Source organism: Motacilla alba, chromosome 1, assembly GCF_015832195.1.
Source record: "Motacilla alba alba isolate MOTALB_02 chromosome 1, Motacilla_alba_V1.0_pri, whole genome shotgun sequence".
Taxonomy (NCBI): domain Eukaryota; kingdom Metazoa; phylum Chordata; class Aves; order Passeriformes; family Motacillidae; genus Motacilla; species Motacilla alba.
This window is the reverse complement of record NC_052016.1, coordinates 5,431,311-5,503,399: the sequence shown is the minus strand read 5'-3', so window position 1 is coordinate 5,503,399 and position 72,089 is coordinate 5,431,311. Positions and strand designations below refer to the sequence as shown.

The 72,089-nt window shown below is 42.0% G+C and overlaps 1 protein-coding gene across 2 annotated transcripts; it reads left to right on the top strand.

The window, feature by feature from the left end:
• Nucleotides 1-53,737: 53,737 nt before the first annotated feature.
• Nucleotides 53,738-67,860, top strand: ICOSLG (inducible T cell costimulator ligand). 2 transcript variants are annotated; one of them, XM_038149678.1, is made up of 7 exons: nt 53,738-53,819; nt 57,576-57,616; nt 59,541-59,912; nt 60,402-60,686; nt 62,007-62,174; nt 63,582-63,617; nt 65,977-67,860. In XM_038149678.1, exons 1-7 carry the CDS (start codon nt 53,806-53,808, stop codon nt 65,985-65,987), a joined length of 927 nt encoding a protein of 308 aa, XP_038005606.1. In that variant the 5' UTR covers nt 53,738-53,805; the 3' UTR covers nt 65,988-67,860. The 2 variants fall into 2 exon arrangements, with proteins under 2 accessions (XP_038005606.1, XP_038005616.1); XM_038149688.1 differs by lacking the exon at nt 53,738-53,819 and adding an exon at nt 53,832-54,455.
• The last annotated feature ends 4,229 nt before the right edge of the window (nt 67,861-72,089 follow it).

The following is a 72,089-nucleotide window of genomic DNA, read 5'->3' as shown; positions in this document are numbered from 1 at the left end:
AATTTTAGCAACTGCCTCTCTTCCATTTCTTCCAAGGGGCAGTAACGAAGCCTAGGCTTTGGTTTACACCAGGAAGAGAAGCTACAGATATCTCCTAATTCCCTGCATCCTGCCTGGATATCATTTCCCAAAGACTTGTTGTCTGGGGAAAAGTGTAACACCACAGGGCTGCAATAAAAAGCCCACCATGTTATGTGATGGGAAAACTTTGGGAAATTTCATGAAGCAACCAAGTGGGGAAGCTGAAGGGTTAAACACAATGCCTATAATTCCAGTCATTTTGTGAAAATATCCAACCATTTATTCTAAATAAAAGCAAATACCTACTCTAGACTTACTCCATCTTTAAACTCTGCTACTTTATGTTGCTATGACAGATTTTAAGATTATATAACTTGCCAAGTAACATAGACCATCACACCACACCTGGTTTTCTGCACTAGCAGATGCCAGGCAAATATCAAAACATATGTATCAGGAGAAGAATCTAAAATGCCACCAGTGGAAAGATCAGCATAGTTGAGCTCATGAGCTGGAAACAAGAAAATCTATCTCCAGAGCTGCTTTCTTGCAAAAAAGCCCTCAGGATTCACAATGTGTAAGGACAGTGCTCAATGAGATGTCTGTATCCCCCTACTCTACCAGAACAACAACAAAAAATCTGCTTTTAAAGAGAGGAGTAATCACAGAGTGGTTTGGTTTGCTTTATTTACTTGAAAGGTACTTGTAAATGAAATACAGCATGTCTAATTGTAGATGAAGGGGAAAATAGGGATTTCCTTCTGCTGTTATCAATGTTAAGCACAGGACAAGAAACAGAAGACGTAGGGAAAACCTGACCTTCTGCAGAAGAACATTTCTCTTCCTAAATCCTCTAATTCCTAATTCAGGCATTGTCAATGCTGTTACCCAGAAATTCTTCTCACTGCACTGCATGGCACTCACTGCTATGTAGTCCTGCTCCTGGTTTTGCCATCCCCCTACCATTAATTCATCCCTGTGCTGTTTCAACCCTTCTTCTGCTTTAGCAAGGAAGGAGCTACAGAAAACAGTAAGGAAGGAGACTCACTCATTTTTTTTTCCTGCTATACTGTAAAACTGAAAAGCCCTAAATGGAACAGCTTGGTGGAAGAAGCCAAGAAACCAGCTTGTGTGTGCTTAGATGGAGAGGAGCAGAACCTGCAGCATCTCTGCAAAGAACGTCCCTGGCAAGGAGTGAATACAGTTTCAGAGACTCTGGCTCTTTTGCTATTCCCTAATAAATATATGAGAAGCACAGCACCAATGGTCAGCCAGGCAGAACACACACCAGAACAGAATTTATGATTGAACAGGCAAACAAAGCAGCATTTACATTTCTGAGTCTACAAATCTGGTTGAGCACTGGAGCAAGAGTAACAACAAGAAAGCCCATAAACAAATCTATTCACAGGGAGCAGGGCAGAGAAAAGAAAGGTGGATCTTTTGCTGTGTTGTCGGGAAGAAAGGGCATAGAAGACACACATTCTTGCCAGGAGTTAGCACAAGGCCAACCATGAACTGCTGTGACTCTTGTGACAGAATAGAGGCCCTGGACTAGAAGTTAAGCAGCAAAATATGAGCTGCATGCTCATGTTATGGACCCAAGAGCTCACACATCAACAACTCCATAACTTGGAGCTGTTAAAAGTTCCTTAATTAAAGGCACATTTGTGGTTCACTTACTCCAGCCAACAGGAGAGGTTCTGGATTGTAAAGACAGGCGAGATCCAACCCAGGAAAAGGCATGCAGAGAGCATAAACTTGCAAGAAGAAAATCATGCCCTGAGCACAGACCCTTGCACACGACAAGGTGAAGGACCAGCAAGCAGCTGGCTCAGAGTGTTGCTGTACAAAGCACCATTGCACAAGGCAATGCCAAAAGCAAGGTGAAAAATACCCTGCCCATGAGTAACAGGGACAGGGAGCCTAAATGTCCTCCTCTGGTCTGAAGGGGCAGAGTCAGACATAAAATAAGCAATCAAAAGTCTCCATGCTGGAAAGGATAGGAAGATTTAAAAGCACGTAACTGGGGCAGAGTGAAAGTCCATGTTCCTCAACACTGTGCCCAAATATCAGGCAAACAGCAGGAAAGAAAAGTCCAGAGCACCACAAAAAGCAGAAAGGTATTTGAGATGGACAGTTCTACTTTATTCCTTGTCTTCTACTAAACATAATTTTAAGTCTTACTGTTTAATTTTGGAACACAACAGTGGTTCTGGATAAGACACTGATTCAGGTCTATGGTTTAATTTCTTGTCTTTTCTATTGTCTTGCAACATGAGGTTGGCAGATTATTTTCTTCTCCACATCACTACTTCACCTTCTAAATTTGGCTATTCTTGAATACTTAGATAAGAGAAATTTCCTGCCTTGGAAAAACTCCTGTGAGTTTTTACAGTGCCTAGTATGGGGACCTTAACCCTAACTTATACCTCAAGATGCTACTAAATTTGAAAATGGTCATTTACACATTTTACAATGCCTGAATGAATCCACTGCAGCAGAGGATGTAGAAAAAGTAGGTCATTTTATGAAAGAAATATTATTTGTAAACCAGGCAGAACCAGTCAGCTGATGTGGGAGAACACCCCAACATGGGGACCACCATGACTGCACCCTGCAGGGTTGGTTTCATGGTGTGTGGACACAAATTCACTCCCTGAATCCACACCACTGCCTGAGCTTTGCCAGTGACTGCTGTTGTTTCATGTTGTGGTGGTTGCTCATGACTTTCTGCATGAGTGAGACCCCAAAGTGCTTTTTGAAACAGGGACCTAATCACTAGAAAGAAAAATGCTTTTAAAATCTAAGTCTGTTTGTATAAATCTTGGCTATATATATATATATATGTATCTGTGTGTGTGTGTGTGTGCATTTCTGTCAGCAGAAATTTTTATAATAATAAAAAATTATTATTTTTTTCCACAGAATTGTAGGAGATAAGTTGTCAAGTATGAAAGAGAGAGAAAGGCAGCTGGGTTGAAAGCAGAGGGATCTTTGTGTCCCATCAGAAAGCAGAGCTGGTGGCACTTTTTCTACAGCTTCAGCTGCCTTGGTGGAGACCTCCTACATGAAAGTTCACAGCAGCACTTCAAAATACCACCATGGAGGCAGGAAGATGGTGAGGAAATAAATATGCAGAAAAGGTAACTGGAAACCAGATGAAAAAGCAATAGAAAAGCACAGTATGTCTGTGGTCTCCACTGTTTCTACTCCTCTCACCAATCTGTGACATTAGGTAAACTGATTTATAGCTTGATCTGTTCATTATTAAAAACAACCGACCATATTCCTGGTCTTCAAAATAAGCTATCACCTCTATAAATTAGGCAAAGTATCCCCCTTTTTCCTCATTCTGGAGTCCATTTGCCTCTGATAAACAGCTACTGATACGAGATAAATATTCTTTCACACCTTTCCTAGATCACAGGGTAGGTGAAGGAAGAGGGGCAGGTGATAGGGATTGTGGACTGCAGCAGGTCAGGAAGATCACTTCATATGACAGAAAGGGTATTTCCAGCTATGGACCAGTAACAAGAGATAAAAAGGGGATTTCTAACATTTTGGATACCATTTCAAACCACTGTTGCATTTATTTTTAAACAAATTCAACCACACAAAATTCGAGACCTTGAGGTCTGCCAAGGATTTATTCACTGTGTTACTGCAACCAAGTTCATTCCCTTCCAGATGCTTCTGTTGGCTTTGTCTTTTCCATTTCATTTCTTTGGGGCAGGGAACATTTCCTTGTCTGTGTTTTCACAGAAATCAGAGCAAGGGCACTCCAAGTCTTGAGTGATATCCTTTGCTGATATTTTAATAACAAAACCTAAAGATTCATTTAGAGCAGATGGGCTCAAAGTCTTCCAACAAGCAAGGAAGTTAAATGCTGGTTTTGGTTAAGGACACTTTGAATAAATTCAGGGCTCTAAACCCACAGACAGCTCGACACAACCAATTTAACCACTGGTATCCCCTCAGGTGAGAAATGTAATCTGCTCCCATAAAGCAGTTGCAGCATTTCCTTCCACACAGAACTCTGCTGCCCACAGCAATTCCTCACCAGTCTGCACAAAACTGAGCTGACCTACAGATGCTGCTGAGCCTGGGGCCAGGGAGGCAGGACAATGGCACTGAATCAGTTGCATGGAAGAAAAGCTAAAAGTAAAAAACAGAAACAAACCATTCGAACAAATAATTTTTTTAAAAAACCCAAAAAAACCAGAAATATGATGGGAAATGCAACACTCAAAGGGAACTCTCAGAAAACAAGCAAAGGAAGTTTGGGGTTTTTTCAGTTGAATGAAAGGATAGTAACTACTTCAAAAGAGATACTTAAACAGAAACTCAACACATCCCACATTTAATTAATTTATGTAGTTGCTAAGTTTACCTATTTTATTACCAATTGAAAAGTGGAGGCCTTTTCAACATTTAGTAGTTATGAGTATCACATATTTTACCATTAGAGCACATTCACAGAGTTTTCTTTTTTGTGCCTCACAACTCTTTCTTTAAAATGTGTCATGTATATACTCATTAAATGTGTAAAGTATATACTCATTAAAATGCTGGTTAATCAACGACCACATATTCAATAAAGGAGTGTGGGAAATGGAGATATTACAGATCAATTGTCTACTTAGAATTAGATTTCCCAATCTAGGTTTATCTCCACATTTTCAATTGATTTCTTTGTACAGATCTCAATAGCTGCTCATCCCTAGACCCAAAGCAAATTCTGTACCCATTTCACTTAATTCCTTCACATGTTCCTTCATTTCAATACTAGCTTTTTTTCACTTCTGACACTCCAAGATGTTTTCATTTTTTCAGGTGATGTGAATCGTGCCATTCATTCTGCTGACCTTTACAAAAGTAAAAGGAACCTTCATTTTTACAAGTCTCCCATTAAAATTCAAAATGTCTGTGCCACGTTTCCTCCAGCCAGGTAAATGCAGCTGAGAAGATTAAATGGTCTACTTAAATTGCTGATTCCAGCAGAATCATTCAGACTCACTTAAGGTACCCACATTTAAACCAAATTATTCACATAGTGACTTTGGAAACCAGAGGAATTTCTAATTATTAGCTAAAGTGTTAGTGGTAATGTAAAAAGATTGTCGATGGTGTCTCAAGGAATTTTAGCTGGTTGGGTCAGCCTTTTTTGGGGGGGTTAAAGCATCATAGCAAACCACAGCTCATAACTGTGCTTTATTAGCTACTTCTGGTTTTCAGCTGCTGTAGGTTTTAATTCTCAGCATCCTTCCTTGCCCCACAGATTGAGGCTGACTAGGCTGGATACTCCTGTCAGGAATTTACTTTTGTCTGCAGTTTTGAAATACCTGCTACATTCTTTCATTTTTGTTTGCTCTATTTTGAAGTCCTTTCCTGGTCCTTCAGTGTTTTTGAAATGCCCAATTTTCTTAAAAGAGGATGCCTAAGTCTCCTTCACATTTAATGGGATGTGAAACCTAGAAATAGACAAATTGTACCTCTTGCAGGATCTCTGAGAATATAAAATACTCTTCAATTTCTATAGCATTTTTTACCGGCATCACAAAAATGAACTCAATTTACTGCAATATTAAATAAAATTACCATTAAACAGAAAACCGACTTCACCCTCTTCTGAATTTATAAGGAGTAACTACATTTAACTGCTCTTTCTTGGTGTCACACCAATCAGTCTCTGGAGGATCAGAAAACCCTTTGGAGAATTGTTTTTCTTTCCTGGAATTCTTTAAGCAAAGTTTCCAGGAGAAGGAGAGAGACCATAGTCCGAGGTGACTTTCAAGCCTCACATCCACATCTCACACAGACAAACATCTGAGCTGCAAATGTGGCTGAAGTGACTCACCAAAGCCTCGCCAATAATCAAACAGAAATCCCCGGGCCAGTGCAAAGGGCCAGCTGGGGCTGTGTTTGTGCCTTATACAGAGCCTTAGATGCTCTAATGGTTCAGATGCTCATGAGGAGACTGTTTGTGTCCTCACAGTCTTTTGAAGACACACAACAACTTTCTAGTCCTGGCCTGAGTCACCTTCCAGACAGAGGAGCACATTTATAGGCTGGAGTTGTGCTCAAGCAGAGAGTGGTGAATGCAGGAACACAGCAGCAGCCCTATATCCATGAAATCAAACCTATAGGCAGAAAAAAAATCTCATTAATATGAAATCCTACCAGGAAGATTATGAAGACATCTGCAGCAAGACAGCTGTCACAATATTTACTTTACATATGACAGGGGAAAAAAAAAAACCCAAAACGTTTTAGACACTCTTAAATTGTGACATCTTAATTTGATAATAGCAATTTATATTAAACATGTTGATAGAAGTTTGAGAATGGGGGGTAATTTAGAAAGAGTCAGGTTGCATCCAACATTTCAATTTCAATAGAAACAAAATGTTATTTAACAAATCTAGAGTAAATCAAGTTGATTTATCACTGATGCCAAATACTGCGAGATTCAGCAGAAAAAAATTTTCATAACTTCTTAGGGAAAAAAAGGGATTTTAGTAGATGCCTAAAGAGAACTCTCACTTCTCCAGCACAGCCAGTTCTGGTTTACTTTGTGTTAAACACATGCATATATTTACAAAATAATCCCACTGTCAAATACAGATACATTGAAGAGAAGGTTGGGGTGGGAGAGGTCCTGGAAATAAAGTGCTCTAATTGAAATTGCTTTTGGCAGGAGATAGGCAGGAAGCTTAATAGTTTAGTATATACCACACAAGTCACATTCAATAAATTCCCTAAGTCTGGGAGTCAAGTCTCAGTCAGTTAAAAGCATCAGCTGAGACAGTCTCAGTTTGTTTCCTTCCACTTAACCTTGATGCAAAAACATCAAGACAAAGCTTTTCCTCACAGAAAAATTATCATTTTGGTGTATCTGTACAAAGATTGATTACTCTGCTGGAAGAGAATGTTACCACAGAATCAGCCCCTTCTGTTTGGACTCATCAGAAAACCAGGCAGAAATCATAATAAGCACAAGCCAAATAAGCCATGTAAAATTACAGTTGTACAGTTGCAGAGGAGTTTATCGTGGAGGCTCCACTTTGCCTGAGGCTCAGGAAGTGTCAGGTTTTCTACTCTGAAGTAACTTCTCAGCCAGAAAACATGAGGGTCTATAAAAAATAACACTTTTGAATATATATATCTGTTACATGCATTTTAAAAACCATGACAGAGAAACAAAGACAAAAGGAAGCGTGAGTTCCAAGTCAGCAGCAAGTATCTACCATTTATTCATGATTTTTAACTTGTGCTTGGGGAAACGTCCTTCTGAGACAAACCAGCCCCTTCCATCCTTCCCCTGCTTTTCTACTCTCTAGAAGAAACTCCCACTGTATTTTGCCATTACCAGTGTTACTTCCAGGTATATGAAAGTTCAAATGGTCTCACGCCATGAGAGACATTTTCTTCTTTCATCCCATCCTGAATAAGCATATCCTCTGTCTGGTCTATAATGTTCATTTTGGCTGAAGTTCTTCCTTCCTATCTCCCCCTTAAGCACAGACACATTTTTCTGCATTTCAGGTCTTAAAATCTGTCACTTAACAAAGAGCTGAGAACGGGAGAAAGGAAAGAATAAAAGCTGGTTTGTTCCATTGTGGAAATCCTTCATACTCCGTTCTAAGAGGGTCTCCCACCTCAGATATTTACCAATTCCAGATGTTTCCGTAAGAGGATTAATCCTGGCCCCCCACCCCCAATGAACCTAATTGTTCTATAGCATCCTGCAGGATATGGAGAGGGGAAAAAGAGGGTATTTTCTTCTTGACCCTTAGCTGCAAAACAATTTGTCCCCTGAATTTGGGAACAGGCAGTTTCTGCAATGCTCCCACAGTGTAAACATGAGCTGTTCTCTGCCCTCAGACTGTCTCATTTCATTAAAGATATCAAATTGGTTTTATTCAAAGATATAACAGGAGCAAACTCCTACACCACTCACTAGTGATTGTTTCTATCCAAAATTTTCTCAACAGGCATTTGGGAAGTTTTTGATCTTCAGACATCTGCAATTCACTCTGTAAATAAAGTCCCAGGTAAGACAAACAAAGCAGTTTATGAACAGCTTAAATCTGGCTGGTAGAGCTGGCTGGCAGTGCACAGTGCATTTTTTCAGCAGGTAGACTCCAGAAACTTGCTTCATTTACCTCAAGAACGCACTGTGAACCTACTGAATGCTACTGAATGCAGCATACCTCTGGAGCCAGAATGTACTTCAGGGATGGCTTAATTACCTGTGCTGTTCACAGACACAGCACATTTCTACAGAACCTCATGAAAAAACCCAGGGGTGAAATTTAAAACACTAAAGGAAGGTGGAGGGTGCTTTGGTGATGGTATTTTTTCTTGTAACACCCAAAGACCAATGTGTGCTGTGATGCTAGAACTGTTCAGCACCAGGTTACAACTGAGGTACTTGGGATTCACTCAGGATTTTTAAAAACCTAACATCACTCCTCTGCCTAAAATCTATAAAAGTTCTTAGCTACATACCTATATTTTTGTGCTCCTTTAGGATGCAGCTACCCTGTATCCCCTCATCAGGAATCTCACAGCCCGTGGGGATCACCTGGACTCCACAGGAATTCCCCTGGCACCACAAATTAATGCCACCCATTTGCAGAACACCTCAAAAAATCAGCCAGACTTTGAACACCAAAAGGCAGGCTGCCACACACAACAGGGGTGTAAGATCAGACTTCAACCTCTTCAGTACAGACTTTTCCTTTCATAATTTTCTACTTTCCAAATAAATAACGTGTAAGAAGCATATATAGAGTTGTAGAACATGGCTTCTGGGAGAGCAGCTGCCCCACCAGCCCAATTTTCAGAGCTTTAGTTCTCTCCCCCTCTCTCTCTGTCTCATCTGGCCTCCATTATTTCCAGGATTTTTTTTCAATGAATGCTGAACAGTAAGAGTTATTTGCCATAATTTCTTCTTAATTAAGTGCAGAACTATAATTAAGTTAGAACCAGTAAAGCACAGCATACTTGAGTTATTTGATGTTCTCTTCCCAAAAAAGGCCAATAAAAACAAAGAAATCAAGAGGCAAGATTGAAGAGTAATTAGGAATTTTGAGTTCTCAAAAGGAAAAAGCTTAAAGTCTCTTGTCAATATATTTTCTCTGTAAATCAGGTTCTTAGAAAAATCCATCCAATTAGAAATATACATCCAGGTATAAACCCTCCTCTCTTCCAGATTTGTAAATAAATATGCAAAGCTAGATTTATATCTCTTTACCTTGCCTTAGTAGAAAAAGCTATTAGAAACAATTAGATGATTAACTAATTAACATCGCGGCTCACCATTAACAGAATTTTTTTGCCTTACATTGAGAAGTAGCAGAGTGGAAAATTATCATTCTGTTGCCAGCAGAGCACCAGGAAGCTCTTCAGAAGCAGTGTGAAATGCAGAAATTCACTTTCTTACCCGAGGGGTGCTTTTTTTCCCCTCACATTATCACCCAAGTCAGTGCTGCAGAAGAGATAAATGTCTAAGAAACAGAATTACTTTATGGATTAACTACAGGCAATCAGGCTGCAACTTCCTCAGCATGTTGCCATTTTACAGCTGGATACTGTTCTGATCTGACCGGTCAGGAGAAGGAGAAATGTCATTAAAACCAGAGAAATTGTCTCAACAAAGCAGAGAGAAGAGCGTCCCTGCCTCAGCACCTACATCTCCCTCCCTGTGCTGGGTGATGGAGATCAGCTTCCCCTAAACTGAAGCAAGACATTTTGGTGGGGAGTGTGGGCTATTTTTATTTGGAGCTTCTAATTTGGAGCCCTCATGTTTCACATTTTAAAGAAAACCCAAGAGTTTGTCTTTTTGTTGTTGTTGTTGTTCCAATGCAGGTTAAATTACACAATTGCATGACGCCAAGTTGCTGACAACATTTACATCACGTGATGTCATGAATGCTGTCAACACTGTGCCATATTTATAAAGTAAAGAAATAGCCTTTTACAGAAACAGCTCACATTTTCACTGCTGCACAGCTCTTCTCCTTTGCTTTTATGCATATAACATGCATAATTTACTTTCCTATGCAAATAAATCCTAGCCTTTACTCAACCCCTCTGGTTGCACCTATTTATAAAGGATTAATTCAAAGGCATACAACTTCCTTTTTCACAATTTCCTGTTCAAGACCTCCCTGTAACACCTTTTAAATGACAGCAAATAAGTGCTTAAAAACCTGCTTTTAATCTTACACAAATTAGGTACAAACAACACCACCCCACCACAAACTAAACAGAAATTAAACACCACCTCCACATCCCCACATATTTTTATTTTTTTCCTCATTTAAGGCAAACCTATTCAGCCTGTGAGCTGTCAAACACACTGTGTTCCTTGGTTAAGGAAGGGAAAAAATAAAGATGCATTGTGTTTGGCCAAGATGGCAAAGCAATGTGCTTCTCACCAGTTGTAAAACTGCTCTCCAAAAACCACTGTTACCACTCTTTCTGATAATTTTTTCAGCATTTTATGATCAGCCAGTGATCAAAGGTGGAAATCACCTATTTTTTACATAATCATATTCATCTCCATTTTCTCCCTGGGGCTGGACCATCTTTGCAGGAAGTTCAGCAGAAGTTTTACTGAAAGATTCCCTATATTGGCACTTAAAAAGAGTTTTATTTTCATGATGGTATTTAAATCACCCTTCTATTTCCTACTCAGACATGTAGCAATAATAATTAGCAGCAAAATAGAGAAATTTGAGTAAATTCAAACTAATACATTCTCTAGCAAAAAACCTGACAACTTTCTTCTTCGTTACACATTCTCCCAATTGCCTGTAAGGTTGGAAGATCTGCCCAAGGAAAAGCCACGGATGCCATCACTGGTGGCAGGGTTATCTTTCTTCTGCAGTCTTCAAAAGAGGTGGTGGATAGGGGAAAAATCTAGAAAAATCTAGAAATTGTGAGCATTAAGGCTTGAAGTCAAAAGATGTGGTGAGATGATTTACTTAATTCAGTAGTGACTCTTTGGATTTTTGCACCCGTAATGACATTCAGCCAATTAAAATGGGTCTCATCACGTAAATAATGTGTCTCAGCTGTAGATAAGATGTTCTTGTTAAGTCCATTTTGTACCTCTGCAGAAAGGCCACTGCTAAAAAACCCTGAACTGGATTTCTCTGAGCCATCCTCTACATTACATCACCAGGCTTCCTGCTGAAAAAGAAGAACATGGGAGTAATACACTGTAAAAAATACTGGTATTGTTATAAAAACTATTACAGAGGGTAGCACCTTTGCAGCAGGATGCTCCTCACATAAATGAAATAACCCAAGATCATAACTAGCACTTACATTCCTTCTTTCTGAAATTTCTCAAGCTGTATATATTGTGTGACATTGTTTCTTAAATTTGAAGAAGCTAAAATTCACCTGCCAACACCTCTGAATTCACAAGGATCACGAAGAGCCACTATCTGTGATGCAGAAGATCTTCATAATGTTGTATTTGGTTTGGAGCTCCACTTCTGCTTTTGCTTGGTTTGACACACTACTCCAGTGCTCCCCTGCTTTCTAAATTAATTAAATCAGCCTGACTGATGGCAAAGGAGCTGGGACAGCCACACAGACATTAGTTAGAGTAAAATTCACCAACAGAATATTTTGTGATGCACTAAATACCGCTGACAGTGAATGCATATTGTGTTGTGGTGTCAGCTAAAACTTCTTAAGTTGTGGTCCTCAAAATTACACTTAGAACAGCCCTATTTCCAGGTGAAGAAAGAAGCTGAGTGTTATAAAAATCCATTATATGAATGATAAGAAGTGCAAGAAAAACATACTACTTAGAAAATCAAGGAACCTCCTCAGACCTGAACTTACTTAATAGAAGCACTGAAAAGGCATATTGGGAGGAAGGACAGCACTGCAGGGCCAGATTTTGTAGTATTCCTTTGCTGCAGTTGATTTCATGGCAGTGCCTGCTTTGCTATGCTGCAAATATGGGTTTTGTGAATCTACTGAAGATCAGGATCACACCCACATTGCAACCACACATCCCAGTGGAGCTGGGAGCACATCCCAGTGGAGCTGGGAGCCTCTGCTTCCCAGGCTTTTCACCCAGGAGTACAAGTGTTCATCCCACTGCAAAACAGCTCCAGTTAACATTTACTAAATTGCAGGAGATAGAGGGAAAACCATCCAAGCTCCTGTGTAACTCTGTTCTGTCTCCAGGAGCTGTAAGTAGCAACCTTCCCCCCACCACCCTGGGCACACTGACACTTTTAAATGGTGTTGCTCTCCCTGTTTTTCTAACCTGCCCTATGGATTTTACAGCCCACTTACAGCCACCAGCACTTGAGCTCTGTTTGGATTAACCCACAGGTTATTTTCCTGTGGTTTGTGCTCTAGTCAGTCCCACATCCAGCTCCAGGAGGCAGAAAAGAAGCCTCCAGGGTGGAGAACAGAAACCACTGACAGCAGATGCTGCCAGAGACCAGGTATCCAGGAGAAACCGCTGCATCCAGGGGGAAGCCTCCTGGGGGAGAGGGCAGGACCAGGACTGGAGCAATGCCACAGAATCCTGATGAAGGTATGGTTTGAAAGGACATGTTTCCAACAAAAACCTGGCAATACAGCACTGGGAAGAACCCACATCCAGCCAAACTCAGCTGCAGGCACCACAGAACAACACAGGTGAGAGGCCCCAGATCCCCCCCTTGCTGTGACACCTGGGATGGGACATAAAAGCAGAATATTCACAATTCATTTACTTTTCCTCCCCTGCACTCAGAACACATCTGGCAGATGTTTCCCAAACCTTTCAAGACTGCCATGAAGGAGATGCCATGGCAGGAGCAGACGAGAGGGCCCTGAATCAGCTGGGATTGCAGGATTCCCACACAAACACCCTCTCTTTCAAGCCAGTAGGATTTTGACTTGGGTGTCATAACCTGCCGCTGCCCCAAATACACCCCACCAAAAATTCTGGGCTCCAAACATGACCAGAGGGATGAACACTTCAGAGGGCACGTTGAGTGATACCTCCAAGGATGTTTCAGCTCCCAGTGAGAGGATTTCTCTTTTCTTTTTCAGCCAGACAAGAATTCTCTTATTATTGCCCAGGGATTTCAGGACTCAACTCCCATTCTCCAGCAGGAAACTAAACATTTTGTGACTGTCCTTCAAACTCGGAGCTAAAGTTTCTCAAAATCTAGCATTTATTTTGTGGGAAATTCCACCTTTTTCAAGTTTTTTACTCTCAAAGGAAAAGATGATTTCCAAAGTTTCCCATGGAATAAAAATTCTGAAAATTTTTTCCTTAAAAAGGAATAATAATTAATTATTATTAATTCCTAATAATAGGAATTTTCAACTATTTTACTTCTTAATTTATACATACTATTCTTATATTATTTAACAAATTGAAATATAGGAAATTGGTGGTTCAGGAATTAAATATAACTACTCCCATTTATTCGTAAAACATTAATTTTTTATTCCATTTTGAAAATCATTAATGACAGTAGCAATTCAACACAGACTGAAGGCTTTGCTCTTCTTTCTGCTTAAAACTTCTTTCTCTGTGCTGAAAGTTTCATCACATTTTTACTAACAGAACATATATATATATATCTCTAAAAAATGGAATCAAATTTCAAGCAAAATATGCAGTTTCTTTTTGCACCATCTTATTTTTTGAAACATTTTCCAAAATAGAAACAACTAATTCTTCTTATTCTTTCTCTTCTTCTTCTTTTCTTATTCTTATTCTCAATATTATTATTATTACTATTATTATTATTATTATTATTACTATTACTATTATTACTATTATAATATATTTAATTCTTAGTGAAATTTCTTGAAAAAGATACCACATGGTCATATTTCCACATAAAAAATTCATCGGATTTTTCTGACAATCTCTTTTCTGGCTAATTGCACTGGGATTTCCATGAGGAGGGTCCCTAAAAACCTCACTCGGTCGAATGCAGAATTCTGTTTCCTCTGTATACTTCCTTTTGGGATCTTGAGTGCACATACTTTCCCAGCATGGACTTTTCCTTTCAAAATTAACCTGTTCTCCATTTCTCAGATAAACAGACCACTAGGAGACATTTATTAGGTTGCAGAAAATGGTTGCTTTTATTGAAAATACACATCCAGGAAAGTTGGTGCCCCACCACGTCCCTTTATGGCAGTTTCAATTCTGCTCTCATTTGTTACATCCAGGCTTTTGCTCCTGTGAATGCTGATCAGACTTCTGCTGAGCCTGGGGAAGGGGCAGGAAGGTTTTTTACCGAAGTGTTTGTTCGATTAGTTTTGTCCTTCTTTTTCTCAACATCAGAACCGAGGTGACCAGAAGTTTGTGTTAATTGGCAGTAAATTAGATTAAATAAAATTTCCCCAAGTAGGGACAGTTTTGCCTGCAACAACTGCCTCAGTGACTTGTGCTTCTCTGTCTGCACTGGAATTTATGACAAAATAAAACCAGCCTTATAAGCACAATGACAAAGCAAGCAATAATTTCACCAAGGAAACACTCACCACTCTAATAGCCCTAACGTGCAGGTGTTAAAATGAAGATCCCAGAGCTTTTACAGAAATATATTTCACATCCACCTACTGTAAACAACATCAGACTCCTTACACTATGACAAATCAAGGGGCACAGGATGCTTATTCTGAGAGCAAGCAGGTAAAGAACATTTCTATCACAGAAGAATACATAAAATAATAGATCTAAACCTGACACATAATCACATGAAACTATTTCTACGATTTAAACAGTCTTTTCTTACAGACAGAGCTAATTTTCCTACATTTCTGCTTCATTACTTGGCAATAATTCATATTAATAAACCAACACAACTTGTCTGACTGCAGGCACATAATGCCACTGAAGTCCAAACTTCCTAAATCCTGTCTTTCATTTGAGGGTTCCTGGTGGTCTGAAGTGCATATTTGGAATGTCAGAAAATCAGAGTGCCTCACACTGTCAGATTTTCTGCTGCCTCAGATTATTTGTCACAAAAGCTGTCAGGGTCAGAGGCATTAGAAGCCTCCAGGACTGATCCCCTGCCATGGATTTCTTCTCTCATAGGAATGGGGAAGACATAAGGGGAGTGAAGGGTGTCAAAATCTCGACCTACAGGGCACCAAAACCCCATGCATTGTACAAAGTTACAAAGTAATAATCCAGGAAGGATCCTAATGGATGAAGTAGACCCCCATTCCCACCTCGCTCCTGGTGGCAAAGGTTGCCCAAAGAAGCTGTGGATGCCCCATTGCTGGAAGTGTCCAAGGCCAGGCTGGATGGGGCTCTGAGCAAGCTGGGACAGTGGGTGGCACCCCTGCTGATGACAGGCAGTTTGCAACAAGATGGATTTTAATGTCCCTTCCACCCCCAAACCATTCTGTGACGCTTTACCAAGGCAGAACCTGCGTGAGGGAAAACTTTAGTTGAAATTTAAAATCACAGAGGTTCCAGGTCTGGATCAGAACAGGATTTCTGTACTGCCTGAGGAGGGGCTGTGCTTCAATCTAGCAGCAGTACAAAACCAAACCTCCACCCTGAACATCCTCCCAGCGTGAGCTCATCTAAAAGGAAAAAGCTTTAAATTTTAGTTGTCTGTATCTAGGGAGAATAGAGGAAGTAGCAAAGAAAAGAAAGCAGATATTAGTAAATCAGAGAAAACTCTTCTACTTTCATAAATTTCTTGAAATAACTTTTTGTTAGTTAACTCAGGGGTTTCCCACCTCTTTTTTTTCTGTGTTCTCATGTTTGTTTCTTCTTGTTGTTTGGACTGTACAAAACAAAACTCTGCTTCCCCACCCAATAAGGAATTAACAGACGCTGTAAACAGAATAATGGCATTTGAACTTGCTCATTCTTGTTATTCCCCTTTGATATCTTGATATTCCCCCTTCCTCCTCCCACTCTCCAGGTTTCTGAAGGAGGCCACGGTGTGGCAGCCCAGTACCAAAAACAGAGGGCTGACAGGGTCAGCAGTGTCCCAGCGAAAATTTATCATGGCAATAAATACACAGGGAGCAAATATTCAACTCTTTTTGCTGCAGTCACAGATGGCAGGAGTGAGAGGGACAGGATTACCTGCTCTGTTGCTGAAGGAGCCCACTCCATGCAGGTGTAGTCAAATACTGTGTTAAGGATCTTCTCTCAGTCACCTTTGCAGGGAAATACTTTGCAGAATAACAGATCTGACAAAATTTCTTTGTGAAGTTTCAACTTAAAATTACCTTTTTCAGTATCCTTCCGTTTAATTCATTATATAACTTCTATTTTTAAAAGGTGAGTAATGTACCAGCTCTTACATAGTCATAAAGTAACTTTTAGCTTCTTTCACTGCTCCCTATGAGAAGCACTGCAGCTGATATAATGGTGAATTAAAAAAATAAACAAGTCCACAAAACTCAAACCCCACCATTGTGAAGGCAACTCATGAAGGGAAAATAGAATCTGAATCAGAAAAAAATATTAACATAATATTTCAGTTCAATGAACCCAAAGAGTACCTGTGTCTTCTCATTTCTGAAGTGTGAATGATTATTTCCCTTTAGAAAATTCTAAAATAAGCATCCAGAGAGCTCCAAATCTGGGTGTCCTGCATCACACCTCCTTCTACATCCTGGACAAACAACCAAGTCTGTGAAAATGTCTTTTTTTTTTTTTTTTTTCTCATTACAAATATGTTCTGATGTGACTTCAGCCTCTTGAGCCGTGACCTCACCCACCTAGCAAGCTGAGCAGATCTGCAGGTCTGATCACAGTTTGGATGGACAGAGCCCAGAACAGCCTCGCCTTGTCCCACAGCTCTGTGGCTGATTCAGTGGTGGAACCTTCTCTTCTGAGTCAGCGCTGAGTCACTGGTGGGGCTCAGTGCTATGGGATAAGGTATTTCCAAAGAAGTGTTTCCACTAAAACACAAACCAAGTTCCAGCTGAGGACTAAGCACAGCTCTCTTCAGCCAGGACAATGAGGGCAACAGCTTTACGCAGGTAAAAATTCAGAAAGTCAAACGGTCTTTTATTTCCTCCATCTAGAAACTAGATGATTTCATCTAATTATTAAATAGCAAGGCCTTCACATCAGGCAGTGACACTGCTCTGTCTTGCCAGGATCAGTCTCCTCATCACTTCCACACACACAGAATTGGAGCTCCAGTCCTACTCCTCCCACCCACATTTGCCTTTCCTAACAGAGCCATAGACAGGCTTCATCCTCCACCACCACAGCTCCTCTTCTCTCCCTGTGAAATGGAGCTGGAGCACTGGATGTGTGGTCCCATGCAAACCCAGTTTTCCTCTAGGAAAGCTTACAGCCACAGCAAAAGGGCAAGATTATGAGGGTAAGGGTAGGAAACGCTGCAGGATCTCCACAGCTCACTCAGGACTTAAACCTTTTCCTTCCTTCCCTACAGAAAGTCTTCTAAGCAAGCACAGGGTAGAAAGCTGCCCATATGCAAACCCTTCCAAGAGTTCATCTTTGTTTAACAGCCTGTGTGAAAAAAATTCTGCTTTTGGTAGTGTTTAGATTCCTAGACACTGAACAGTAGATGGGACTCACAGACCTTTGTCCATTATACCTGCCAGGACAGGAGAAATTGCTTCAGCTCCTGTCTGATGCCTGGGGCCAGACACTCTGTTCCTGTCCTGATTTCACTAAAGCCCTTCCACGTGCCATCCTCTGGAATACCTGAGTGGGAATTCCTGAGGGGCAGAACAGGGGCACTCAGCTCCAAATCCTCTTTTTTTTCACCCCCAGCCTGTCCCTCCCTGCCCATGCTGGCACCACAGCAGCTCGGGCACTGCCCTCCAAACCATTGTCAGCTGTCTGGGGACAGCACAGCCCTCAGGCTGCTGAAAAAGCAGCCAGTACTCAGGGCTCTGTCAGCTGGTACCAATAACTGAGCTTAAATCCAGAGCAGACACACAATTCCTCAAGTCTTCCAGCTGTTGGCACCATGGGGCCAAGCCCACACTCAGAAGGTTGGTTTAAAAGAATAAATTCCACAGGGAAATGCCCAGGACTCACAGCTGTCACACTGAATATGCAAAGTTGAAGAGGGTACACATGTTCTCACCGTAACTGCCTTGGGCTTCTTCTTTCGCTTTCTCTGGGGTCTCATTTCCACACAGCCTTTCCCTGCAAGGTAGAAAAATATCCCAGTAGTCTGCTCATTCCAGTGCTAGCTTTAGGTGGACAGAAAACAGTAAAAAAAAATCCTTAAGGATAATTTTAGGCCGCATTTTAGAGATCTGGTACAGCTGCCTAACTGTATGTTAGATTGTGTTAGATTTACATACATTTACAAAGTACACGTGGCTTTCTCACCAGTGCAGCTAGAAAAGCATGCTCACTAATCTCCAATTTTAACTCAGCAAGACTTTTTCTTTTTTTCCATAGGAAAATGCCAGTTCCTGAAAAATATGCATATATATTCTGCAGGAACAGATTGATTGAATCAAATCTTCTAACAGCGAGCAAACACACTTCCTAGGGAAACCTGGCTGGTTTCCTGCTAGCTCCTGGCCTCCCTGGGAGCTTCCCTGGTGAGCAGCATGTCTGGGCTCACAGGCCCCCTGCTGCAATCATCACAAGGAACCCTGTCCTTTTCTGTTTAAAATTGTGAAATAAAAATCTTTCTTTTATTAATTAAATGAAATTTCATGTTCCTGCCCTGTGGGAAGTGAAAAATTCCAAGACACTTAATTTTTATACAGAAGGAATGCAAGAATGGTGATAAACTTGCCCATTTCTCCTTTTACAGGAATTTGATGTTCTGATGAGCCCTTTTTACACATCATTGCTTATTCCATTGCCCACCTCTGGCTGGGTAAAGACAACTGGTGGAAACCCAGACCTGACAAATTAACATTTGAAAAAAGTTAAACTAACCAACTGTTATGAGTTTAACAACAAACAGGAGCCTACATTCCCCAGAGACCAACCATGGAGAGCAGCTGGCAATAAAACCTGATGGCATGTGGAAGTGGTTAGGAAAACAAAACAAAATAATAATACAACTTCAGCACGCAAACTCAAACTTCTAATCTCACCCAGGCCTTGGGGAAAAAAAAATAATCAAGTAGCAGAAAGAACAACTCAATTTTTAAGCAGTACTTTCCTACCATGAATCTCAGAAAGTTTGACAAAGTTTAAATTTTTACAAATAGAAGAATAGACATAAAAAAATTAAAAATAATAAGGACGAGGGGCAGGCCAGTGGTAGGTGAGCAGAGCATGTTTCACAGCCCAGCAGCCAACCTTCAAGAATTTATCAAGGTGAGTGAAAGGCTCAGATTCTTAGTGCAAAAACCTTGTGCTCTTCAGTTGTTGCCTGTGAGCCCTGGACTGTTCAGCTCCCACTGCCAACAGGCAGAACAGCCCCAAAGGTGGCAGAATTTCCAAACTGAAAGTTTTTCAGCTGGACTGATACCAACATGATCACCTTCTCCCTCCTATAAGCCACTTATATGAAGTCTCCCTCTTTAGGGACATCTTTTGTGGCTGGTATCTGCATCCCTCTGGCTGAAGGTGCAACCAAGAAATATATTTCTGTTCTTACAGTAGCCTCCATTCCAACAGCACATTTCCTACATGGGGAAATGGCTGAGGCTTGACTTTGCCCATCCCAGAGAACAGCCAGAAAGCCCAGAGACATCTGCCCAGGATCCTGAGGGAGCATTTCAGCTGCAAGCAGTGTAACATCTAGGCCAGCATGAGATAATGTTTTGGCTATCTGCTTGAGGTAATTTGCATGACGAGCACACGATCCATTTGTGGCTGGTGTTAAAAACATTTCGGATTAGGGCTGTACAGGGTGGTGAGAGAAACCAAGTAGACATCTGCTCATACTGCTGGAATTTATGTGGGAAGCAAGAGAAGTATCAGCAAACCACCAAAAAACAAGATTTAAACAGAGAAATGGGGGAAAAAAATCATAGTTCAGCTGGCCAGGATGGCAGGTATGAGGAGGGTGCTCCTCCTGCTGAGTTTTCCACCACTGCTAGGCAGTGTAAGTGCAAGGAGCATTTCCATGTTGAAAGATACAGAGGGATTCTCTAAACCATTCATGCAGACAACAGTGTGATTAGATTTTCTGTGGCAAGAAACAGACTTCCAGAACAGATTAAAACAGCTCTTAAAAAACTCCACAAACTCTGCCGTGACATAGCCTTGCAACAAGCACGACGCATCCACCCCTCCTTGCAGCAAAGGCACTTAGGGTAGGTGTTGAAGAAAAGCTTGGTATCAAAGATGAGCAAATTAATTTCTATACTGACTTTTTTCAGCAGTGAGAGTCATCCCTTTTTGGTTTTGTTGCTGTCATTTCTTTGATGCAATAGCTGGGAAACCTGTGGGGAGAGAACCCAGGTTTTTTGGTTCCAAGGCAACACCTGAGCCACCTGATGCCATCATGGCATCTTTCTGCACAGAAAGGGCAGTTACAGGCACAAGAGAAGTATCCCATATGAAAAACAAATCAGAGAAGAAACTTAACATTTATTACTTTTTTGACAGGATTTTTTTCATTTGTTGATAACATAGATTTTTGAAGGGAGAAAAATGTAGCTGATTAAAATGGGAGCATCCTTTTTTCAAAAATAATTCTCAGTTTACTTGAAAGATCAGAATTCACAGTGCTCAGAAAAGTGGCAGCCCCAGCAACCAAGGCATTCTCCACACCTAGACATTTATTATAAATACTATTTGCTGATTAAAAGAAAAATGTCTTCCCCTGGAGGACATGTTGCCTCTTGAAGGGAAGGAGGAGTTTCTCAACAGTCCTAAAGAAGATCTTACTTTTTAAATTGATAGTCCTACACATATTTGAGGCAGAGCAAACACACCCAGTCATCAAGACTTGTGTTTTGAATGATGCATTATTTTCATCTGCAAGGAAATGTCTCCAAACTTTGGGAGTCACAGACCCAAATCTTTATTTTTAAAGTCAATAAGGCCACCTTTGTCACAAAATGGAATTGCAGTTTTGCTAGGCACCACTGATAAGTCTGAGATAGAGAAAAGAACTGAAGCTAAAATTTCTACAACTTGGAGAGCTCTTAGAGTGCTTTGAGAATTGAATGATCAGCTTGAGCAAAACAGCAGTACCCATGAAGTTATAATGCCCAGTCAAGCTGAAGACAAAAAGAAAACCCAAAAAAAACCAAAAAAAACCCCTAAAAGTTGGCTTGTCTTGCACTTCCAAGTGAAATTCCAATGTCTCCAAGGCTGAAAGCAAGTGCTTGCAAAACTTAATATAGGAATCCTTTGCACCTTCATATTCTATAAGAGCTCCTGAGTTAGGAGCAGATGGGTTTTGCAGATTTAAAGCTTTGGGGTTTGACTGCTCGAGGTGCACTTAAATACTTCTCGTTGCTGCTATTATAATGAACATATTTCACCAGCTAATAAGGTAGCAAACTTTGAAATGCAGGCAGATGGGCAGCGTGGGAATTCAAGTGAACTTGTGTTTCTGTGGGATGGAACAGCCTTGTGCCATCAAAGGTGAAAATTGTTAATGGCTGGAAGTCCAACATCTGCTACACCACCTTCACATGGTTTCATGTGAAAACAAAACCCATATGAATCCCTGGTAGGAAGCAGGACCTCGTGAGCCCCCTTCAGGCTCACAGGATGCCCTGACCATCCCTGCCTGGCATGTGCCCAGCCTCCAATTTCACCTGTCACATGAAGCAGGGCTGAGCAGCACTTCAGTAAAATACCAACCTTATACTTTTCTGGCTTTTAAACTACATCTTTATTTAATATTTTAGGGAGATAATATTTTTAAGTTAATACTGACTTCTATTTTACACTTTTTCATGTAACTGCAGAAAGATTAAAAAATGAGGCTGTTGCTGAGACTGATGCTGCCTTACCAACATTTTTCTTACCATCATTCTGTTTAATAAAAGATATTTGTTAAGAAAAAAATTGGCTGTTTTTAATTTTTATCAGTGTTCCCTCTGAAAACAATATTTTAAAACTTCAGCAACAAGCAGAAAAGGAAGAACCCTCTCACTCTGAAAAATTTGTATTTGAGTTGAAATAATATTTATTTCAGGACTTCTAAGCTTTTTAATATACAAAGCAAACATTACAAACATATTGTCCTCATTAGAAAGGATCCTGCCTCCCATACCTTCACAGTTTAAGAATAGAAATTGTTGAAACTTGCACATTCTGGTGCCCTAATGAGTCTTAAGGCAGAGGTCATTCCTTCAGCTAAGGTGACTGTATTGATTAGGGTGTGTAGGTACTTGCACAGAGGAGTTGTTTGAAAGCCTTCAACAATTTTTTAACAGCTATAATTAGAAACACTGGCGCAGCTGAGCAAATCAGTGCAGCCACACCAGTGCAGACAGTGGTACAAATGTGCCTCCCTCCCTCAAGGAAGAAGAAACCACACATACATAACTCTGCTGTTAAAAAAACTAAAATACCATACCCCTAATTAGTTTTAAAAAATATGCAAAGTCCAAGCCCTGGGAGAGAGTTGTGGTAACAGAGTTAATTGGCATTTCCATGGATAAATATCATTTGAGAGCTTATTTATTGAGTAAATGTGGGTGTTGGTCACCTGACTCAGTACAGATTCTTCCAAGAGCTATTTTACAAATTACTGAGAGAAACAGGTAGGACATAACTGCTTCATCCGAAGGAAGAAAGATAAAACATGTCAGGTAAATCACACCCAGCAATGCCTGTTCTCTCCATTGACTGTAACTGGAGCCCAGGGAGATTAGCTCTGACAAAGACACCTTCTTCAAACATCTGAAGACACGAAGGGCATGAAAGATCATTCCTGCTCTAGCTAAGGCTCCAAGAGACCACAACCAACAACAAGTGTTGGTTTAGAACAGAAATCTCCCACTTCAGGGCAAGAGTTGCACCAATAATCAACTGAAGCAGAGTTACCACTTACTCCATTCACAGGGCAGAACTCCTGCTGCTCCACCAGCAACCCCAAAGGCTTTTGGCCAGACTGCCTGTGTGGCAAAAGGTTGTTTGACTCCTAATGGATAAACCACATCCTGTCACTGGTCAGGAAGAAACCTGAGGACTTCCAAGTCCCTTGAGGACAAATTACACAGAGAAAAATCTATAAGGGTTTATTATTATTATTATTAGAAGTAGTAGTATTTAAAATACAAGTGCCTTAAAATAGCATGACCAGGAAGGGTGGATTCAGGGAGTTGACATCTGACAGATGTTGGTAGTTAAGAAAAACTCTGGATTCCAGCCCAAAGACTCACTGACTGAAATAGGCTTGACACCCAGATCTAACCAGGGAAACAAATGCCCAGATCCCTCCATCCTCTGGTGCCTGGGTGCCAGATGTGTCAGTGTCTAGTCAACAGCAGAGAGGCCACAAAGTACTTCCTCACTGTTACAAACAAAACCCAGTCCTGGCCTGTGTCATTTAATAAATGTGCCTTTCAGCCCTTAATGTTGTGGTTCCCAAACCAGCCCAAGCAGCAGGAAAGGAGGATTAGTGTCTTTCCAGAAAGGATGCAGCAGTGAGTCACAATCTCAGCACTGCTGTGAGTCACTTCAGCAGCACTGCTGAATGGCTCAGCTATGAACATAAAGTGACAAAACATTCCCTTTGCATTAGAGATCACAGGCAAATCCCCAAATCCAGACTGGGAGATGTCTGTGGTCCAACCCTGTACCCAGATAAGAACTTCCCCTCTGCTTCTGCTCACTTTTGTGATGACAGGAAGCAGAGAGGAGCTGAAACAGGAGACAGCTGGACTGTATCTGTGTTTGCAGCGCTGCCCCATCACCCACTGGAGCTATGAGCTGCACCAAAGTCCTGGCTTTTCACTCACTGTGGGAGGTGCTGCTTCTCACTGTCTGTGACAGTCCATGACAGTCACCCTTGCACCTCTCTGGGAGGAGCACAGGGTCTACCCTGGGGCAGGACAACCCTCTCCAGGCACAGGGTGACAGGGAACAGACAGAAGATTTTCCTTGCCTTCCAGTGGGCAAGAAAAAGCCATCCTCATTGGGACAAATCTCTAATAAATATCTATTTTCCTAATCTAGGACCAACAGGACCTAGGGTTCAGTCAACATCTTTTCTGTGAGCAAGTGACTTCCCTGATCAGAGGCTGGACCTTCACTGGAAAGCCTTCATGCTTTCTGCTAGCAATGTCACATAACTTAAGTCCTCAGCTTAAGCTCAACTCAGATGGTAAAATGATCCCAGAAAAAGGTGACTCTAAAGACATTGCCTGCTGAGCCAACTAGATCCTTCACCCTCCAACCCTTCTTCTCATGTTCATTAAAGTGAAGTGAAACTAGGTAGATAGACCTGGAGGTTTCCAGAAAATGAGTCCTGTAGGCAAATCTAAGCCCTTGCAACAAGACATCTCTGTTGTTTCTGAGAGGATTGTGCATACAGATAAGGCAGCAGCTCACAGCTTAAAGAAATCACAGCAGTTCATGGCAGGATATAATAGAATACCTGGCCTTTAGATGGAGATGAAAAATACCTTTCATTATACAAAAACTCCAAATCACAAATGCTACCACACAATTTTAGATTACATATTTTAGTGAACAAGTAAAGCTGAGCAGGGAACAAACCCTTCTCATTAGTGAGAGACTTACCTGGATGCATTATCCAGTTACTTTTGGATGACTGCAATTTGAGAATTGCTTCATTGCATCTCAAGTGCAAATTCCCTTGGAAAAGGAAAGAAAAGCTTGCTTGCAAGAAAAAAAAGGAAAATATATCTAGAAAACAAAGGTTTGAATTCAGATTGTAGATGAGTTGCATTTTTCAGATGTTTCTATCAGTACTTTGTTGCCAGAAAGCCCCAACCCTTTGTCTCCACTTCTGAAAGTATTTTATAATATAGAGTTCATGGAAAAGACAAAGAAAAGAGCTGCTAAAACCTTTTCTTTACTATTTAATTTGCAGCAAGGTACATAATAGTTCAAAGAAAGTGGTATCCAAGCAACAGGTTTGAAAGGGGCAAAGTATTAAAAGATTGTTCAGTCAATTATCATAGCCTGAACATGCTGTTAACTGGCATAATAGCCTTTGATGCAAAACACACTTTTTATAGTTATAAATAATCACGGAATATCCAAAAGTTATATTAATAATGAAGAAAGGCATCTCTTGAAGTATTCTACTCACACCCATCTCACACTCATACATTTCCTCCTCTAGCCAGAGCATCATATCCCACTGGAACTAAAAGCTGGCACCTTGAAGCAATATATTATTTTGATTTTTAGTTAAGTATAGCTGGGAAAGTGATATTTCTTCAAAATATATATAGATATATGGATATATATCTGCATTCAAAATATATTTAATGTCAAATCTTCCTCTCTGAACAGACTAAAAATAATTTTCCACCCTTTTATTCCCTTAGCTCTATGGAACTAAAGATTATGGGTAGGATTCCACATAAGCATTATTAAAGAAATAATAAATAACATAGCACCACAGAGAATCTTTTCAAAGGGAAGAATACACATTAACCATGGCCTAAGTGCTCCCCTGTGATCGCTGAGTCAAGGTTGCAGGTGATGATTCACAAGCCAGAAAGGACACAGCTTGACTTTCAGAGTTTTCCATGGTTGGCAGATAGGTAATCTCCATTCCTGCAATGAACACAGTAGATGGAAAGACAGCAAATGGATAATCTTAGAATGCTGTATCCTCAGAACTGGGCAGCAGTCCTGGAAACATTCATATTTAACAAGCATAGTGCTGTTCAGACATGTAAAATGGTGAGTATGTGCTTGGAGCATTAGGCTTTGGTTCAAAAGCCAGAACTGCACCTTATGATGTGACAACACCTCCTCAAAACTGCCACAGATTGGGCTGTTTCCCACACAGATTTAGGAATGAAAAGGCTTCGCCCAAAGCAAGGTATCTGGCAGTGCAGAAATGAGCAGACAGGTTACCAGGCAGCAAGAGAGCATCAGTGAGAAGATGCAGCCATCAGCCTTCCCTCCCTGATCCAGAGCTGCTCTGGCAGAACCTGAGCCTTCCCTGTGGCAAACCAAGCCCTTGGGCACAGTTGATGGAAGCACAGAAAGGAAGGAAGGCATATGGCATCTGCCTGGCTCCTAGCACAACTTCTTGCCTCAAATCTCTTCGTGTCTGGATTCCCCTGTGCCAGAGAGACCCTGGGTACAAGGATGGGGAGATTCTTCACTGCTCCCAGCCTGCAGCTCAGGACAGGGGCACTGCAGGCTCCTGGCAGCCCCTCCCTCTCAAATCCTCCTCTACTTGGCACCAAGGGATCCCATACACCCCCATGGTGATTTCAACAATCCCTTAAGAAGGGGGCAGTTGAAAAATCACCTATTGCTCAAATAGGAGACAAAACTTTGTCTTTTCTGTCATACATCAGTATGCAAAGTATAAGGAATGAATTACACTTGGAGATGAATACAGAGAAATTAACCTATTGTGGGCCAGCCTCACAGCTGCCTGCTTTGCTCCAAGGTGATTTCTGCTTCCCACTCAACTGGTTCAAGTCAACCTAAGCCTCAGGACAATTCATGGTAATCAAATTGTGTGGCAAGCCACATTTTTTTGGAAGAAGCTTTCCAAAAAAGGCTCTTTAATGTGGCAGAAAGTCTTTCCAATGACTGTCAAATCTGATACCACTTGATTTAAGGAAGAAAACACCCTGAAATGTTCCCCATGTAAAAACTCTGTGACAGTTTTGATCATTGTTGAGTAAAGACGTTTTCAAAATGCAAATTCACAAATGGAAGATTCAGCAAATCTGGCATCACCTTGACTGCAAGCAAACAAAGCAAACTTCTTTTCTGGCAGGGAAGGTAGGTAAGGAAATGTTGCATTATTTGTGTAATTAATGTACATTAACACCAACCACCCAAGGCATACCAAATACCCTTTAGACAGATACATCAACAAGAAGAGGGAAGATGGATCTTGACAGGTGTGAACACAATATTCAAAACAAAGCTGGGGACAACAGTGATTGTGCAGAAGGTGACTGCAAACTGCACATCAGCAACAGAGTCTGAGGAGAGGGACCTGCTGGTCAGAACGCATGTAAATAAAACTATAGAGGAATCAGAAGCTAATTTTGCATGTGATACCAAAAGTGGCAAGAACAAGGAAAGTGTTACCAGCTAACAGATCCATTTTTGTCACTATCAGCTAAGACACAGTCTCTGAACATGGCACAGAAAGCAGACTATTATTGTTATTATTATTATTATTATTGTTATTATTATTATTATTATTGTACCCTTGTGTGCTCATCCCCCTTGAAGCATAAGGGACTGTATGTTCTGATGAGAGTTCAGGTCTCAACAATTACCTTGGGGGTGCAACCCAAATGTTAAACCCTTGTTCTAAAAGCCAGTCTGGAAAACGTTAATATCTTAATGTCTTTAGAGTCTCCTGTGCACTCAATGACTGATACACTGCATATCTTAAATATAGTCCTACCACCAAGCTGTGCATTGGTAACTGATTTCAGACCAATTTTTTCTTTGTTGATTACAAAGTGGTTTTTAATTAGAGCTCCTGCTTTGAGACTGTGTACTTGGTTGAACCTAAAATTTCGTGATTTTTAGTACAATTCTGAGCAGATACAAAGTAGTCCACAAATGGATGCCTCAGAACTAAATGTAAACAGCTCTGTCCCAAGCCAATAACCAATAAGTAGTTGGCAGGTGCTCCTTGAGCTTGCCACCTACACACACAAAATTTGACAGAGGATGAAAGACAAGTACTGTACTTGCGTTCCACCTCAAGCCCTCTAAATTCACTGTTGGGACTGACATTTGGGAACAGATTTCTGCAGAAACACAGCACAGTGAAGTATTTGAGAAGCTCAGCTGTACTTCACTCAGCTGAAGTGGCACACCAAACTCACTGTACTAAGAAGGAAATTTTAGCAAAGGATTTCTTGTGCAACTGGGATGTAGATGATAGCAATTCCATTCTCTTCTGCATTTTAGATATCCTACCTGATTGCACAAGCACCTCTATCCCTGAAACAAAGAGATCCCATCCTTAAAATGATAACACCACCTCACAGCAATGTTGTAAAATAAATACATACAATCTAACTACTAAAACTGTGGCACCTGACTCAATAACAGTACTTTATGTGGATGCACAAGCTAACCTTCCATAGTCATCCTCCCTACAGATTCTCTGTTTCAGCCTTCAAATACCTTCTTCCTCTTTCTTGCTTTGGATGCCTGCAGGTGGCAAAGCTTCCTGGAGGAACAAGATCTCACATCTTGCTGTTCAGGCTTAATTCTCCTAGGACACCTGGAATGGGAGAACAATCCGGTCCCAAGGACACCCCTGGAAGTCCAGAGCAACCAGGCCCAAACCGGTGTGCAAAGATGATGAGTTGAAGTCCATTCTTGAGCTCAGGGCAGGAACAGCTGCAAGGCTGAGTTAGGGAAGGAGTGCCATGGGAAATGGGACTTCCAGGATTTAGCAGTCCCTTTTGGGGCTGTTTGGGCAGGGAGGCAAAGGGCGAAGTGAATCAGGGCATGGGGCTCCAATGCACCACTGGCTTAGAGACTCTGCTGGTTCAGACACCATTCACACCATCTTCTTCCAGAAAGAATTCACACTTTGCTTACAAAATGGTTATTTCAGAAGCCTCTTTTACTTCATATATCCACATAATCCTACACTCTAATTGTACTTCTTTAATGCAGTGTTAAGTCCTCAGGCACATTTAAAGGCTAGAAAGAACATTAACTGCTTTGTAGGTATTTTTAGGAGACATTTTGATGACTTTGTACCATAGAGTTCAGTTCGAGTTTTCTTTCTAAAAACAACTAAGTCACCAACATGATTAAAATATGGGCATTAAATCCTTCAAAGCATTTAGATAAGTTTGTGGCTAGAAATAGAAGAGTTCTTCAGTTTTTTGGAGACACAGGACATCCTGTGCTATGGTTTAAGAGATAACTTTGACTGAGAAAAGGTCACTGGACCTCCACAACCCATCTACAGGTCCAAGGCTAGAACCCACATAAATATTCTTTCACAACCTCAACACAATTCAGACCTAAAATTATCTCATACATATAAATTCTTAAAACTTGATCAGTTGTCACTGATTTCCCTGAAATGTGGCAAGTTCATTTGTGTTTATGAAATAAATGAATTGTATTTGAGCAGAATGAGAGGCAATAAAGCATTAAACAAAAGATGTCATTGAAAATCTGACAAGTTCAACACAAAGTCTGTTAAATGCATTTTTTTTCACATTTGGTAAAGCACAGCCTCTTTCTCTGCAGAGCCACAGAGCTTTGGATGAGCTTACACAAAACTTAAGGGGCCAAGCCCACAAATCCTCACTCAAGAATTATCCCCTTAATACAAACGTTCCTCCTTCTTTTAAAGGTTTTCATAGCGTGAATCAAAATGACGTTCAGAAAAGAGACTCTGGCAGGATGAATGGACACTGAACAGAAGTTCAACTACAGAAATGCTGTTATGGTTCACAACACAAGCAAGCTGCAGTGAACACCACCAGACCCTTCCCTTCCTCTGGGGAATGCAGAGGAACACAGCTCTCCAGCAGCCCACGGGGCCCAGGAAGCACCAGCAGATGGTGCTCTGAAAGCAGGAAGGTTTCTAAGAAAAATCAGCTTTTATGAATTGAAATTTGTGAGGCGCCGATGAGAAAATGTCTTCAGTAAAGATATCACAGTAATACAATAAATTATTCCTTCCTTCAGAGAAAAACACAGCACTGTAAAAGGGCAATTTCCCCCCTAACTCATCTGCTTTCAGGTGATGCTGCTTTAATTATAATGGCACTGCTTTGTTTCCAGAGCACAAGTGCCAGTGCAGCAATCTCCTCCTTACCCATCAGAGTATCTTCAAGACATCATTCCTCCTTGAAACTTCACAGATTTGCCTTGGAGGCAAGAACAGTTCAAGTCATTCATTTATGAAACCAAAGACATTCTCAGTGTTGTCAGAAATTATGAAAAATTTGGGTACATGATTCCAGTGCCTTCTCTTTCCCTTTTGCTTGGCAGCATAAAACAGCACAGCTTGAATGGATCTCACACTTGAATTTTTGTCATATATTCTCTATTTAACAGCTTCCAGAGTGGGGCTGGCTTTCAGGACATACGGAAGCAGTCACACAGCTGCAGAAGGATGGAGCACCACCTAAAATGGATTTCAATATTGGAGAGCCAGAGTGGGATCACTAGAGGAAGAAATCTGTGATAAACCAAATCAAGATATTTAATTTCACTTATAGAAAGCGATCATAGACTCAAGAGGTCAAGAAGTGTTTGGACAACACTCTCAGGCACATGGTGGGATTCTTGGGGTGTCCTCAATGATCCTGATGGGTGCCACCCAACTCAGGATGTTCTGTAATTCTATGAAAAATGACCATGAAAAATGTGGCCCGAAGTCCCCAAAAGGACAGGCAAATCTCCTTACTGGGAGCACGGAAGGGATCCCCACCACATGAGCTGTACCTTGCAGAACAACAGGAGCATGCCATGGCCAACCAACGTGTTCCAGTCAGCCTGGGCAAGACTTACTGACCCAATGGAGGAAAAACAACAAACAAAGAAACAAAAAAAAAAATCAAAAACAAATCCCACGTATAGTTAAAATGTAGATATTTGATATACATTTCTACATTTATTTTTTTGCAGAAGTTTATTTTATGTTCACTAAACCAGGAGCCAAATCTTTGTAACAACATCAAATAAGGTATGGGGTATGTGGTTCTCTCTTTGGTTTAGGAATCATATCATCTTTAATTAAATATTTAATAATTAGGTGCCTCTCTGGGGACTCAGAAGACCTGAGTTGCCTGGCCCAGCTCAGGTTTTGGTCTGTGATAAGACATCCCAGTTTCCAGCAGGGAGATAAATCAGCAGCAGAGGGGAAGGAAGGGCAGCACCAGGTCCTGGAAGGAGCAGTGGCAGCTTTGCTGGGCTGGAGCAGTGGGGACAAACAGGAGTGAGGTGAAAGAGGAGCAGGGCAGGTCTGGGGTGCTGACACCTAAGGCAGAGCTGCTGGGAAGAGGTGTGGAGTAAGGGGAGAAGGGTGGGAAAGAGAAGGGGAATGCAGTATGCTGGATGGATGCAACCTGGGAACAACTGGAAACAGGTAACTCATTACACCACACCTCTAATCCTAATTAACAACCTTGGATATTAAAGACTTAATTTGTGTAGAGACTGAGCTTGACACCTCTGGCTGGTTTGGGTAAGCTCAAGCCACACCTGCCAGCACACAGGAGTGGGATTTCAGCCTCAAGGACTGCCAACCCAAGAGCTCATCAGAACCAGGTCTGTTTAATGTGGGCTGTGTACCTATGGAGGGAGTGGGCAATGCTTTTCCTCTCCAACTGAAGAGTCCATCCTTTTCCCGTGCATTTTGAAACACAGGTTAGACCAGCTTTGAGGACATACCTTACAAAGCTGTTCACCGGCAAGGACAGATTTCCCCCTGCTCATTTCCGTGTCAGTTGCTAGCCAGCTATTTTACATCAAGGTTTGTCTTTGGCAGCCAGTTTCACAATGAGAATATCCACACCTAACTTCTCTCACCACAGCATTTAACTCCAGGCAGAGAAAGACCTGCAGTGGCAAAGTAGGCATTGTTCAGTGGGGATGCACTGCTTGCCTCCCGCAATGGATCCCAGTAAAGATTTATAAGTTCTCTTTTTATTTACTTGTGATAATTATAAGAGAAGCAGAGAACACACCTCACTCACTGCACCAGAGCATACATCAACTTGCTGTATCAGTAGAACAATTCATGTGTTGATTTAGTATTCATTAGTTCCTATGATCTCTCCCTTATCATTAAACTTCTCTCTGATGCCTTGCCTGATTTTAAGAGGACCTTAAATTACTGAAGGACTGTGCATTCTGAGCCACATCTGTTTCCCTTAAGATTTTTTATGCTATTGTCTGTAAAATATTTCTATATGTTTCAAAGTGAAAGGTCAAAAATGATCTCGAGCTTGTTTCCTCCTCCTGAAGCACTGTTTTCCCACCAAGTCATTGATTTGCATGCAATCAGAAAGTTCCCCTTGCTTAATATCTTTGTCCATTCTAAATCTTTCATTACCTTGATGAAGAAAGCAGATGATTTATCATTTGACACTGTTCCTGGATTAATATTTCCATCATCTCCACTAGTGTTAATTGTTTACATTTCTTCTCTTGGAACAGTGGTAGAGACATCAGGTCATGTGGTAATGTTGCATACATTAGATTTTATCTCAGCTTGAACTGATGCCAGGAATTCACATTTGCTGCCTGCCTCAGTTTCTTGGACAAGGGTATGAGTTTGGATCACAGATCAGCCTTAGGGTCCCTACATGGGCCTTTTCCTCTCATGAAGAATCTTTCAGCTCTTCATCTACAGCAGAAGAGTATTCTTTCATTCCATTGGATGGAACATTCTACCTTTAGCCTTATTTTATTTTCAGTCCTTCCTGACATCATCGCTATCAACTTCTGCTGGTACTACAGATCCCTCCAGCTCAAAACCCAGCACTTTCCCCAGGACATGATACAGAATATGATGGGTCTAATTTTACTTTCTACCATATCAGGAAAAAAACCCTGAAGTGTAAGAAGCAGGCAGTGGATACAGAGTTTGTTCATAGACAAGAGGAGCATTTTGCAGCTGCAGAGCACATTTCAGTTAAGGGCCTCAAAACATAAAATAAATTTCACAAGAGCCTTGCTGAGATAGGGTTTTGTGAGGTTCATTTAATTAAAGTTTAGTTGATGAATGAGGGTAATGTTTGGGTTTTTGCAGAGGAAATCACAACAGTGACAAACAACTATATTTCTCATTTATTATGTGAAATTTGTGATGTTTCTGGAGAATTTTATAATAAGCTGTGAAGACAGTCCTGGATAATCTTTCTCACACCAGAAAATTTTTTTAAATCTGCAACTCTACTGTGTCAAACCATAAATGATTTCGTATCGACCAGCAGCGTCACAAATTTGTATCAAGGAACTGAGGAGCAAAACACACCACAAAAGCAGAAAAGAACAATTGTGTGGAAAATAAGTGACAGGATTATTGAACCAACTTTATCTGATATTGCATGGGAAGATGACTTGCCATTCAGGCAGAAATTATACACAAGAAAATCCTTAAACTAGGAAAACAGTTAATTAATACACTTGGCTTCACAGATGTTTTAATCAAGTAGTAGTCTAGATGATTGAAACTGTAACTTTTTGCTATCCTGAGTAAAAGACATTAAAATAAATCTTCAGCATTGAATCCTGACATGAATATAGGCCTTCTAATAAAGCAAAAATTTACAATAAAATTAGCATAAGCATTTCTTGGCAATTCAATTAGCTTAAAGAAATTTATGGTTTTACACAGATCACCAAAGATCTATCACTTTAAGGAGCTAAAAATCCTTTTCCATTTACCACTAAAAAATCAAATTATATATCCCTCAGGCAATACAGAAATTTCAAGAATATTAGCCCCATTCTTATGGTTGTATTATCTTATGAAATAATAATTTTAAATCTTTTGGTGGAGTGGAAGGAGGAGAGCCTTTGGGAGAGTGAAAATAGAGGGATGGGTCAGGTCCTACTGCATGGTGTAAGCAGAGCTGGTCTGCCTTGAGTCTGTCTTGGTGGCCTGAATAGCCCTGGGAGATTCATGTCACCACCCCTTGAAATGGAAGCACAGGTCGAGTGGGATGTTCTTCAAATGGATCAAAACTGTCAGACTCGAATGGTGGAAAATGCAGAGTTTCCTGTTTGCTACAGAGAAAAACACCCAGGAATCTCAGCAGGCTGCAGCAAGGGTTAAAACATGGGGTAATGGAAGTAGAGAAAATTAAATCATAGAATCATAGAATGCCCTAGGGCATTGGAAGAGAAAATAAAGATCCTCCAGTTCCAACCCCCTGCCATGGGCAGGGACACCTTCCATTATCCCAGGTTACTCAGAGCTCTATCCAGCCTGGCCTTGGACACTGTCAGGGATGGTGCAGCCACAGCTTCTCTGGGCAACCTGTACCAGGGCCTCACAACCTTCACAGGGAAGAATTTCTTTCCAACATCTAATCTAAACCTACTCTCTCTCAGTGTGAGGCCATTCCCCCTCGTCCTGTCACTGAGCCGTGTCAGTGCTGTCCAGCCAGTCAAGGGCTCCCACTAGTGTTGCTCTTTATTTCAGTTCCATTGCTTGAATAAGGAGCTAAAACAGGGATTGTTAAAGAGAGGGAAAAGTACAGTGAGAGAAAGAAGCTGTCATAAGGGCTAGGCTCACAGATACTTTCACACTCAATTCATCACTTGTAAACCTGATCCATGCTGCCAATTCCTCAAAGCTTATAAAATCTGGAAATTATATCATCTGGAAATCTTGTTGAAAATATTCAGATGCCATTGTCAGCTCCTAATGAAGAATTGCAACATTTTGTGAAGAACTCAGTTTTAGTTGGAGCTCTGGAGAAGGATGGAGGTCAGGGCTCCTTCTAGGGGCATCCATGGGCATTTTACACCTGGTCCTCCAAATTCATGGTATCTAAGAAGGTATCTAAGACCAAGGGGAAATCCATCCAGTTAAAATATTTAAAGGGGGAAGATTTGTTTGGTTAGTTCTTTTTCTTTAAATCAAAGCTGCAAGTTGAAGATCCTGCTTGTAAAAATAAATCATGGAGGACTGAGTGATAGAGTGGGCAATAGCAGGTACCACTGGAAAATTAAAGTCTTTGGTACAGAGTTAAAGCTGGCACATCTGGAAGCAAATATTTCCATGACTGACAACTTAAGCTAGTTTGTATGAGATAGAAATTTGCACAGCTTGATAATAACGAGTGCTTTTTGCCAGATGATCTTTGTGTAGAATTGAGAATTTCTAATGTTGGAACCTTTGTAATATTCCAGCCAAGTTCACATCTTTTGAAACATATCTTAAAACACACTAAAGTACATCCCTGGCTTGGATTTTCTTTTCTAAAAAAACATGATGAATATGCATTAATGAGAGCTACTTATAGGGGAACTGTGAGCTTTTTGGTCTGTGTGTAAAAGAATTGTATATCTAAATAGGAAGGGGCCACAGGAAGAAATGTTTACTTTTGGATTAGATAAACACATAGGACACAAATAGTATCTTTGTATTTTCATTGAAATGTGCATCTAATCTGGTAATTTCCAGGCTAATATCCTGAATTTGTTATTAAATAAATGCTTTATATTTGTTTCCTGTGTATCATGATTTGTCTGGCATGATGACTTGGGGGAACAACCAGACTTTCTGCTGGTTCTCAGGAGTCTACTGAGAAAACTGTAAAATGCCAAGTAGTTTACATTTTTAAAGTCTGGAAAAATAATTATGAGGTAATTCCACTAAAGCATATGATAGAGATATTTGTAACTCCTCATATCTCTTGGCACAAGAGCACAACAAAATGTAGAGCTCAGAATGAGAAAGCCTCACAAATCCAGATGAGGGACAAACCTTTGATGTGGAAACGGGCAGCAATGACCTACTTAAGACATGGTCCGTTTTCTGATTTTTTTATTTTATTAAGCCTTTAATTCAGGTTTGTGCAAATATAGATTTTTAAGTATTTGCTATTCACCAAATATTACCTATGGGACAGCAGTAGTGTAGGAAATAGGGAAGAAGTTGTGACTTAAAAACCCTAATTCCCTTTCTCAGTAAAAAATGGAATTCCCCAAATAAGTGTCACAAATTACACAAATAAGTGATAACTCTGCTTTTGTGGAAGCTGTCTTAGAAAATAAAATAAAACATTTAAGAAGATTTATGGATATACGTAGAATTGCTGCAACTAATGAAATTCAAACTCCCATGTGCCTCCAGGACTACCATACACCAAGTTTTGCATAAACAAATAGTACTTTCTTTTTAAATCTTCCCAGACTTGTGTCCATTTAAATGTATCCACTTCATTAAAGGTGGGATATCTGCCAGCTTCTTTTGAAAAAATTAAAAACTGAGACAAAAAGGTGATATCTTTGGGTTTGATTTTAAAAGGAGAAGGAGTAAAAAATTAAGTTGAGTCTTCATGAAGATGAACCTTTACATCTTCAAAATCTGAAACTTAGCTGTTTCATATGAACAGGTGCTCCTGCTTGAAGAGATTGGGTGCCCTTGACACTTCCATGAGTGTTAAAGCCACGAGTAACCAGCTGTGTTTTACGTATCTGTACTTGAGTACTCACAGGCTACTAAAAAGAAATCAAAAACAACCTGCACAGCTGACGGGCTGTTATGCTTAGGTATAAATTTTCATTGTCTTTTGATTGATTAACTGAAAGGAGTGAGGTAATTACTGAACCTGATTAATCCTACACTGTTTTCCTTTGTCCATATCGTTATAATAATTCATGCCTTTGTTATCAAAACAGATACTGAGCTCTTTCTTCTTAAAAGGGAATCATCATCAATTACCCTTGAACTATAAAATGACTGTTTTGCAAACTTTAAAAGGATTTTTCAAGTTAATGAAGGCAAAGGTATTTTCCTGTGACTCAGAACTGAACTTCTCTATTAGGTGCACGTAGGGTTTCTATTTCCAGCACCAAAGCACTGCAGATTATCACCACTGAACATTTCAAAACAGCAACTGTGGGCTTTGATGACTAGACACCAAATATTTTTCTAGCAGAGATAAAAACATTGCCGTAGCAGATTTCATCCTGCTTCGACAGGCTTGATTTCCAAATCACCTTGCCCTTCACAAGCCCTTTAGGTAAAGCCAGAGGTATCCAGAGTCAGCAGCTTAAAAACAGTTCCACGCTGGAGCATGGAGAGGAAAATCCTCTGCCTGCTCCTGCCCATCCATCCTGTCCCCAGGAGGGGGAAGCCGAGCTCCGCCAGTTGCAAAATAAAGTTGCAGTGGATTAAAGGGAAGTGTGGGAAGGAACTTTTATTCTTTAACATCAACTATTCTTATGCTTCTTCCCAGGAATGAAGTTAATACTCTCCAAATGTCTCCTCCCACGGCTCCTCACTGTGGACAAGAATCTTTCTATCCTCACTGAGAATGCTGTAAATTTTGGGTCAAAGAGGATTTCTTTTCTTTTTTTTTTCCCTAGGCAATTTGGCTCTTGAGCAATAGGAAGATGAAGCTGACATGAACCACACGGCCTTTCTGGCTCTCCTCTCACCCACACAAATGTGCTGCTCAGAGGAGTGCCGAGCCCAAGCATCAGTTTCAATTAACATGAAATGCAACTGTTCTGTTATCCAGGGCCAGCAGCCTGTCTGGAGGGTTCCTCTCCATAATGAGGAGAGGTGCTACTTTCACAGAAGGCCATTTTCACTGCTGGAAATGAGGAGGGTGAGTCAATCACCAGTACACTTCCATGCCATTGATGCCTTGTGAGGGCTGACCCAGAGCAGAGGCTGGACAGAGCTAAAGAATAAAGCAGGGATTTATTAGAAGGCCTCAATGGATCCACCTTGGGCAGCACAAGAGCCCAGCCAGGGCTGCACCCAGGATGAACCAGAATGGTCCCAAAATGCACGACCAGGTACGGTGTCTCTCACTTTTATAAGTTCTGGTCCATTTGCATATTGGAGTTAATTGTACAATTACAGCTTTAGGTTATGCAGTCCCATCCTTCTTGTTTTTCTCTCTTCAGTCCACATTGTTTGTGCTCTTGGGCCTGAGATTTGGATCATTTGTCCTTGGTGCCCAGCTACAGAACTAATTGTTTTGTCTCCCTGCTCTGTGAAAAGAGCTCACCATCCCCTAATGTGAAGGTCAGAACTACAAACTAAAGCAGTGCAGAATCTGAAAAATAGAAAAGCTCAAACCTGAGGCATTACCATTGGAGACACCTTGGTCTCCAGGTGGTTCCAAGCTTCCTGTAGGTCCATATTGCACCCCCAGATGCCCAGGGTCATCTGTCCCGGCACACTGCCCACCTTTGGGCACCAAATCCTCCACTTGCATGTGCTGGCAGCCCACCCCACCCTGCAGGGGAGGGTTTGTTCTGTGAGCAGGTGTGAGATGTGAGCAGCAGGATGAAGTGTGGGACTCAGAAAACAAAACCTTCCCATGAAGCACCATGACCACAGTGAACTGGTGGCTGGGGGTGTGTCTGCAGCACGTAAAGCCATTAATTCTGCAGTCATTACCTACAGCTTCAGCTGCTCCGAGTATACAGAGCCCAGGGAACTGTTTTATGAACTTCCCAGCCGTGAGGAGCTGGGGTGACAAAGGGACATGTGTGCTGGGTGGATCATTTCTTTAAGGGAGGGCAGCCTGCAGGCAGGCAGTGATTTCCACCCCAGAGCAGCACTGCCAAGCAGTGATGCAAAATCCACAGCAAGCACAGCTCCAGATCTGTCCCCCTGGGAAATCAAAACTAAAAGCTCACCACAAATAAGTATAGTTTATTGTCTTCAGTGGATAACTTCAAAGACTTGGACAATTACGCAAAGCAGTCTTTTAGACAGAATCATCCTGTGAGGTATCTATCTGCCTGAGGGCCCAAACCAGTGTCCTTTCCCTTTTGAAAGGTGAGCACACCTGACAAGCCTCAGGGTCAGCAAACACAGTATGAATTCAGGGATTAACCAAGCACATTCTGCCCCACTGGTTTTAATGAGGAAGCAGCACATGCATTAGAAGTAGATCTTGCTCCTGCAACCCTGTGGTAAGCACACAGAGCTGTTCCCCTTCTGATGCCTTACAGTTAGCCTAAAAACTTGACAAGAAATCAAAAATATTTTTTTTAATTACAGAATTTTTTTAGCAAAAGATATTCAGGTTCTCCTGCAATATAGTATTTATAATAGGGTGTGTTAGCCCTGAACTTTTAAATCATCTTATTTTCCAGCCTTCCTCAAAATGACCAAACCCAAGAAAATTGAAGAATATAATTTTTTTTAAAATGAGAAACATGGAGAATAGTTTTTTCATCCTGGTTCTCTGCTGTGCCTTTCTGTGCATTTGTATAATGCACAGACTTTTGGTTCTTATGAGAAAAGCAAGTACACAAGCAATATATAGCATTGTTGGCCCAGAATTTTTGGAGTTTCCTCCTAGGAAAAAAAAAAAAAAAAGCCTCTTTATTAAGTATGCATCCTCAGGGAGTAGAAAACTGATTCAGTGCATGCCAATTTTTGTATAGAAATAAATTAAATTTGGCACTATAATTTATATCTCCAGGATAGAAGAATAAAAGAGTTTGAATGCTTGAATAAAAGAGTTTCTCAGAGTATACATGATTTAATTATATACAAGACTCACTGCCACTTTCTCCATTCCAGGAGCTTATATTTCCCATCAGGAACTGCTGAATATTTTCTTCCACATTAATGCAAATCAATACCATATAAATTATTCTGTTAGACTATTTTTTAATTATGCCTGCTGGAAAAAAATCCTTATCTATATGAAAGCTGTAAAGCTGTTTTAAGATTGTGCAGTTCGGTGTCTGACTGTATCGATGCTCATTTCCCTGCCAGTGCCAGTGCCAGTGCCAGTGCCAAAAACAGCTCTGTGGTATAAACCCTGTGCATTTCTGGGCACAGCCATTCAAAATCTGGGGTTCTAGGTAATGGAATTTTTTTTCTGATGGTCCTTCTACCTGTCCTCTTTTTTTTTTTTTTTTTTTTTTTTTTTTTTTTAATACAAGAGGGTATTTTGATTGAGATACAAAAAATAAGTCCTTTACAAGTGGTTTACAAGTGGTTTTGCGTTTAAGAAATGATTGAACATGGCACTCAGCCACAAAACACTTGGTTTGAGGTTGGCAGCTGTGGGAAAAACTCCAGAGCCACAGCACACAGTGCCTTCTCTCCCTTCCTTTATTTTCAGGAAGACTCTGGAGTCACTTCTGTACAGACTTGATTAACCCCACACAAATTTTAGCTGGTGCATTCTTTTTTGCATGTGGATTTGTAGAAGTCCTTTTTTTTTGCATGCCTGTGGACACCACCAGACTCCAAGAGAGGGTGTGCTCTCTGCCACAGTGCCACACCTCAGGGACCCTGTGTCCCTTACAAGTATGAAGCACATCCCAAAATTCCTCTCAGCGTGTTCCTGGACCTCATCCGACCCAGGGTTTGAAATAAACCTGGTGGAAGTGGCTGCTCCATGTGGTCTGTGGCCTTGTTCTGACCCTGAGCGTCCCCCAGCATTCTCTCTCCAATACCCACCATTGAGATGAACCCACAAAAATTCTCATACATGTGAGAAGCAGCATATTCCCTCTCAAACAACTTCTACTGCCATGTCTTTCTTACTGAAAAGAGAGAATTTGGGAGCCTCTTTTCATGAGCTTGGGCCAGTGGGGCCTTGTGTGCCCATTGCCCTTCCTGCCTCTCCCTCCTCCCCATGGCCTGAAGTGTCCCCCAGCTCCTGGTGGTTTTATCGGGATAATCTTGATTTAATGGGCAACAACAAGCAGTTTCTTGCCTTTTTTAAGTCCTTGGAAGTTCTCAGAAAAGCCACTTCTTTCCCTTATTACTCATACCCTTGGAGTCTAGGTCCTTCCTGACTGAAGCACATTTTGTCCTTCAGAGTGACAATGCTTTTGTTTTCTTAAAGCCTGCCCCAGTTTATTTTCCTGCTCTTTAAGCCTCTCAGCTGCTGTTCTGGGTGGGTGCAGCAGCCTCGTGGTGTCTCTTCAGCCAAAACATCAACCACTCATCAGATTAAAAATAAAGGCAGGGTCTCAGCTTGAACCTACCCAGATTTTAAGCAGAGGTCCTACAAGGATTAGAGAAAAAATAAATGGCTGGTGTTGAAAGCCTGGAATCCATCCTGCACAAATTGATCTCATATAACACTGGGATTCATATCTGAACATCCTCAGCTGTGGGAATCTTAGACAAAGTTCTTGGCCTAAGTCTGTTACGGATTAATGCTAAGTAACTTTAAAACAGCACAAAAGCAGCCACAGAGTCTGTGCATGCCACAGGCATCTGTGTTTCTAGTTTTGATGCACTAATATGAACTAATAAAGTGAATACACTCAGATTTATTCTGCTGTGTGTTTATCACTTTCCAGCACCTATTTCTTCAAGAATTTCAATGCTTTTATGAGAAATAGGTGTTCCTAGTAATAGTTCTTCAATACCAGAAACAGCTCTGTACCTGATACTAAAAGAACTATAATCCATCCACACAATTTAAAGCACTACAAATTTATCACTGGTATGACAGTATTATTTGTTGGAGAAGCCCATTCCCACAGAGCTGGGATCCTGATTCTCAGAAAGCGTGAGAGCCACGTGCTCGTGGTGGCCTCAGCAGAAATCTCTTCACCAGAGAAGGAACTGCCCTATCCAGCCCACAATACAAAGATTATGTCTAATGCCCCTCACAATATTAAAACCTGGCTGACACTGTAGCCTAAGAGTTGCACACAACTGTGTATTTTTCTCTTTGAAAAGACAAAAGCTTTGACCATACAGATATCACACAGAGAACTGGAATAATATCACATCCAGAACTGGATAATCACAGGAAAAACACTGCTCATCATCTGCTCAAAGGTGACCAGCCAGGGAGTTTTTTTGTATGTTCAAGAGTTCTCACTTCTGGCCCTACTTTTTCTGGTGAAACAGCCAGCTATTCCCATCATCTCTTAGGTTACTACTGAAGAACAAAGCCTACCCTGTTATCTGCAGGTACTTTAGCACCATATTAGGATCTGATCCTCTGGTAAACCAGTGGACTTGGCTTTGGACTTTAAAATAAATTTTTCTCACCTTGTCTGGTGCTTCATAGTATTGTCCTCAGGCTAAAGAACCAAAGATATTTCTTGAGATGGCAGATATATTACTTATATTCTAGACAAGACTGCCTTATATTTCCTGCATTCCCAGAATTTATTGGGGTTTTTTTTTTTTTGAGGGCAAGTCTCTTCCCCTAACTACATCTCATAATGAATTAAATTATCACATAAGCTGCAAAACAGTTCCTCTTTACTGCCCTAAACTTGGTATACAATGAAAATCCTATTAAAACACTTTGAACTCTTCCCTTGATAAATAAAATCTGTTTATTTTATTTTAATTCTTCAAAGCTGACCTAAGACAATAAGGTCACATTTTTATTTAGCTAAATCACAAGCAGGTAGTGCTTATTTGGGTACAATTATGACTAAGTTTCAGTGTCTACATCTATGAAAACATTCTTTTAAAATGCTTTTAGAAAGACAGTAAACATTCTTAATACAATAGACTTTTGATAACGCTATTTGCTGGCATGCCTAAAATATGGACCTAACAAATTCTTCCCTGGCTTGGACTAATATTCCCTCTAGTGCTACAAGAACTGCTCAATTAACATTTCCAAATATATAGTAAATATATAAACTGACTAAAACACTCTGTCTCCCAGGTCAGGGGTTACCCAAAATTTATGAGATTTCTGTGTTATTTTTCTATTAAGTCCTGGTTTAAATTTCACTTATGTAAATAAGATCTTGTTGACTCTTAATGATCTTGTTTCAGATCTAGACTGCAACTTTCCTTCTTCATATTTCTTCCATGGTACATAAAAAAACCACACTTTTTTTTTTCCATTCCACAACCACATTATTGTCTTTATTTGACATGAGGATGAGATTGGTTTTATGTTATTTCACATTAGCTACTCAGAGACTGTTTACGCTGACCTTTGTGGTGACTTTGTAGAATAATGAGGTTTTGATTCTGTAAATCCCTTGTTGAGGCAGTCCCACTGACAACTGTGTGACCTCAATAACAAAGCCTACTTGCCTGGAGGGTGGAAATCTCCATCAGTATCCACCAGGTCTCTTACATAAACACTAACATATTAAAGTACTCTTTCTCTTTAACCTTTTCAAACGTTTACCAAAGCAACAAATATTTATAGGTTAGAATACTAAGATGTGTCTCATTTTGAGAAAACTGTACAAGATTGTGACTCTGAGAAAAGAACAGGATTTCTTAGTCCACAAGTTTAAAAGTCATCCTGTAAATACACTTGAAAGTGTTTTATCTTGCTTCTAATGGTGTAATTGAAAGGTTTTTCACATCTGAATAGAAAGAGGATAATAATCAGAAAATATAAACTCCTGAGAACTGACAGGAAAACAGAAAATAAAGTCAATGTAAGTGGTACAATTCCATCTGTATGTTACTGTTTTGTTCTGGGCAACCCCAACTCACATCCAGTCTGGCAACAGATAAGAAGCAGACACACAACCAAAGCAATCACATTAAATTACAACTCCATTATTATTTTACTGGGTAATTATTAGAGATAATTGCTTTCAGCACTTGAGCAAGGGCCATATAAAACACTCTCAAAGCAAGCACCACTGCCAGCTGGGAGGAGACAGAGCTCTGCTGCTGCTTCTTGATGTTGGCCTCAGACTAATTCACCTCATGGCCCTGTCCCCGGCTCAAAGTCCATCACCTTTTGGCAAAGCCCACTGCTGAGGTGTGAGTGCAGGCAGTGACCAGCCTCACAGACCTCTCTCTTCCCAGCTATACCCCCTCAGGAGAGCGAAAACCCTGCCTGTCCTGAACACAGTGCCAAAGGCAGCCCAGCCATGCAGCTGTGCTCAACAGCTGGACCTCAGCACAACCCCAGTGAAACCCCACCAATTGCTGTAACAGACTCAGGACACCCTCTTTAGGGTGCCCTTTTCTCAGGCTGCCAGTGGTCAGCAGAAAGTTAATATTTTCTACAAAATATGACTCAGAAAATGCTCAGGGCTGTGGTACTAGAGCTGGGGATGTTCTCCCCTGCAGGACTTCCTTTCCTTTTAATGGCTTTCCAAATATTTTGATCCTTCCAGTGGGAATTAGAAGAATGCCAAATGGATGCCTTCTGCTTGGGCAAGACCATACTGGACTGGCTTCACACAAAGCCATAGTCATGAACCAAAAGATAAGATTCCCAGAAACAATTAAAACACAGTGTTGGGGGGTAATACAGGAACAAATACATTTAGGAGCCATGAGGACATAAACAGTCCAGATGACTTACTGGAGTCTGATACTGGCTGGGGAAAAAATAAAAGTTACTGGCAAGGAATCTTATTTAGAAATTAAGAGGCTTGATTAATCCCAAGGAGGTCATAAAGCTGAAAACATTTGTAATATATATCAGAGGTATATCTGATTTAAATTAAATCCCCCCAAATTTCAGGGACAGAATTATCCCAAATATTCTTAAATTATTTCCACTGCTAGCAACATTCCCATTAGGAAGGGATGCCCTCCCCCAGTCTCACCACGGATGATTTAGGCACTTGCACACTTTCCCACATCCCTGCAAGTCCTGGCTGTGCTTATTTGGAAGTGTGCCGTACCCCGTGGAACATTTTCCATTGTGTCACTGAGTAACTGCCTCACCATCTCCGCCTGCTTTCACAGCTTGTTCTGCTTTTGTGGCTGTGTGGGTGGACGGGCCTGGGCAGCCCATGCGAGCAGCCCACAAGCACAGGAAGCACCTCTGCGTGCATGCTCCACTGAGACCCTTCCAGCTGTGATTCCAGGAAAACCCCCACGAGGAAAAATAGGTGTTTGGGTGGGGAAAGCAGCACAAATGGGGAAACTGAGAGCTCCTACCTCACATGCACTTGCATTTTTTTATCCCAGCAGATTGGAATCTGGGTGAAAATCTCTGCATGGAGTGCAGAGAACAAAGTAAAAGATAAATGTCTGCTGGATTTTGAGTTGGGGATGTGTGTTGTGTTGCCGAGGTATTCATTAAATGTGGTTCTCATTCCCACTGCTTTCTTTTCTAACCTCCTGTGCTCATGGGTGGAAGTTCTCAAAAATGCAATGGTCAAGGGAAGAATACAGCTTTTTAACAATGTCATCTTGCATTTCTTGTGGATCCATTCATATGTGAATACATGCATGCATTTCCCTTGCCATGGTTCTGATACTGTGAAAGCAGTGCACAGTATGGATTGCATCTGCTGTGTCGATACATGAGTAGCATGCAAGAGAACTGGGATTCCTTCCCTCCCCTAAAATTAAATGAATGCCCAATCTGGTCCATTTAAAAAGAAAAAAACCACCAAAACAAAAACATAAAACCCACAAAACTTGAAAACCCCAATACTTTCTCTAGAGCAGTCTTATGAGCTGTAAGGGTCTTTCAGCTTCTTTCTATCAAGGCTGATGAATAATACACTGAGTGGGAGTGAAAACCACTGGGGCAAGAAAAATAATCCCAAACTTTCTTTTTGTTCATAGACAAGTTGTCTCGCAAACTCCTCCCTGAATGTCCATAATCATCTGTTGTTTCATCTCCCACAGCCAAAATACACTAAATCCTAACAACAGACATTAAACAAAGACAACTTTTCAGGGAGATGTGGGACAGCACAAACTCTGAGGTGACCTACTTTGGGAAATAAAATAAAAGGGATTGGAACAAGGGAAGCAACCACTGCTGAGATGAGTCAGTCCCTAAAACAGTCACTCAGAGAAGGTCTAAACATTGCTCAGCAGCCTTTTTTGCTCCTAAGAAATCTCCTGAGGATTTGAGAGGGAGGACAGAGGAGGGACAAAGCTGCACATCCATCAGCAGTCCTTCATTCCTGGTCTTGCACACACACAAACGTGCTCATGAGGGGAAGAGAAATGCATATTTCTGCACCCCAGCTGAGGTACAGCAGGAGCAGACAGCCTGTTAATCCTATTTGTTGCAGAATTAAAGACTTAGACAGATCCTGCTAATACAAACACGCTCAAAGAGGAGAATGAAAGAGATTACAACTCTTCATTCACACTACAGATAAACTTAATAAATGCTCTAGAAAACTAAGCCTGTAGCCTCTTAAACATTCAGAATACAATCTTAAAACATCTCTCAGCAATCTCAGACCTCAAAGGCTGAATGACTGGCCCGCACTTTCAATAACAGAATAAATATTTGTCTTTACAAGGGCAATATTTCCTTGTTTCCACTTAGAGCATGAATTAGCACACTTTAAAAAAAAAATAAAAGCTTCCTGTACAACCAAGAACATTTTGACATGTATGTACTTAAGACTCTTTTAAAAAACTGTCTACTGGTCATAAGAGCAGATTATTTGCATTTTTAAAATAACAAAACTGGGGACCTATTTTTCCTGAGGTAAGTAAAATTATAAAGATGATGGAGGAAAAGCTGAACTCTGGCCTGTCCTTCTCACAAAATCAGTTCCTACAACATTTAAACTAATTTAGGCTTATTTATGCAAGTCACCTAGTCTTAAAGGTGGGTTTACCAGGATTTTCTATGTCTGCCTGCCTTTCTGTTCTTCTTTTTCCATTTTTCACTTAACCTTTTGGGAAGAGCCAGTCTGTTAACAATGCAAAGACAGTACTTTCAATGCCCTGCTAAGAACAGACACAAGTGTTTGTAGTGTTTTAGATTTGTCTGATATGTCACTCCTCTGACGGAGCAGAGGCAAAGGACCTGATTCTGCATGTTTAAAGCACACCAGTCCTGTTGTACTGACTCATTCATTGAACTACCTTTCAATTTGGGTTCTATTCCACCCTCAGCTGCACTGCTGTACAGGTGAAGAACAGTAGACCATGTCAGCCTCAAGATGCAGAAAAGCAAGAAATGCAGTGAAAGGTCAACGTTCACAAAAAGCAGAAATGTATTCCAGTGCAATGCTGTGGCACAAAGCCCATCAAATGGCTGGCTGAGGGAGAGAAAAGAGGAGGTAGTCACTCTAGCAAAGCTCTTCACTCCAGCACTCTCAGAAATGAGAAGGGAAACCAAAGACTGGAAGTAAATCCAGGCCACTGCAAGGGGAGAAGTTGTTAAGAGTAAGAACAATGAGCTCTGGAAATGAGCCACTGACTGACATAACAGATCCCTGTGGATGTGTTTGTCTTGGGGTTGTAGGTTAAACCTGGAGGTCTTTCTGGAGGTGATGCTCTAGCCAAGCATTTGCTGAAGAGCTCAGGGCCCTTTGACTCTGGTGGCTTAGAGGAGTCAAAATAGCAGGTTTAATGGTCCTTCAGCCTCTGCAAAGTCACCAGAACAAACACAGATCCCAAACAAGACAAGAGATGAGTGAGGCGCCTGTGGGAGCAAACAGGCCAGAGTCTCCAGCTGCTCTTTGCTACTGCCTTTGGAATGAAGGATGAATTCTGAAGGGAGCCTGGGTGGAGGTGGCTGGGATGTCTGTCAGCCTTAGGGGCTAGCCAGCTTTCTTACTATTCTGGTTCAGAATATGTTCAGAATGTTCAGAAAACAAATTGTTTTGGTTTTTTTTTTTTTTTTTTTTTGCTTTGTTCTTTGTGCCAAAGGGAGTATTGTGGCTGAAGCCAACTGCCCCAGGAGCAGGTCCCAGAAGTGCTGATGCCTGGGAAGCTGAAGGGCTGGAGCCAGATGGCAGAGCAGGAGTGTTCTCCATTCTCTGGAGCAAAGTCCCCTCAGCTGTCACAAAGGCAGGGGTCAATGTTTGCTCCCCAGTGCACGCTGTGCAGCATGACCACCCACGTGTGTGTAGATGAATGGCAACATCCATCTCCTTTTCACTGCTCTCTGGAGCATTTCAGAGAAGTAACATCACAGTGGGCAGTGTTCACTGAGCAGCTGACACCCTGCCAGATCACATCCTTTTTTACCCCAGGAAAAATGATTTCTGCATCATTTAAGACAAAACTCATCTTAAATATCATCAAGTTATGGCAGATCATGACTTCTTTTCATACAAAAGAGCAGAGTCTTCAAAATTTCAGAAATGAAAATTAGAAATGAAAATTAGAGTGTATCATCTCCAGAATGTGTCTAGACAAAGATCACATTATTGCCTTCACCTGTCACAGGAGCACCTACAGCTCTATCTATAAGGTCGATTCTCTTTCTTTCTTTCTTTCTTTCTTTCTTTCTTTCTTTCTTTCTTTCTTTCTTTCTTTCTTTCTTTCCTTCCTTCCTTCCTTCCTTCCTTCCTTCCTTCCTTCCTCCCTCCCTCTCTCTTTCCCTCTCTGAAAAATAAAGTCACAATCAATAATCTGACAAACAAAACTGAGAACTAAAACCCATTTCTCTCCCTCTGAGCTGTAACTAGTACAGCAGTGTATGCTGCTCCACCAAATCTTGCCTGCATCACATCACACCAGCATCAGTGATGGGAAAAGGACAAAGAGGCCATGTTGCAATATGAGCTGGAGACAAGTGCCAGGAAAAAAAGGAAGCAAAGAGGTCGGAAAAGTCAGAATTAAAACATTACAAAATATTACATATATGCAATCAATGGTGCAAGAAGTTGAGCACCAGGAGCCGGAGGAAGATGTTGAACAGCTGATCACCAGCTGATAAGCCATGCAATATTGCTCTTTTTTTACTTTCTGGGGTGAGCTCTGTCCTGTTGTGAATGGAACAGGCAGCGCATCCATGGCTGAATTTCATGGCATGGCAGCACACACAAAAATCCAGGCAGCATCCACAGGTAAATCCCCACCTGTACTCATTGTGCTGACAGCTACTGACCTGCCTCTCACCCATTATGGAATCAGGTAAATGTCCTGACCTCTACACCTCCTGAAAGACAGGGCTTTTAGGGGAATTCAGCCCAACCACTCATCTGTCCTGCAGCCACATTTTCAAAAACCCAAATGCCACACTACACTATATCTACACGTTGCACTTGCATTGCAAGTGGTATCAAAGGGAATTTTTGGAGTTATTTAAGGGCCAAACCAGCTTTTTACAACAAAATGAAACCACAGTTCTCATCAAATCCTAGTAGTAGTGCCATATTTTATCAAATAATTCAATAAACAACATTAAGTCACACAGATTTCAGTTCCCCTTTCTCACTAATTGGCACCCGTATCATATCCTGTTGCAGTACATGGTTTCCTATTTGACTGTGCTATGAGGAGAAAGAAACACTTTCCTATATTTTTTTTTACTTTTTTCTAAAGACAATATTAGAACATTCTTTTTGGTATGTGTATCTTTTTGTATATTATTTATCTATTCTTTGGTACTGTTTTGCTCTGACTCTAACGTATCCAGGAATACAGCTGTTTTTCTTCAAGAAGGAATATTTTCATATCAGAGGTTGATTTCCAAAATTTGCCAGATTCTTTACTTCATGGCAATGGCTTAGAGCAGGAGAGATGCATATTTGCTTTCTATCATAGTGTTAAGATTTTTTTTACAATACCTGTTCTTAAAATAGCTTTCTATAAGGTCCATTTAGACTTGGGACACAATATCAGTTTTCAAAGCCATGCTTAATATGTTTTATAATTTCAAATCAGAGCTCATTTATTTTAACAGTTATGATGACATCATGATAATCAATTTACAATTATATATGTAAAATTATGGATTATTTTCTTTCTTTTAATCTGCTTAAAATTCTTTATGTAATCTTTAATTCGCACTGCATTTTATCTCCTTAACTATCAGTCTTGAGACTTTACATAACTGTGTTTGCATCTGAAAAACATTTCACCTGTTCAGATATTGCCATGATGTCTCTGAACATTTCATTAGCTCTCCTCACAGAAGATCACCATGACCACAAACAAAAAGACACCTTAATTGTAGGGCATTTTATGGACTTCATCTTACCACAGTTTGGGAAGGCTGAGGTTTGAACTCAGTTTTGGTAGGTCCTAAGTACCTTTATGTTTTAGTTAATACCAGATAGCAACCAGTGTGTGCACCACGGGCTCCCTCTCCATGCTCTCTGTGAGAGTTTGCAGTCACTGGGATCCAGGCTTAGCTGTGGTGGGGTGTTTTTTTAATGGCTCAGAGGATTTCCAGTGTTCTGTGTGTTATGTGGGATCAGAAATGCCAAGCTGAAGAAGCTGTCCTAAACACTAACAACTTCCTGTTGGGGAAGGAAAACTTCTGCAGGATGGTTTCAGACAATCTGGTGCTTCTCTGCCTCAGCTAAAGGCATCTGCATCTGGCTTGAGGTTGAGTTTCTTCAGCTGTGCTCCCTCTCTTGTCATTCTCATAATCAGTGGAGTAAGCCTGGGCGAAAAGAAAGTAACCTTTCTCCAGAAGGCATTTCACACTCTAAAACCTGTGCACTCAAAAACCTAGGAACTCTATTCCCAAACAGATTCTTTGATGCATAATCCCGTGTCCTGAGCAAATGATCAGAGCAAAGGCTATCTGGCAGAAATGAAGCTGAGCAAAGGAGCAGAGGGCAATTCCGACAGCAAGAGCACTCTTCTCTTTGGAATCATTCCACACAGGATAATGTGGCCTGAATACAAGAGGCTCAAGAGACATTTTCAGCAATGACAAAAAAAGTGGATCTTTTTTTTTGTTGTGTTTTTTTTTTTTTTTTTAAATGCCCACACACAGTGAGCTGGCAAAAGTATTGCTGAGGTAGTTATTCCCTTGCTATTCCTAAAACAACAGGAAATCAACTACCTCAGCATGCACAATTAATAAAGAACAGTGAATATCCCTGCTGCTTTCTAATAACATAACTAAACATAACACAGTACTTTCCTTCTCTGGGTATAAATAAATGGATTGTCATTGCTGCCACACACACAGAGTACGTTTTGCCCAAAACATGTGTTTTACAGGGCTACAGGTTTCGTCTTTTGCATGGAACAATCTTGGAATTTGGGTGTTTAAAGTGATATTTTTTGCCAATTCCCTGAGTGCCTGGTGTGACAACAAAATGTGAGCAAGAGAGCAAACAGACAGACTATTGTTTCCTCTATTTCATTGACTTCTCCCAAATGGGTTTTCTCAGAATCACAAGATACTTTAATTGCAATTGCATCTTTTCCCTGCTGTTCTTAGCAGTCAGCTTTGCTGTCTTACTCCACCGTCTCCACCAGTTAAGGAAAAAATTTATGTTTGTGCACTATCCTCCCCTCATCCTCTATTAAGTGTCCCTCCTCCACTTCCTAATTCTACTAGCTTCTCTGTAGGCAGGAAAAAAAGTGTTGGAAAAGCGTTGCAAAATCACTCACATCTTGTACCTTCTTTTGTTTTTACCCCTAAATAAAATCGCACAAGCGGCCAAAGCTACTGAGGTTTCTCCCTTGACTTTTTTCTCAGTTGCAAGTCATCCTTTACTCTAGTAAAGCTTTAGTGCCATGCACTGAAACCTCCACAGCGCAAAAGCCAGAGATTTGTGGACAGCATTCCTTAAGGATGTGGTATATTTCAGGTGTCACAGCACTTCTTTCATGGCTGACTCCAAATAGAGTTGAAGTTCTACACACCACACACAGCCACGTCACCCCTTTTTCCTGTTCCCAGAGGTGTTCAATCTGTCTGAGATCTTTTCTTCTATACATGTAGAGAGGTATGTCTCTGTTTCACTCTGGATTCTCAATAACTGCATTAAAAAGATGAGTGCTCTGCAGATCCACCAGTTCTCTTTGCATGACACACATCTGAAAGCAAACAGCTCTCTCACTTCTCTGTCTAGGAGGGATATTGTTTTCCTCTCTGGGATATTGTTTTCGTCTCTTTTTTCCCCCTAAATCTTCCCAGTGCTTCTAGTTTTAAAGTCCACAGGCAACATATTTGCCACAAACAAGCTATAGGAGTTACTTTCTTTTCCTGACAGCCTTAGATGCTTTGTGTCAAGTCGTGTGTCCACACTAAATGCAGGACAAATTAGCTGTCAACAATTCTGGTGGTTTTTAAATCACTCTAGGAACTCAGCTGTCTCTGTCTGATTTTTTCTGTAATGTATGTAATACAGTAATGTAATCTTTCTGTCTGTATGGTAACAGGAATGAGGAACCACACCTTTGATGAAAGCTTTTCACACAGGCTTTTCAAACATCTCTGTCATCGTTCATTTTATTTTTGATGGGATACTTGTAGGGCAAAGATCATGTCACTGAGGTCTCTCTTTTGACCCTGAGTCAAATACCCCAACTTATTGCTAGCAAATGCCATATTAAAAAAATCTATCTTCGAAAGAATAAAAATACATTTTTATTGCAGGCTATTCAGTGTAAATACAAGGAACCATATCAGCTGCAGCTGCTTCTCTTTTTTTCTTGTGTGGTAAGAGACATCTTACATGTAATGGCAAGGTAATGGCAGTGAGAACCTGCTTTTATTAACCACTGGGTTGTTTATTGTGTGCCATAGGAATGGAGTCAGTGGCAGAAGAACATCCTTGTATTTCATGTCCTCTGAGGAATTCTGCAGGTAGGGGCAAGTTACCTGCATAAGGCTGGGCCTTCATGAACACCATTTAGAAGGGAAATAGAAGACAAGATGGCCTTATAGATTAAAAATTCATCAGGCAATCCATATTCAAAAGTCTGATGCAGGCAGCAAAGTGGTTTGCAACCTGACCTTTCCAAATCCTAAGGAGATTCCTGGCTATGGATACACATTTGCCTTTCTTGCTTATAGGGAAATTCCTTTCCACCAAAAATGGTACATAGGTATGAAAAAGCAGGATAGAAGCCATTGCAAAGAACAGCAGAAGAGTTCTCTCAAATTATGTATCTTAGAAAGAAAAAAAAAATATATCCAGAACTGTGAAAAGTCACATATAAACTCCCAAGTTTTTTAAGTCGGGAAGTTTTTAGCCGCAAAGAATTAATTCTGTGTGCATCCCCATTCACCAAATGCCTGCTATTAAAAACAACACCTAAAATACCAAAAGAACAGTTCTGAAACTAGGCTATCCCATCAGCTAATGTTTCAGTGAAAGACACGAATTGGTTGATGCAAATATGTTCTGATTCAGACAGAATTCCAAATGAATGTTTATCTTCCTTTAAATTTAGCACAAATTTAAGCCTACCCACCCAAACTGATCACTGATTTGCAGGTGTCAGTGATGCACAGAGAGCCTGAAGTAGTGTCAGCTGCAAGACCCAAAACTGAAATCCCCCTTCTCGCTGCTGGCTGGCGGCGGAAACGGCCTTGAGACGGCGCGTCTTGCACAACCCCAGAGTTTCACGTGCATTGTGCACAACGTAATCGCATTCCCAGGGTGACCAAAACCAAGAAAAAAATAAAACCTGAGCAGGCTTTAACCATTGCTGCGACAGCTTTGTGCTGTGTGTCACAAAGGCTCACGCTGGCAAACAGGTCCCAGCTGGGTCTGAGCTCCTGACAAGGCAAACACAGCCACCGATGAGGAGCCGAAAGTGAAGGCTGTGGAGACTGAGAACCGCAGTTTGCAAACAGCCGGGGGGTGCTAAAACACCCCCACACCAACACACCTACGACACCTCCAGGTGCAGCTCTGTTCTCTACCAAATCCCACTTAGCTATTTGCAAAACACAAACGCAGAATAAATACTCCATTTATGCTAACACACGCCTAACGTACTTTGAGACACGACTTTCCCGCTCCCCAGGCAGGATTCTTCGAGATCACCAGGGGCAGTCCCTGCCCTCTCCTGGGGCTGGGGCACCGATCTCCGGCCCCTCGCAGAGCCAAGAGGCCGCCGCTGTCACCGCGCTGTGCCAGAGCTGCCCAGCGCCCGCTGCCCAGCGCTCCCCGGCAGCGGCGAGGGGCGTCCCGCCCGACCGACGGGGACCGGCGTCCTCCCCGCAGGGCACATGGCTTTGCAGGAGCCTGGATCCCCCATCCAGCGGCCCCGACGGAGCTCTGGAAAGGGCTGAGTGGGGACGGGCGGGTGCCCGAGCCCCCCTCCCCGTGTGCCGGCCCCCCTCCCCGTGTCCCGCTCCGCGCATCGCGCTCGGAAGGCGGAAATCCCCGGCGCAGGGGGCGTGGGAGGGAAAAGGGAACGGCCCGAGGCGGGCAGCTGCCGCTCGGCTCGGCTCGGCTCGGCTCGGCACGGCACGGCACGGCTGGTTCGGCACGGCTCCGGCGCGATGAAGCCGCGGGGGTGAGTGGTGGCCGCGGGGCAGGGTCGCTGCGGCCGCTTCCCGGGCAGGGGGGCGCATCTCCCTTGGGAAACGCGAGTATTGCTGCTGCCATCGCTTCCCGGGCAGGGGGGTGCATCTCCCTTGGGAAACGCGAGTTTTGCTGCTGCGGCGGGCAGGGAAAGCGCTGGCGGGGGTTGGGCTGCTGGAATGGATCAGGGAGACCCCCGGACCTGGGACAGGCTGCGGAGCAGGTCCCGTCTGCCCGCAGCGCTCCCGGAGCCGGGAGAGGGGAGCCGGGAATTGCCAGAGCTCCCCGTCAGCCCGGGCAGGGGTCCCCCGTCCGTACGCAGCCATTGAGGGCTCCAGGCAGTTACCGGGCCTTTTATGGATGTTTTCAGCTAGAAGGGTTGCGATGGGACGTGACTCACTGGGGTTTATTGCCCCGGGTGGCGCTGCTTTACAGCAGGTGTTAGAAAAGCTCCGCAGGTGACCCGCTCAGGGCACCTGCTGACCGAGAAGAGCCGTGTCGCCACAAGGCTGGGGACAAAGTGGGGCTCAGCAGTGGAGCAAAGCCCCCAAAGTTGTTACTGCAAAAGGTCAGGATATCTCTTGCCTGGCTAGAGCGTGACATGGCAGCAACATCCCATGGCTTTAAGGTGAGCAGCGATGGAGAAGTTGAGGTGCCGGTAGGAAGAATCATCTCACCCGTGAAAGGAGAAGTGCAACTTTCTCCTCTTTCACACGGCATTTTAAAACACTTGCAGAAGAGGAAGGTGTGGGAAAGAATTGAAAAAGTAAAAAAGTTTAAGGTTGTTTTTTTTTTTTAATTAGTTTAAGGGATTTTTTTAAATTAGGAGAGCAAGACCCAAAGAAGGTAGTGCAGCTATGCCAGCACTTAGCTGAGCTCACTGCTAGTGATGGACACAGGAGCTGAGTGAATGTAGAGGTTTCTCTGAAGGCAGAGCATTTCTCTCTTTTTCCAGTTGAAGCTTGGAACTAAAGCCATTCCAGGGGAACGTCGTGGGTGGACACCACCCCCCACAAAACCACAGCTGCAGCTTCCTTCAGGAAGGAGGATGAGGCATCTCTGGATCTGTCTAATCTTGACTGTGGCATCATTTATTAAAATAAGAAATCCAGATCTGCTTTGTATGCATACATATGAGAAACAGTTGTGGCTGAACATCTGAATGTCTGTTGGCATTAGCAAATGCCTACCATGGGAAATTCCCTAGAGAGTCTCATAAGCATCAGTCAGTTATTGTTTTCACTCTATTCAAATGAGTTGCTATATCCACAGCTTCTAACTTGGGTTGGGGATAATAAAACGAACACAGGCATGGTATTAAGAAAGATTGATGACTACATGAGCTGAGCTTGCCAAGGCAGACCTCTACAAGCCTGGCACAAAAGGGATGACTCCTGCACAGTGTAGAAAATACAACAGGAATAAAATACAAATCCTCATGTGAAAGCCACTGTCAAAATCTTTACACTTATGTTTATGTATTAGTAAAAGAAAAGCTATTGTTGTTCTGTTTTGTGGAGTTGTGTGTTTTACATCTTTGATACTGGTTAATAAACTACTTAATGTAAGAGAAGTAGTAGAAGAGACGGAACAGAATGTTTAGGTGTGCTTTCCTGAGAGACTTCCTTTGAGACTGATTGCAGATTTACTGAAGTAATGGAGCAAAAATTTTCTACACTGGGTATACACCTAACTTTTCAAGCCTCATCTATCAAATAATTTCAAAGGACACAGAAAAAGAAAATAAATTGTTTTCTTTGTACAAAAAATAATACAATTCAGATTGGTTCTCCCCTAAAATTTCTCCGCATCAGTCTCTGGAAATGGGGCTTCAAGTGGAGGTAGATTTTGTGTCAGGAATGTCCTCTGCTTTCTGCACAGGAAGCTGAATATGTTTGGGAAAATGATAATTTTCTTGGGGGGCAGATGGAAATTAGAGACTCCTCTGCAGCAGAGGAGCCCCAGGCTGTGCCCAGGCAGGGGGTGGTAGGAAAGCTGGGCAGAAGCAAAGCCGTGCCTGGGAAGGGATGTGTGAATTCCTGTGCTTGGCTGGACAAAGGAGCAGAAGCTGTGGGGAAAGGGCAGGAAGCCTGGAAGAGAGAGGATTTTGTAAAGCACAGCAAAGTGAGAATTGGCTGCTGGGGACTGAGCTTAGGTCAGGCCTTGGAGGGAGGAGGGCCAGGCAGGGCAGGGTTGGTTTGGAGGGAAGGCAGTGACCAGCCTGGGTGGGAGACTCTGGAGCTCAATCCTGGACAGAAATGGCCTGTTTGGAGCCATTGGAGCCTTTATCCCTGAGCCCCAGCCCAGGGCTGAGGCTGAGTGATGCCTTGAGAGGCTTCCTGGAACAGAAGCTAGACAGAGTTAAAAGAATAAAGTAGGGATTTATTAAAAAGGCTTTCAAAGGATACACCTTGGGCAGTACAAGAGCCTGGCTGAGGCTACACCCAAGATGGACTCCTGGGTCACACCTTTTCACACTTTTATAAGTTTTGGTCCATTTCCATGTTGGGGTTAATTGTCCAATTACAGCTGCAGGTTATACAGTCACATCCTCCCAGATTGCTCTCCTCAATTCTCTGTTGTTTGCCCTTTTTGGGGCTGAAGCTGCAACGGTGTCCTTGGTTCTGGGGCTGGAAAAGGATTGTTTTGTGTAACTAAGCTCTGAGGAGAACTTGCTAACGCTTTATATGAAGTTCAGAGTTAGGTACTAATGCAGTACAGAATCTGAAAAATATGAAAACTAAAACTTAAGGCATAATGAGAACTCTGGGGGAAGGGAGCCAGCTGAACTTGGGTAGTGTGGCCTCTCAGTCCTGCTTGCAAAGGTGAGCTGGGTACACTGGTGACAGCCAGTGCTCCTTTCACTCTGCCCATCAGCTCAGCTTTGCAGCTTTATTCCACCTCACCAATATCAAGGTGGCCAGCTCAGCCACACAGTTCTCATTCCAAAACCTTTCCAGCATCTTTCTTTCCCTTTCTACAGCAGTCTGGAGGAAGGAGAGCACAATGTGTAACTAGGTGTGGTGGTGAAAGGTTATTTTAAAGTAACTCACAGGAAAGTGCTGTCCATTTATCTTCCTTAAACCCCCATGGAAAGAGAGTTAAATAACTTGGACTTTATAGACGGGTTAAACTGAGTTTCCTATGGCCTCCTTTCCTTTGGGGAAACTCCTGCACAGATTTGCCCCTCCTGAGTAATCAAACACACCAAATTCTTCCCAGCAAAAACCTTTGCAGAGCTCTCCACTATCAGCAGGTTTCCTGTTTACACATTTTTACTCAGTGCACAACCTGGTGGGCAGCATGGTCAGCTGCTGTTTTGCTTCAACCAGACAAAATGGCTCCTTGAGTTTCACCAAAAGATTGGAAAACCTGGGTTTTGACCTGTGCAGCTACTGTCCCTCACAGTGACCCAGACAGCTTCCAGAGCCTGTTTGTCCAGCAAACCAATTGATTCTTTTAGAAGAGAAGACAGGCCCAACACCAGCTTCATGCCCTCTGCCCTGATTCCAATATTAGTGCACTTTGCTGCTATTCGTGGCCTTGGCCACCAAACCACTGCTGAGTTGTATAAACAGAAGTTTTGCAGCTGTCAAAAATGCAAATACTTAATGGGGCATTACATGGGAGCAGTACCTAATTTACCTACTTCTGCCACTATATTAAAACAATCAAAATTGGGTTTATTGCTTATTTGAACAACAGAGATGCGAAGTCAGTTGTAACACTCGTTTGCTTTTTGTTTTAGGTACGGATTTCTGTTACTGCTCCTTCTTATCCCGAAAGCTGGTAAGTTCGGAAAAAACTCCGTAGAAATTTAACTGCCCTCCCTTTAATGTGTTTGGCCAAATGCACGAAGCAGTTGTAAAATGTACAATATGAACATCTCTGTGTTTTCTGTGAGATACAGAAGAATTCCTCAGAGGGACATGTTTCTCTGACGTGTGAAAGAAGACACAATCAATTTCTATCAGTTTCATTGCAGACAACAGCAAGGGACCTTATGGATGCTTTTGCTCAGATTGCTTTGCTTGCTTCAGAGACCTCCCTGTGTGCTTACCTCTGTGAACAAAAGGCCTTAGAAGTGGAGTAATAAGAGCTGCTGATAAGCACATCTAACATGCCTGTATACCCAAGAGTAGAATTATACATCACAGTATCAAGTAGCCAATACTAGTAATATGACTACTGCTTATTAGTAGTAATTAAATTAGGTGCAATTATTCCTACTATGAGTAATTTTACTTTTACTATGGTTCTAAAATATCCCTTGCAAAAACAAGGGTAGAATTAAATCACACAACCTGGTGATAATTAAATGTTTTTAGAGTTCTCTCCTCTGTTCTTGCTTAATCACTGAGAAGTCACCAAGGAAACTCCCTGGCCCCAATATCAGGACAAACTGTACCAGATTCAGTCTCAATAGATGCTGGCTGGCCTGTTTCTGGCCAGTCATGGGGTTGCACCCATCTTGCCAGGGCATTACTTCTCCTGCTATTCCAACGTGTTTCCCAAAATCTGAGCCGAGCAATTGTGTTGCAGTTCAAGCTTGCTCAGTCCCAGTGCCTGGTAAACATCCTGCCTTTCTCCCTGCAAGCACTGTGTCTGCCTCAGTGGTAGTTTTAGACCAGGGTGCCCAACTCAGATGTGTAGATGAGCTGTTTCTGAGTCCAGTGCACCCTCACAAAGACAGGTTCCCCTTTAACATTGACACCTCCCTCCTACCTCACCACACGCTGTTTCTGCATCTCCAAACCTCCCCTCCTGTCATCTTCCTTTCCCTCAGCCATCCTCCCACGTAATCCTTTTCCCCAGCTGTACTCTCTCCCATCCAGCCCCATGCCTGACCCCTCTTGCCTGGCACTCACAACACAAACACTGCTCTGGTGCCACCAACCAGTTGCACCAGCGAGGTTTTGGCTGCTGGTCTGGAGGGGATGAATCCAGCAGGGAAGCAGAGTTGCCCAGCCCCCTGGGACACACTGAGCTCTGCTTTCTGCTGTCATCACCTTGTGCCTTTGCCTTACTCACATGGAGCAGAGGCTGCCTTTCTCGTGTCCAAAAGGCAGGAAAAGTGCTCTGAAAGCCAGATAAGGTCCTGGCTTTACCTCAAGTGACCCTCAAGATGTAAATGTGTAATGAATGTGTCACTGGAGGTATCTGGGTGTGCTGGTTTACCAGCTGAGTGTATCTGTTCAGAGGGTGTCACTGACAGTAGCAGTAAAATGTGATTGCTTTGTCATGCTGGTTTTGAGAAATACTGCTTTTACTCCCCTTCTTAAGTTTTTTTAGGTCTCGAATAATGGCAGCACTCTTTTCTATCAATGTTTTCACTTCTTGTGATCTAAGTGGAGTTATTTGGCATTTTTCTTAATTAAAAAAAAAGAAGTGATTATTGAAGCATTAGGACCTGAATATGTGTCTGCAGTCAGTGTGCAAAGTGAAATGTAGGTATCCGTGGGGCTAGGAATGATTAACACTGCTTGCCTCTCAGAGCAAAGGTCCCTTTGGACAATGCACAGACAAATAGACATGGAGAGAATAAGCCACTGGAAATTTGGGGGGTAGGAATGACTATGAAGAGAGCATACTCACTTACCTTCTATAAAACTCATACCGGAGTATGAATGTGGTATAATGTACTCGAAAATAATTACTTTTTTCCCCACATAATCTCCCTTTTTTTCTCTCTCTCTCTTTTTTAATCTTGTAGTTACTTCACCAGAGAAGAAAAACATCATCAGTAAACCTGGAGACAATGCCACACTAAGTTGCATTTATAATGAAAAAAAACCCTTGCAATTAAAAAATCTACGGGTATATTGGCAAATAGCTGATGATTCCTATCAAGAAAAGTGTTCAGTTGTACATGCACTGATCTCTGGCCAAGATGATAACAGTAATCAGTGTATTCGCTTTAAAGACAGGACTCAATTGTTCTGGGATAGGTTAGAAAATGGTGATTTTTCTCTGCTGTTGCTAAATGTCAGCCAGAGTGATGAACACACATACAAATGCATAGTGCAGGAGAAAACTGAACTTCCCAAAGTGATTCACCAGGCAGAAGTGGTTCTCAGCTTAGCAGGTAAGAACTTGTGTCACTCTGCCCAAATTCTCAATTCCACTTTTCAAATTTGTGCTATTCCAATATTATATTTAAGCACAACTTTAATTTTGAAACAGACTTCTGCTCTTTGCTGAAATGAAGTCTTCTCTGCTTAATTTAAATGTTACAGACAGGGAATGTAAACCTTGGAGAATGCATGTAAAAACTTTACCCAGTGTCTGTTTATTTTCTTCTTGTTTTTCATGGGTATGAGAGCTCTTCTTGCCTGTGACTGGGTGACAGCAGCTGAAGTTGCTCCTTTCTTCCTTTGAGTTTGGCTTTAGCTTTCTGCCCTCCCAGTGATTCTCCCAGCTTTCTGGTTCACAGACCAAACCTGCAGGCGTTTCTCTTTCAAGTCACGAGGGGGGTGTGAAATCCAGCAGTTTGTTCAAAGTCCATCCCAAAATTTTGCCTTTCCAGTACGTTTCAAAATGTCAGCAACTATTTCTTTTTCTTCTTGCTCTCCAGCGAGTTACAGCCAACCAGTACTCAGTGGACCAATAAGAAACAGTGACAGCACTGGAGAGGAGGTGACCTTTTACTGCAGGTCTGGCAACGGGTACCCAAAGCCCAACGTTTACTGGATCAACAAAGTGAACAACAGTCGCCTGCATCCGTCACAAACAGAGATCATCACCCACGACGACGGCACTTTCAGCGTTTTCAGCACGCTGAAGGTGACAGCCACTTCGAACATGCAAATAGAGTGCTCCATAGAAAACGAGATGCTGCAGGAAAATCTATCAGCCAACTGTAAGTTCCCTCATGCTGCCTCTGTTTTCTAGGTAGCAGGAATATCAACCAGCGTGTCTCTGTCTGTAGATGCACACTGATGAGGGCTATGCGTTAATTCAGTGGTTCCAAAATGTTCTGAGAAGATCTCGGGCTTTGTTTCAAGCTCCGTTTATGCTTAGCCATGGACCTGATGTTTAAATATTCCACACTGAAGTGAATAACCCACCAAGTGTGTTATGACAGCAGCACTGAGAAGCTCTTGCATCTGAGGCAGTTGCTGAGCTTAACCTTTTAGTTCCTCAGGAACATGATGGTTTGGGGAGTCAGGTTGTCTTCAGGGGCCACCATCCAGCAGATCCATGATTTCTGACCCCCTACCCAATGGCCTTGCAACACTAACATTTGCTTTTTACTCTGCCAAGTTCCAAAGTTCAATTTCCAGTTTCTCCAAAACTCATTTTGATACAGTGCACAACTTAAACTAAGTCTGCAGCAAATGGGCAATATGAGCTCAATAGAAAAACGTACCTTATAGCACAAATGTAATGTGCTAGTTATTGCTGACGTGATGACTAATAGTAAAAGTAAGTATTTAGTCACTCAACTCTGCACAAAACCAGAAAGCTATTAAAAAAAAAAAAAAAAGGTATTAAGAAGAACGCCCCAAACACTGAGCCCATGAATGTAGGCAAACAATATAAACTATTTCCAGGAGCAAAAATGGAACACATGAGCAGAAGTTGCACAATAGAGTGTTTATGTGATAATACACCATGCTGTCATCCCAAATTAAAGGAAAACTAAATAACCTCATCATTAGTTTCCTAATGGCATTGTCATGAGGGAAAAGACCTTCATATTACTATTTTTGTGGGGTTTTTCAGTCTCTCAGTCACTCTTGAAAGAGTAAGAGATGTGATTTGAAACCTTCAGTTTGCAGCAATGAGTGAAGATTCTTCACTAACTTCAGGGAAACAGGTTTTCACCCGGTTTTCTGAATACTATCAGATTTACATTACAGATTCTATATAGATTTATTTTCAACTGAGTCTAGATACAAGCCCAAACATACAGTCTCTCAGAGCTGGAGGGAAAGAAGAAAAAGGAAAAAAGAAGGATGGATGCATTATGATGACAGGAAAAAGTAAACTGGTATTTAGGCATAATTAGCTGGAGATGTATCTCACTCAGAAGGAATCACCAAAATCACAGTGATATGAATAGCACAAATCTTGACTCCTTCAGAATTTTTTATGCATCTAAAACATGGTGAAATATTTGCCCGGTATGAAATGTGAAAATTTACACCTTATGACATCCTTTTCTATTTTATTCTAGACACGCAGCAGAAGACAAGTGGCACAGAAAGTGACAAAAAAACAGAAAAAAAAGGACGAGGTGCTCAAGCAGCTGGCATCATTGGCATTGTCTTTGTGATAGGTCTTCTAACTGGTTTAATCTGCTGGCTGTGGAGAAGGAGGTCCTCTAATCTAGTGTCCTATAAAGGTAATGAGACACTTCATTTGCATGACCAAATTATAAGAATCCTTTTTCACTTGCCAGAATACTTAATGTTATCCAGCAGGAAGAGATGAAGTATGACTAAGCTGCCTCCACTTGGCAGTAGGAAATCCTGCCATTAACAAAAAATTTGGGGTGCCCTGGGGAGGAAATGTAGTGCCCCAGGATATGTTACTGTTTATGATTTTCTCTTCCTGTGTCTGAGCATTTCTTCCTGTGTCCGTGTCTTTCTCCAAGCTGGGGTTGTTTAGCCTGGAGAAAAGGAGACTCCGGGCTGCCCTCATCACTCTCACAGCTCCTGAAAGGTGCCTGTGCTCAGCTGGGGCTGGGCTCTTTCTCCAGGCAGCACTGACACAACCACAGGGCACAGCCTCAAGCTGCACCAAGGGAGATACAGGTTGGATATCAAGAAAAGTTTTTCCCAGAAAGGGTGATAAAGTTGTGGAATGGCTGCCCGGGGAGGTGGTGGAGTCACCATCCCTGGGTGTGTTTAACAAAGCCTGGATGTGGCACTGGGTGCCAGGGTTGAGTTGAGGTGTTGGGGCTGGGTTGGACTTGATGGTCTTTAAGGTCTCTTCCAAACCAGTGATTCTGTGAATTCTGAGCCTCACAGGAAGTAATTTCTGGATGTGAGAGTAACTCAGACTTTGTGTCTGTTCGGGTTATGGTTTGTCAGCTGTGATCCCTTGCAGGCTCCTTCTGGATAGATGGCATGAAACAGGACTGGGGTGGGTAACTTGCTCAGCTTAGCACAGTTTGAAGCAGAAATCAGAGCATCATTCAGTCCTGAGAGCTTTAGAGTCACTGGCTGGATGATTAATGGTGAGGTTCCTGCTGGGATCAAGCAGAAATGTAGCTGGTCACATGGATACCCTTGTGTAGCTGGATTTGCCCATATGTGTGACTCTGAAAAAGCTCTAAAAGACATCTTGTGGACCAGGCAGAATCTGCCAATGTAGCTGAGCACTTGCTCTAAGCCCCTATCCAGGAGCCAACATCTAAGGGACACAGCAGGGACAGCCATACTTTTCATGGACAAGGACAATGTTCCATGTTTTCAGTCCATGCCCTCTTCCTCAACGTTAGCAAGCCTGGATGCCTCAGAAAAGATCAGGGGAAAGCAGGGTCATGATCTTGTCCAGGATCTGCAGCAGCTCTTGTAGAAGTCATGTCCTTCCTCCAGGAGCAGGACTATCACTTCAATCCCAAAATCTCTCCTTTCTGAAATGGTAGCCAGGGTTGTAAGCAAATAGAATATTGGACTGCATTTTGCAGAACATTTAGCACATTGAACCCTCAGCTTCGGTGGAAGTTGCATAATATCAATCTCATTTTTCTCAAGTCTGTGGTTGTCTATCCCACATGCTGAAACTCATGCATTTGTTTCAACAGATGTCCAACAAAGAGAAGACCAAGGAGGACTCAGCTGTAAGTATTAAAAATAAATTATTTTGTTTGTCTTGAGTGACTTAACTTCATAGCTTCAGTACTCAAGTTCAGCACAAGCCTTCAGATTAGACTTGCTGGATGATAGAAACGGAAGCATATTTTATGCACTACATCCTAGGTGATCTTTAACTGGGATACAGGGACCTCATTTGCATCATGTCTGTGAACCTAAGCCTATATACCCCCAATTTTTAAAAAAAACCCTCCTTTCCTAAAAGAAACATGCTCTTCAGGCCTTCACCATGTTCATATTTCTATTTTTATTGCCACGCAATATTGCAGGCCAGCTGGTTTACAAATTCATTTGTTATTTATAGTAGGGAAAAAAATGAAAGTTGAAAGGTGAAAAAAACGAAGACAGATTTGGGAAAAAAAAAATGGACAGAGGACTTGCAAGAGTACAGGGTGAAATATCTGCCTATTTGATATCTCATTTGGTAGTTTCTACTGAATCTAATGACTGTTGCCTCTGTGTCTCTGCAGAACAGGCAGAAAATACTGTGGTTTCACTAAAACTGTACTAGTTAAAGCATAGTTTGCTGTAGCAGATGATGTGAATGTACCCAATTCATAATATCAAGCAAAATAACCCTTAAAAAATAACCTGTAAAAAAAAAGTTTTTACTTTTCCTGGACCTTCTTTGACAGTCATGGGAACTGGGTTAATGGTCAATTATTTTTCAGACCACAGCCTGATCCCCAGCATTTGTGGTTGCTAAACATCAACAACCACTGCACTCCCTCCTGCAGAGCATAATCTATGTAGGAAGATGGACTTTCTCCTTAAAATAAAGAGACATTTTCTCCTTTTGTTCCTAGGAACTGCATTGACGTAACACAAACAGCTCATTTAAGGACACCTTTTTCTTCTCCAGACTGACTTATACCAGACCCTTCTTGGTTTGATCCCTGGACTTAGCCCATTAGTAAAAAACCCTCTGTGACATAAATAAGAGTAAATATTTATCTTGTTTGTATTGGAGGCTGCTGTAGCGTGATTTGTTCATTGAGGACAAAACAAGGGCACCTTCCAGATGCTGTCTTTTCACTGTCATTTCTCCACTCCGCTTGTGGAAGAGGAGGTGGGACAGCAGCTTTGGTGGCTCACTGATGGCAGAAGCTGTCCCACCTCTGAGGGCCATGTTTTGGGCATCCCAATTTAAGGGCAAATTGGATCAATACCAGAGAAATGAAATTGGTCCAGGGAATGTGATCTCTGGTGAGAGATGGATTATGTCTGTTTAGGCTGGAGAAGGCCAGGCTGATTAAGGACCCAATAACAACCCTCTTCAGAGTGTCTTTTGAGAGGATGGGACAAATAATTTATTGTGCTAACTCAGCTGACACTGCAATTAAGGCATAGCAGACTTAAACAAAGGAGATTTAAGCCAGATGTTAGAAGAAATTGTCTAAGGGTAACAGCACTGAGGCAGAGTTTGTCCAGGCTATCAAGCCTCCATCGGTCCAGGTTTGCTGCTTTGTGATTTCTTAACAAAAGAGAAAACAAGTATCTGTCAGGAATTATTTAGAAATAAAGCTGGTACTACCTTAGTACAAAAGATGAGCTCCAGGAGAAATTCTAGCCTAATTCAATCATTATTTGGTATTTTCAATCCTGTTGAGTGTGGTAGATGGGGGGTAAGACCCTGGGAAGGTGCATCCAGGGGGATGCTCTGCCACAGCATTTTGCTTTTCAATACTGCTGTAAATGCACTTCTGCTTCTGGCACCTTATGAAGAAGGTCAGGTTGTTTCATAGCAGTGAGAATCCTGAATACTGCAAACCAAAATGAGATTACTGAAACTAACTTTGCTAAAAAGAGTTTGGAAACTGGGAGGAAGGCAGATTGCAAAGGAGAGTAACTCCATCCTGGTGGGATTAGTCTCTTGAGACAGCTGTTCCAGTCAGTGGAGGAGGAAGCTCTGGTGAGGAGAAATTCAGAGCTGGAGCAATTCTGAACTATTACATGAAGGAATTCCTTCATTTCCTGAGAGGACCCAGTGGAAGCTGTTTTCTCTTGACCACAGAGAGGCTTTGTGCATCTCATTCTCTGAAATAGTTTTAAAGGAACCCAAGGTGACACTGATACCCCTTCACAAGGGAGGCTACTTTTTCCATTTGCACAGAGGCACTTCCAGGCTGTGGCATGAGGACAGAAAGCCCCCAGTGTCTTGGGTATCCAGTCAGGACTTCTCCCCCGTCAGTTCTCTCTCAGCATCATGAATATGTCTTTTCCATAGCTTTGCAGCTTGTTCCACTGATTACATAGGAATGATTATTTCTGGGGAAGTTTTTTGTCTATTTTTTTTAATAACAATAATTTATTTTGTTCTTACAGCACCTGCCTAAATGGAAGAACTGCCAACAATTTGGGCAGCTGGAGATGTGTCAAGAGAAGCATCACTCCCTCAGTGGCAGCATTGTTTGTAATACAAGTGACAGATTTCTGCCAAGAGAGATGGCAAAGGAAAAAAAAAAAAAACAACTTCTAGAACACAAGAGAGAGGAAAATCTGTACAGGATTTTCATTCCAGCCACTGACTGTGTCCACAGAACAGTTATGTCACCACTCCAGCTCAGCACTTTGGACAGTCCTCTGTGATTGTCAGTGATTTGGGCACCTGGTACTGGGGAAAGCAGAAAGCCTGGGACTCAGCTGCTCTGTGCCAGACCACTGGAAGCTGGTGACTGTCCAGTCTCTCATCAGGATCCTTGAGGACTGTCAGGAGCAGAAGCAGCCACATTCAGGAGCATGGGACATTCCTTACCCTTTGGCTGGCTACTGCATGTGAAGAAAGGCAGCTAAAACAAAGAAAGAAAACTGAAGGCTCTGCAGAGTGAGATTTGTGACCTTTTCCATATTTCTCTCACTCTAGAGTACAATCCTTTCATTGTCTCGTTTCACCAGCTGCTACTCTGTACAGAAGCAGGCAGAGCACTTTGACCCAGTCCTCCAAAACCAGGAGCTGCTGTGATGGGGTCAAATACTGAATGTGTTACCATAAGGGAAGGTGCCTTCTTTAAGCCTTGATAGCAATATTTTGGTTTTTACCAAATATTCCACAAAAAAAAAGGGGACTTCCACTTTCAACAGGAGCCAACTGTGAGAAAAAACAGGCTGTGGAAATTTGACCAATTAAAAATAGTGCTCCCTGCTATGTGAATGTCATGTTACCTGGACTTACCCTTCTCAGGATGGAACAAAAACTGTGGTTGAGCTCTGCTTGATTCAGCTGAATCTTTATTTAAGCACCTTCCCGTGGCTTGCAGGGAAGATTTTAAACTGGAGGTTTTAAACTAAACTTGTGCTTGTGTCTCATCCTTGCATGCACCAAACAAAACAAAAAAGAACAAAAAACAAATTCTATCAGTGTGTTGTCCATGAATGTCCGGAAAGCCAAGAACTGCATTTTCCTTGTGCCAGTGCATGTGCCTTGTTGTTTCAGCCTCAAGTCAGCCAAACTGACTGGCTGAAAATAGCAGAACAGTAAACTTTGCTGATGATACGGAATTTTGAAGGAGGAGGAATTTTTACCAGCTCTCTTTCCCAGATGGGACAGTTTCCCCATCTTGTCATGGGGGATGGAGATTGTTATTTTAAACTGAGCTCTGGAAACACTTGACCTCTCCTGCACCAGTTGCTAGACTAAATTTGTATGATTTTTGTGAATAAGTCATAGCCTTGTTTGTTCTTGCTCTGTGTGTAAGAGGCACTCCAGTGTCAACTCTGAGCTCAGACACTGATTTTTCATATCAAGATCAGCTTTCAATTCCCAGCTGAGTAAAAATTCTGTTGTGCTCACATCATGTGGAAGCAGGACCATTTGGCAATAGGGCAGCAGTTATCTTTTGTCAAAGCAATACCCCCAGGGAGGCTCCCAGCTGAGTCGCTGTGCTTTCCACTTTTATATTCTCCAACTGTAATGGTTCAGAGTTGTAAGAAGTGACCTAGCAATCACTCTGCAATATGGTATTAAAACAAATTTAGACTGGTTGGATTTTCTTACTTCTGGGCTACTTCATTATTACACCTAAATACAAAAGCCTTTTCTTGCAAAGTCAGTGCTTTCATTTAGCTTAGGGTTCCAGCTATTCAGTAAAGGTCAGTAAATCCTAGATGATGGCTGTTACCATTCAAAGGACTTGGGAATTTCATAATCACAGTTTTTTGTCTCCACTTGCCATGTTTATATTTTAAATAAAATCTATTCATTCTTCTGGATGTTTGACTAAATTTGTCAGCACACAGAGACAAGTCAATCCAAGCCATTGCCTCCACCCAAAGTGAGTTTTACTTTTAACCACATCCCTGAGTGCTCCTTTTCAAAAGCCTCAGATTAGGAGAGACAAACACAACACAGAGCTGACCACCTTTGCTTTATTTTGGCTCACACAACAAAATCCTTCGAACAACACAACAAACTCCACGAAAGCCAGGCAGTAGCCTGAAGGCAGCACTCAGCCTGGGCTGATTCATCTCTTTCTCACCCAACTTCACAACCCCAAGCAGAGCAAAGGTACAGCACACACTCCTGCTTCCAGAACTGAAACCAGCTCGTTGCACTCCCCCAGACCAGTCTTGCACAGGAGCACCAGCATCCCTCTGTTTGCCTTCACTAAAGACAGCAGCTCACTCAAACACATGCACAGGAAAGCAACAGTTGATGCAGCTTTGGAGGAAGACTAATAAATGGACTCACTTTCACAGAAAAGTGAAAGATATTTGTTGTGGCATGGCTGGTAAACCACAAGTGGAAAGCCCCAGGAGAAAACATGTGTTGCTACTTAGTGATCTGGATCCATCTGTCCTGTTGTCAGATTCACTGTTTAAATCTTTTTACCTGTGAGAGCTGAAGTTTCTCTTTTGCTCAAAAAAGCATTCCCTTTTTCCAGCTACCCTGACTCCAACATCTGTTCTCAGCAGCTGTTGGGCTACCTCAAAGAAAACTTAATTGTTGCTTTCCCAATTTGCAAGTGAGAAATCTTTCTTTTATTTGTAGCAAATATGCATGAAAGGTAACGTTACCCCCAAGTGGAATTCCTCTAACCTCTCTGTTTTCCAGAGGAAGAGAAACTACTCTAAAGAATTGAGTACAGCCTAACTCCTCAGGGAGAAAACACCCCCATAGCTGCTAGGCTCTTGGGATTTTCCTCTCAATATGGGAATTAGGGCCTTCACCTCCTCCATGATACGACGTGGGATGGAATCATTGCCGTCTGGTCCCCACTTGAGGATTATTGTGGAGCTCCTGGAGCAAGTCTGGAACAAGGGTACAAAGGTGATGGGGGGGACTGGAGCACCTCAGTGATGAGGAAACGTTGAGGGAGGTGGGCCTGGGGAGTTCAGCCACGTCTGTCCCTGTCTGCAGGAAGGGGTCAGAGCAGGGAGCAGGCTCTGCTCCATGGTGCTGAGACACGGGACAAGAGGAATGGGCAGAAACTGGTGGACAGAAAGATCCAGCTGAAAATGAGGGAGAACTTTGTGTTGAGGGTGGCTGAGCACTGGAACAGGAGGCCCAGAGAGACTGTGGAGATCTTCCCTGGAGATGCTCAAAAGCTGTCTGAACACAATCCTGAGTTACACCATCCAGGGGACTGCATGAGCAGGGAGGCTGGACTGGATGACCAACTGTGGTCCCTTCCCAACTTACCCCTTCTGTGTTTATAAAAGGCACCCCACATGTCCTTTGAGGTGATCTCTGCATCTGGCACCCCAGGGAATTCCAGAGCAGTAGCTTCTGTGTCATTCATCTCTCAGGATGCACTTAGGTGACAACAGGTCAGTTTGTACAATTACCTTCCAACACAGGAAAAATGCTTCCAACATTTCCTGCATTATCAGCACCACTTAGCATAATTACTGCATCTGAACCATGCTCCCTGATGTCAAATGCAAGTCCTTGGCAGCTGCTTGTGACATTGCTGTTAATCACAAACTCTTTGTTTGCATATTGTTAGGAAAGAGCCTGTCTCCCATTTCAGTCTGGCACAGAAACTGCTATGTAGGGATAGATACTCATATATCAAGGATGCTTAGACTGACCTTTGAACTTGCCCAAAATAGGTCCCAAAAATTTACTAATGAATTACTTATTTGTTTTTCTGTAATTCCAAGAAGTGCTGCTTAGGACAAGTGGTCACAGAGTCATCCTTGGAGTCACACAAGGCTGCCTGTAGCTGACTTGGTGCTTGCACACCTATCTCCAGCTTGCAGAGACCTTTTTCCACTTGTTGGACTGGAAAGTCTACTTTTTTTCAGCATCTACCCCAGCAGACATCACAAGTCAACAGAAGCTGTTTGCTAATTTTGAGTGGGATTGCACTGCACAAAAAAAAAAAAAAGAGATCACCTCTAAAAAAATTTAGAAGGAGGAAAAAGATAACTCTCATTCAAACTGGAAATCTTTAAAGAATCTGTCAGTAAGAAGCAACAGTAGCCCAGCCATAATGTGGACAGGGAGTGACTGCAAATGTTTTTTCTCTTTATTTCTTCTGCCAGATCTGTGTAGTCACATGTCATCCCTCTTACAGGGCTGAGACTGCAGTTTCGAAACAAGATCAAATTTGCCTGCAAAAACAAATTTTCCACAGCATCATGCTGGACTAGGAGCAACTCTACACCTCCTAATTCATCTATCAATCAGACTTACCATTATTGTGCTACCTAGCTTCTAAAATGCATCACCACTGCAGTTATCACAGTTACTGTAACTTAAAATAGGTCATGGAATAAAGGTGCAAAATGTCTGAACTGTAGCTAATTTTACAACAGCAGGCAAACATGAAATATCTTTATCACCTTGTTGGAAGTTTTATTAACCAGCTCAGATCAGTGTGATTAAACTCTGTGCCAGCAAAGGACTACAAGCCTTATTGTAAACCTGGGCTTTCAAGGCCTTTGGTTTGGTTTTCCCTGCCCTCATGAACTAAGTCTGGCTGTGCCCATATTTCCATCTGGCTGTATCTGCAGCACAGAGGGCTGCTATCTTGTTCAAGATATGTTATTGAATTCTCTTATCAAAACCATGAGAAAAATCCAGCCCTGTGCTGGTTCCTGACCTACTGAACAAGGCAGGAGGGCTGGCCCACGCTTTCCAGGAGAATTCATTGACTGCTTCTACACAGGGCGAGGCAGAGGGACACCACCCCAGGAAGGTCTCCTGCGCTCCTGGCAGGAGCTGGCACAAAAAGCATGCCCGGAAACTGAAGGACTGGAGAAGCTGAGGAATTTGCTTTGGAGACAGGGAAGTCTCCAGGGGTCCCTGAAAGGGTGAGCCTTGGTGCCAGGTCTCTTCTCAGCAGGTGGGGATCCCATTAGGAGTCCTGGGCACACCCCAGTGCTGAGGGGTAAGTACCTTTGAGCAGGAAAAGTTAAAATAATATATAATTAAACACATAAATAATAATTAACCCCCAAACTTTGTGCAACTGTTCTGCTTAACCTCAGATTACCTGTTTATTATTTGAAGTTGCATTTCTCATGACTACCATGGGGCAGACAGCTGCCTGCCCGTGCTGTTTTGTATGGGACGGTTTGATCCAGCTGAGAGGAGGAACAAGAAAGAAAGAGGGAATAAAAATAAAATCTTTTAATCTGCTCCAGCCCAGTAACAATTTGCCAGTCCTCAGGAGATGAAGCATTGTAGGGGAAATTGATTGGTTTTTAATTTATTTTTTATTTAAAATAGCCCTTAAAGAAGAGCTACCATTACCAAACATATAATCTGGCCAGCTGGCATGATTAACCAAAAAACCACCAGGCATGCACAGAGTGAGCCAGCGCCTTTCATCAACATTTTTGGCAATGTGGCAACTGCAGACCAGCTTCATATAATGTGTCTTAGTTTCATTTTTGAGCAATTCCTACTGAATCACAACATAATCTGGGTAGAAAATTATTTCTAAATAAAGTCAAACAATGGCTCCTCAGAAACAGAAAACTTGGCCAAAGGAATCCACCAGATTCTGTGGCTGCATTTATTGCATCAATAGACCTTCAAGTCTTAGGAAACAGTAGTAGATAATTCATGTGTCAAACACCTCCTCCATTTTATACTTTATCAACTCTTACCTTAAAACTGGTTTTAGTGTTCCCAGGTCCCAGGTGCTCAGGCTCAAGCACCCTACAGCCAGGAGGGATTGCAGGCACAAGAGGTGTGCCCCTGCCTGAATAACTTTCAGAAGATTTGGGGTGTGGTTGAAGCACAGGACGGGAAAGGAATTGTTTGGTTTAGTCTCCAGGCAATGCTGCAGCAAACAGCAAGGAGGGAACCACTGAACTTTTGCACCCGGGCAGAAACCAGGTGAGAAGCTGGCAATGGACCCTAAACCCCTCCTACACAGGCCTGGCTTTACAGCCCAGCAATTCTACTGATCTCTCACTACACCTTTTACAAAGCAAGCTGTAGTCTTAATCTCTGCACTCGCAGGTGATGGGACAGAGCACCCTGG

Bases quoted from the DNA above. Each gene is read 5' to 3' on its own strand.
- ICOSLG (XM_038149678.1), top strand. The intron at 60,687-62,006 runs GTAAGTTCCCTC...ATTTTATTCTAG, and splicing joins GGAAAATCTATCAGCCAACT to ACACGCAGCAGAAGACAAGT. The intron at 62,175-63,581 runs GTAATGAGACAC...TTGTTTCAACAG, and splicing joins TAATCTAGTGTCCTATAAAG to ATGTCCAACAAAGAGAAGAC.